General features: G+C 43.0%; 4 protein-coding genes and 2 pseudogenes across 4 annotated transcripts; 1 reads left to right on the plus strand and 5 right to left on the minus strand.

The window, feature by feature from the left end:
- Positions 1 to 11,223: 11,223 nt before the first annotated feature.
- LOC125121298 (olfactory receptor 2S2) lies at positions 11,224 to 12,270 on the minus strand. The gene has a single exon (XM_047769555.1). It carries the CDS (start codon positions 12,206 to 12,208, stop codon positions 11,249 to 11,251), a length of 960 nt encoding a protein of 319 aa, XP_047625511.1. The 5' UTR covers positions 12,209 to 12,270; the 3' UTR covers positions 11,224 to 11,248.
- Positions 12,271 to 28,899: 16,629 nt separating this feature from the next.
- On the minus strand, positions 28,900 to 29,859 carry LOC125121299 (olfactory receptor 13C7-like). Its single transcript, XM_047769556.1, has one exon. The coding sequence runs from the start codon at positions 29,857 to 29,859 to the stop codon at positions 28,900 to 28,902; it is 960 nt and encodes a 319-aa protein (XP_047625512.1).
- A 5,802-nt stretch (positions 29,860 to 35,661) lies between these two features.
- On the minus strand, positions 35,662 to 35,883 carry LOC125121300 (TP53-regulated inhibitor of apoptosis 1-like; annotated as a pseudogene).
- A 6,215-nt stretch (positions 35,884 to 42,098) lies between these two features.
- LOC125121301 (olfactory receptor 13C7) lies at positions 42,099 to 43,058 on the minus strand. The gene has a single exon (XM_047769557.1). The coding sequence runs from the start codon at positions 43,056 to 43,058 to the stop codon at positions 42,099 to 42,101; it is 960 nt and encodes a 319-aa protein (XP_047625513.1).
- Positions 43,059 to 50,610: 7,552 nt separating this feature from the next.
- LOC125121686 (uncharacterized) lies at positions 50,611 to 50,711 on the plus strand (annotated as a pseudogene).
- A 16,170-nt stretch (positions 50,712 to 66,881) lies between these two features.
- LOC125120836 (olfactory receptor 13C7-like) lies at positions 66,882 to 67,838 on the minus strand. The gene has a single exon (XM_047769245.1). The coding sequence runs from the start codon at positions 67,836 to 67,838 to the stop codon at positions 66,882 to 66,884; it is 957 nt and encodes a 318-aa protein (XP_047625201.1).
- Positions 67,839 to 71,327: the final 3,489 nt, after the last annotated feature.

Below are 71,327 nucleotides of genomic sequence, written 5' to 3' on the forward strand. Positions count from 1 at the left end.
AGGCAAAAAGAAAAAAAAAATGAGATTTTGTGAGAGACCAATGCGATAGAGCTCTGCACTAATAAAATGAAGTCTGGATTGTAAAACTGGGTAGAGTGGGAGCCTTTTAGCAAGATCTGTGGGGGCATCACCCTAGACCTTTAACCTGTGGATGAGTGAAAATATTATCAGGTCTCAATATTTTCCAAAGGATGGTGAACCAGCTTCAGACGCCTCTTGATGGTTCTTTCAGCCCCCTTGCATATCCTTGAGTTTGATGAAATTGGTTTAATTAAATCATTAAGCCCAGCTGTCTCTTGAAACTTGGGATTTTCTGCCAGGAGATTCGGCTGTGCGCTTTGATGGCTATTTACGAGAGTTGGTGAAGTAGAACAGCAAAATGTGTCACTGCTGGGGGAATCAATTCCTCCCCAAAGTGGTTTTTATGCCCTCACACTAGGACCATGATTAGAGAATCAGAGGATAACCCAAAGGCATTTAAGTAGAGCACAGTATATGGAGATGACAAACCTTCCCACTGCCGCTGAGTAAATTTCTATAGATAAGGGCTTTCTAGGAGTCAGTGGCAGTTCTTGCATTAAAACAACACAGTGCAGAATTAGAATTAGGGAGGACTTTGTGTTAGAAACTATTGTTCGCCAATATCTGGTCTGTCTCTTCTACAAAGAATCCCCAGTTTTTAACTAGGTCACAGGTTTGCCCAGAATTAAGGCTACATTTCTCAGCATCTCCTGCTAATTACCTGTGCCACAGGACTAAGTTATGGCAAATGGGTTCCCAGGAGAATTGCATGACATCCTCTAGAAACCTTTCTTACAGGAGAGCTGGCATATGCTCTTTACTCCCTGGATTAGTCGGGATTCTCTAGAAGAACAGGACCAATGGGAGGTATTTATATATTTGTTTGTTTATCATGAGGAGTTGGCCTTCAAAGTTTTGGAGTCTAGAAGCCCCACGGTCTGCTGTCTGCATGTTACCGGAAAGATGTTACTGGAATCCAGGTTCTTGTTCACGGACAGAAGAATGACCTTCTCGAACACACAGGCAGCAAGCAAGGAAAAGTCTTTATTATAGGAAAGCAAATAGCTCCCAGCACAGACACTGGGAGGGGGAGGGGGAGGAAGAGTCCCCCTCTCTATTGTTCTAAAGGGGTTTTATCTCTCTCGCCCTCTCTCTCTCTCTCTCTCTTTTTTTTTTTTTTTTTTGGTCTTTTTACATCTTCTAGGGATGCTCCCGTGGCATATGGAGGTTCCCAGGCTAGGGGTTGAATCGGAGCTGTAGCCACCGGCCTACACCAGAGCCACAGCAACACGGGATCCGAGCCGCGTCTGCAACCTACACCACAGCTCACGGCAACGCCAGATCGTTAATCCACTGAGCAAGCGCAGGGACCGAACCCGCAACCTCATGGTTCCCAGTCGGATTCGTTAACCACTGCGCCAGGGGTTTTATTTCTTAAAGACGGGAGTACTAACATAGGGTCCAGATATCCGTTCTTTTTTCCCATTGGCCTTGCCCAGTTTACCTCTATCAGTCCTTGACCAATAGCGGTCTTAGAGGTGGATAGATCCCTGTAAGTCTTATGGTTCCTTTATTCTTCTCTTCCCTAGACTGGGAGTTGCCATTCCTCTCATTCCTTTTGAGGAATGAGTTCCAGTTGAGGAGTGGGTTCGAGATTAACGTCCACCTGGGCATAAAATAGATATACTTCCTATAGTAAACAAGGCCTGTGGGGATGTTACTCCCTGGAACCCTTAAGTCATGGACGTTCCTCAATGACCATATCAAAGAATATATCCAAGCCCATGCTCCTATGCTAACTACCGGAATTATTATTCTGCCTCACGCAGCTCTTGGAGACCCAGTCTAAGTCCAAAGGCCTGAGGACCAAGGGAGCTGATGATATAAATCCCAGACTGAGGCAGAAGATGAGATGGGATGTCCCAGTCAATTCCTCCTTCCTCCATCTTCTATTCTCTTCAGGTCTTCACAGATTGAATGATGCCCACCCTCATTGGGAAAGGCAATCTACTTTCTTGCGTTCACAAATTCAAATGCTAACTTCATGGGGAAACACTCTCACAGACACATCTAGAAATGATGTTTAATACGAGCCATCCATAGCCAGTCCAGTTGACATATAAAATTTACCATCCCCCTCCCCTTCTTTGTCATTCTGTCCATCCTACCACTTGTAATGTGGTATGAGAGCTGGAGCTCTAGCTGCCTTCTTGTACTTTGAGGATAAGGATGACACCATTGGGATAGGAAAGCAGAAAACAAGAAGGAGGTTGAATCCCTGGAGTCTTTGAGGAATAGAGATCCTACAATATCTCTGGATTACCTACTGTGCAGATCTTTATACAAGACAGAGAACTGAACTGCTATCTTGTGTAAATATTAGTGATATGCAGCTCTGCTGGATTTGATGAAACCTAAGTCTCACTGATACATAGCCTTTTCCTTATGTTTCTTTGATTCTTCATAGGCCTTAGTCAGTGGATCTCTAGACAATTTCTCTTAATGGTAAGAGGCCAAATCTTGGTCCTTAGGATAACACACTTGACATATTAAGAACAGGTCCAGTGAACCCCAGGTACTTAAAATTTTACAGCTGCTTCAACTGGTTCCTGAGATAATAGCCATGAACTCTATGAGGCAATGTGACTACATTTTTACTCTGCAGAGAGAGTTACTAAAGCCAAAAGAACACCTATCCTTTGCTTAAAGATGTCAGTTTGTTCCTGAAAACTTTGCTGTGAAGGAAAAAAAAGTCAACAGACAGAAATTTTTCTCTATTGATTTTAATAGGAAAGATTAGGATACATTTCATTCTGACCCAAGATACCCTAAAACAGTATTCACAGATAGAAAAATGTATTACCTGAGCAATGAAAACAAGTTACTGTAACGAACAGCAGTTTAAAAGCAAATAAACGGAGTTTCCATGTAAAATGTAATATAATGAAGTTTACAGTTCTTTCCAAAGGAGGAGGAAAGACTTGATAGTGGGTGGGGCTGGTGGGGAAGGGATTCTTTGGAAAGTGCAATCTTTTTTCTGACCTATTTACTTCAATGATATTTCAGCGTTTTAGGGGTTCTTGGTAATCTTGCATTCAACTGCACTCTACATAAAATATCACTGAAAATACTTCTAGGGCAAAATAAAAAGAAATACACAAATGCTTCAAAACATGTAAAAAAATGGTGCATGGGCACGGCCCACTAAGGAGTTACAGCCTCTTCATTCATCTCGTTTGGCAATATGTTTATTTTTTATTTTTATTTTTTTTCTTTTGTCTTTTTAGGGCTGCACTCACGGGCATATGGAGGTTCCCAGGCTTGGGGTTCAATTGGCGCTGAAGCTGCCAGCCTACACCACGGCCACAGCAACTCAGGATCTGAGCCTCATCTGCGACCTACACCACAGCTTATGGCAATGCTGGATCCTTAACCCACTGAGGGAGGCCAGGGATTGAAGCTGTGTCCTCATGGATGCTAGTTGGGTTCATTAACCGCTGAAACACGATGGGAACTCCAGGCATGATGTTTTGGATTCATCCCTATCTGGCAAACGGTTCCTATTTATTCCATGTGATATTCTCCAACTAGAAACTGCTGTGCTGAGTAACAAGTTGGTGATTGTGTCTTTTCCTGAAACCATAAAGTCAAAATATTACTTCTTATAGCATATGTTGTTGGGTGAAAATATTGCTATTCTGAAAATACTTTTTTTTTTTTTTAAATAAATGAAAGGCATCACTGTCTGAGCAAATGTATATAACCTTCAAAACTACAGGGGCAGCAAGTCATTCCTGAGCTGTCATTAAGTGTGCAGCTGAGGAGTTCCCATCGTGGCGCAGTGGTTAACGAATCCGACTAGGAACCAGGAGGTTGCAGTTCGATCCCTGGCCTTGCTCAGTGGGTTAAGGATCCCAAGTTGTCGTGAGCCGTGGTCGGAGACGTGGCTTGGATCCCGCGTTGCTGTGGCTCTGGTGTAGGCCGGTGGCTACAGCTCTGATTAGACCCCTAGCCTGGGAACCTCCACATGCCATGGGAAACGGCCCTAGAAAAAAAGACAAAAAAAAAAATCTGACCAGCATCCATGAGGACGCAGGTTTGATCCCTGGCCTTGCTCAGTAGGTTAAAGATCTGGCATTGCTGTGAGTGGTGTAGGTCGCAGACCAGGCTCGGATCCTGTGTTGCTGTGGTGTAGGCTATAGCTCCGATTCGACCCCAAGCCTGGGAGTCTCCATATGCCCTGGGTGCGGCCCTAAAGAGCTAAAAAAAAAAAAAAAAAGTGTGTAGCTGAGTGGGGAGGGGTCAGGAAGAAGCAGCAACTCAGATCCCTTTACAGGGGTCTTAGTCTTGGTAACAGGGAGCAAGCAAGTCCTTAGGAGGCCTGCTGAGACCCCTAAACTGCAGGCAGAACTGCCACACCTAGCCTTGTCACCAGTGCCCTGGGCCTAAAATCTCTCCTTGTGTTTTCTTCCAGCCAGACTTGTGGGGTACAGGGTGTGTGTTCCCCTTTTGGGAGAAAGAATACGATAATTCATCTATACCTGCTTGCTTGCCTCCCCATTTTTTTCTGAAACCTGGAGAACACCAGCTGGAAGCCTAGGTAAGTGCTGCTACAGCTGAAAGGTGTGGGTTTTGGAGTTAGACACAGTTGGATTCAAATCCTCAAGTTTCCTTCTCTGAACACTGGTGAGTCTTTCTTCTTCACTTCCTCCCTCTTGCCCCCCAAATCTTCCGCTGACCTGCATTCTCCTCAAGTTGCATCACATTGTTTTTTCTTTGCCAACTACACTGTGTACAAAAGTTTAATTTGCCATCTTCTCTGAAAGACTTTTTGTGCTGGACTTGACTTTCTCCTGGGTGAGCTGCAGGGGTGCTCTTGAGGCAACTGCCTCCTGGGGGTAGGGTGGGCACTGAAGTTGGCCCATGTGGATTAGGGTGAGGGACACCAGCCACTTGCGAGTCCTTTAATAGGCCCCAAGCTGCCAAGGTGAGCAAAACCTGGGGCATCCCCTACTCAGGGCCAAAGAGACCCCCAGCGCTTCCAATAACCCTGACACGGAAGCCACAGCCCTGGTCCTCTGTGGTCCAGGAATCACGCAGCCTGACTCTTAGATATCACAGCGTTAACCCCTCTTTCCTGCCCCAACATGTTAATGTTTGTCCTCAGGAGCCCCTTGCACAGAGGAATGAAATTCCTACACCACTTCCATCTTTCAGGATCTTACCATAGCCTCGGCATCATCTGAGCCCTTGAACCTCAGCAGCTGCTGGTTCTCAGAAACTCTAGAGTAGCCGGGTTGGGGTTGGGTCGTGAGGCATCACAGATTCTGCAGAATCCTAGAGGAGGGTTCTCTTCCAGAATCTTTAGGATTTATTGTTTTCTATTTTAGTCTTTGAGTCCTCTGGAATTTACCTTGGTGTTTAGGGAGGGAGGGTTATGGAACTGAGACCCAGGACAATGGACCTGGTTCTGAGAACCTGGAAAGAGGACACTGGAACCAAGGGATGTAAGAAGCAACCGCTGCCGTTCAAAGGCATTTTGGGACAACAGGGAAAGGAATAGGAAGCAAACCGAAAAGAGCAATTCCTTTTTCCTTCCTCGCCCTTCCAAGCTCCCTCTAGCGCCCCTATGGGCAGCACCTATAGGGAGCCCCTGGCAAAGCAAAAGTGTGGTTTGGAGTCTCAGACTAGCGTTATAAAGCTAAATAGTAGAAAAGGATGGCTTTGAATCTGAGAGATATTAGCCTAATAATAACATATTGACTTTATTATGGATTCACTTCCATTATAATGTCTTTATAAAATGACTTTATATGTATGTATGTATTTGGGTCTATTTCTAGACTCTTCTGTTCCAATGATCTATTTATTTCTCTACTAGTACCAAACTTAAAAAAATGTACTTTTATATATATTTTGATATCTGGTAGGACTAATTTCCTCTTGACGGTCTTTTCCCCAAAATTTCTGGCTGTTCTGACATGTTTTTCTCTATGTATTATATTATATATAATATATTTCTATGTGGATTAGAGTTAGCTTGTCAATGCCTGGAATTGTGTTGTTTCCATATTAATTTAGGGAATTTAAGAAGTTTACAATGACACAATTTCTTATCTGAGTTATATCTTTAATTTATTCAAATATTCCTTTGAGGAGTTCCCATTGTGGCTCAGCGGTTATCAAATCTGACTAGGAACCATGAGGTTCTGGGTTTGATCCCTGGCCTCGCTCAGTGGGTTAAGGATCCGGCGTTGCCGTGAGCCGTGGTGTAGGTTGCAAATGCTGCTCGGATACTGCGTTGCTGTGGCTGTGGTATAGGCTGGCCGCTACAGCTCCCGTTGGACCCCTAGCCTAAGAATCTCCATATGCTGTGGGTGCAACCTTAGAAAAGACAAAAAGACTATATATATATATATATATATATTCCTTTGAATTTCTTTCAATAGAGTATTATGTTTTTATTCATGTAAGTATTGAGGACTCTTAACTTTATTCTTAGGTACCCCTACCCCGAATTAATTGCTAAAATAGATGAAACTTTTTCCCCCATAATACTTCCTCCGGTTGCTGTTTGTATGAAAAATTTGATTTTTGCCTGTTAATTTCATAGCCACCTTCATTGTTGCTTTGTCCTATTTTTTTTAAATTGCTTTTTAATTGATTTGCCTGTTTTGTCTCAGTATAAAGTTATTACTATATATTATAAAAATAATAAAAATTATTCCATACGTTCTTCTATTTTCACTGTACATTTATTTCTGTTCTCTAGTTCAAATGGCTGGTATTTCAGAACAGTGTTAAACTGTAATGGGTTTGATCTACTAGTTCATCATGTTGCATGTTGTAGACTTTTTAAAATTAGAGACAAAGATTTAATTTTGTTAAAGAAAACACCTGTTCCTACCTTCTTAGAAGTTTTATAAAACTCAGAAATTGATTTGTTAAACTTTAAAAAATAACTTTGGGGAAACTATTGAAATGATCTTTTTTTTTTTTCCTCCTTTGACCTATATGTGGTGAATTATTCCAGGAGACATCCCTAAATTTTTCCATCTTTACATTTTAAAAATAAATCCACTTGGACATGATTTATTATTATTTTAATGTATTGCTGAGTTATATATGTATATACACAGACACACACATTCATGCAGAAGTGAGGACGGGCCTCTGATTTTCTCAGGTGTACCTTCTCTGTCATGTTTTTTATTTTTCAGCATCATGGTTATGCTGGCTTATTTAAAGGAACCTGGAAGATATCTTTCTCACTGCATGCTCTGAAATAATTTAAATATAGTATTAAAACCTTTTATTTACTGAATATCTAATAATTCATTCATCTGTGAAGCTCTTTGGAACATCTTCATATGGTAACTCTTTGATAATTTCTCAATTTCTTCTTAGGTCATTGATGTTTTAAGTTTGTCTGTATCTTGAATGGTTAATTGGGTAATTTATTTTTTCTTAGAATGTAATTTTTCCCAGATTCTCAATTTTTTTTTCTGAGAATAAAGCAATTTCTTTTACAATTTCTAATTTTCTTGGCAAAGGTGGTATGGATCATATTTGAGTTGGGTTGTACATCTGGACTGAGGAACCCCTGGGGGATGGAGAGGAAGGGCAGGCTGAGCAGGTGGAACCCTGCCTCCTCCACTGTCTCCCACCTCAGTTCTGCCTCCACTGCTGCCCTGCTTCCACCAAAGCAGACCTACTTTATAACTAAAATTTCAGCTTAAAAACTGGGGGGATTTGGTCACTAGACTAAAAGCTTGAAAACCCACTAACTCAGAACTGTAAAGTTGAAATAATACATTTGCTTGAATATATATAACAATACGATTGTGTTCTTGCACACACACCCCCAAGAATGTATCCACTGTAGTCATTTTCATTTGGGAGATTTTAGGAACAAGTCTCTATATTGTATGTTGTCATAGTAATACTCTTTCAGAAAGACTGATGACTTAAGTCAATGAAAAACATCCTTAGTCTTTTTTTTTTTTTTTTTTTTTTTTTTGCTTTTTCAGGCCACAACTGCAGCGTATGGAGGTTCCCAGGTTAGGGGCAGAATTGGAGCTGTGGCCGCTGGCCTACACCAGAGCCACAGCAATGCAGGATCCAAGCTGAAAGCTGTGTCTGTGACCTACACCACAACTTACAGCAATGCCGGCTCCTTAACCCACTGAGCGAGTCCAGGGATCGAACCTGCATCCTCATGGATGCTAGTCAGATTCATTAACCGCTGAGCTACTTGACAGGAACTCCAAATATCCTTAGTCTTACGGTCTCTTCTTATTCCTGTTAATGCACCTTGGTTTTTGTTTTGTTCTGTCTTGTTTGCTTGCTTTTTAAAGCATCGGCCAGGAGAAGGGTGACTGACATTGAAAGACAAGAAATGTGAAGTTGGAATGGGGGGTAGCTGTTGTTCCTCGAGAAAACAATTTATGTGGTTTTTAATTTAACAATTAATGTAATTTGTAATATGCAAGGATAGGGCTGCCATGACTCGGAGGAAAAGGAAGGGAGGAGAGGACAGCCTTCCAGAAAGGTGGGTTTGTTCTCAGTGTTTCTCTAGATCAGCCTGATCTCAGTTATCCTGGGGAAATAGCTAGCTTAGTAGTATCATTATTATTCCCAAGGTATTCTCAGAAATATCACATTCTTTCCGTGGCTGGAATAAATGAGATGATGCTCTAGACAAAGTTCAGTACCTTCCAGCTGGGTAATGCTGGTGATTTTGGCATAAGGATTTTGGTGTTTAGGCTGAAAGGGAATGAACTTGGGAGTATAACTATCTTCATATGTCAGAAGGAAAGAAATTAGGAGTTCCTGTCATGGCTCCGTGGTAACGAGGATACGGGTTTGACCCCTGGCCTTGCTCAGTGGGTTTGAGATCTGGCTCTTGTCATGAGCTGTGGTGTAGATTGCAGATGCAGCTTGGATCCAGCGTTGCTATGGCTGTGGCTGTGGCATAGGCTGGCTACTACAGCTCCAATTCGACCCTGAGCCTAGGAACTTACATAGGCAATTGTTCGGCCCTAAAAAAATAAAAAAATAAAAAATTAAAATAAATACATAGGGAAAGAGATTAGGTACATTTCATGTGGAGGCACAAAGCCGAATTAAGACTGGAAGGTAGAAGCTATGGGAGGATATATTTTGTCATAACTCAATGAAGAATTTGCTAGAAGGGCTGAATGAAACAGCTAGAATCTGGAAGTTGAATCCTTTGTCCCTGGAGGTGTCCTAGCAGATCCTGGGTGACTGGGATCAGGGATATTGGCGAGGAACTCCATGCGTCATGTAGTTAGATTTGAACAAGAAGACCTCTGAAACTTCATTTAAGGACCACATTGCAAGGCTCCCCAACTGTCTGAAGTTTGCTTGAATGGCCGCTAGATGTCACTCTTGTATATTCACGACAGCGAGATTGCTGAAATTTTATTGACAAAATGTGCATCCTTATCTTATACAATTCATTTTTAATAAATATAAGAAAACTTAAATATAACTAAGTAGATCAAAAATTTCCAAGATATACTGTATTATCAAGATTTGAATTCACTTTTAAATTCTCTTTTTAAGTAAGTCTTCTAGTATACTCAGGATTTAATATAACTTGCTATAAAACTGCTTCTCTTCATCCATTGCCACCTCGAATGTCTCATCCATCTTCTGTGTCTATTGTTCTAAGCATGCACTATATCTTGCTTTCTTCCACATGGTCCATAGTGCCGTGCAGCACTCATAATAATACTTCTAACAATACTTACATTTCTATGATGCTTAACTATTTACAAAGCACTTATTTGTAGTACTTACCTAATCAATGTAAAATAACATGGTTAGATTTTTTTTGTTTGTCTTTTTGCCTTTTGAGGGCCACTCCCATGGCATATGGAGGTTCCCAGGCTAGGGGTCAAATCGGAGCTGTAGCCACCGGCCTACGCCAGAGCCACAGCATTGCAGGATCCAAGCCTCGTGTGCTACACCACAGCTAACGGCAACGCCGGATCCTTAACCCACTGAGCAAGGCCAGGGATCGAACCCGCAACCTCCTGGTTCCTAGTCGGGTTCGTTAACCACTGAGCCACAATGGGAACTCCAACATGGTTAGATTTTTAAAACATGAAGAAATAGGCTAACAGATGTTAAACAACCTGCTCAGGGACATGAGTAAGAAAACACTTCCCAGGTTTATTGTGCTAAAAACTACAAGCTCAGGAAATGCTATAGAATTTATATCTCTTGGGCATTCACTGTATACTTTAGCATACTAAAGTCTCCAAGAATTTCTGAAGCCAAGAAACTTGTCAAACTTTAGCCCCCACCCACCCCATCACAAAGCCTTTAAACATATTTAGCCACTGTCAATTTTTGTCTATCTATCTACCTGTCATCTGTCTTTTTTTTTGGAGTATAAATTATTATCTAACAGAATACTAGCTTTTCGATTGGAAATTTCTATAAATGATTAATATCAAATTCAAACTCTTTCCTCCTTCTTCAAGATAATCTAATTTACTAGCAGTGTTTGAAAATGTGTAGTACCTCATGAAAAAAAAAAGCCTCAATTATCTCATAGTGAAAAAGAAATGCAGTTTATCAAAACAGATTATTCCCACCCCAAATCTTTCTTCCTAGAAAATGTGTAGTACCTCATGAAAAAAAAAAAGCCTCAATTTTCTCATAGTGAAAAAGAAATGCAGTTTATCAAAACAGATTATTCCCACCCCAAATCTTTCTTCCTAGCAAATGTGTCTTTGTCTCTTCCAAGCACTTCAGGCAAACTGAATCTGGTAAATAGAAATCCAAGATGAAAATGTCCACTTCCTGCTTGTTCCTCTGACTCTCCTGGTGATTCCGACAGGGGTGGCATAGTTGCTGTGAGAGCCACCTCACCTCACCTGTACTATTTGCAGTTTAGACACTATGCGGGCCATTAGGCTTGCTGCCATAGTTCCCAGCTCCTTGGTTTTGGTATGTGTTTGGAATGTCTGCATCTGACAGGTGGAGGATTTGTTGTCCGGCACCTGTGGAACCTGTTAGACCTCTGGCCAGAATCCAGGAGATCCACTGTGAAAAGTTCAACATTCCCTGAAAATGGATTCGAGGGCAAGAGACCATGCCAGTTAAGCCGACTTGGCTTTTGGGTGGCAGCTATAATGACCGAAGTTCTTTCTTCCATGGAGATGAGAACCACAGACGACTGACTCCTTCTGCATCAGTGACTAGAGTGTTTCTGAGCCACCAGGTTCTTCACAGCTGCCTTCACATCCTTGTTCCTCAGGCTGTAGATGATGGGGTTGAGCATGGGGGTCACCACCCCATAGAAGAGGGGGATGAGCTTGTCTGCAAGGTCCTCTTTGTCTGCCCCCAGGGGGTCCTTAGACTTGGGCTTCCCATACATGAAAAACAAGGTCCCATAGAAGATGACCACCACAGTGAGGTGGGCAGAGCAGGTGGAGAAGGCCTTTTTCCTCCCTTCTGCTGAGGGGATCCTCAGGATGGTAGCGATGATGAACACATAGGAGACAGAGATGAAAAGAACCGGGACCCCCAGGAAGATCACATTGGTCACCGCCATACTGATGACATTGATGGAGATGTCAGCACAGGCCAGCTTCAGGACAGCCAGGATCTCACAGGTGAAGTGGTTGATGATGTTGTCCCCGCAGAAAGGAAGCTGAATTGCCAAGGATGTGTGTACCAGGGAAGCGACACCACCAATAGCCCAGGAGCTGACAGCCATGGGCACGTAGGCAGCCTTGCTCATGACCACAGGGTACCGCAGGGGGTTGCAGATGGCCACATAGCGATCAAATGCCATCATGCCCAGAAGCACACACTCTGTTCCTGCCATGGCAAAGGAAAGAAACATCTGGATGGCACAGCCTGAGAAAGAGATGGTTTTCCTGGGAGTGAGGAAGCCATCCAGGATGAGGGGCACTGAGGAGGTGGTGTAGCAGATCTCGAGGAAGGAGAGGTTCCCCAGGAAGAAGTACATGGGCGTGTGGAGGCGGGGGTCCAGGATGGTCACCAGGATGAGGAGCCCGTTGCCCAGCAGGATCACCAGGTACGTGAGCAGGATGAGCATGAAGAACATCTTCTCGAGCTTTGGGTGGGCTGAGAGGCCCAGGAGGATGAAGCCCACCACTGGGGAGGTCTGATTAGCTTCTTCCATGCAATATCCCCTCTGGCATCAGCGAAATACAAAGGCTGCACATCAGGCTTTCTTGCAAAGAGTCCCAGGCATCTGGTATGTGGTCAAGTCCTGCCGCATAACAGGAGAGCATATGTGTGTTAGAGAACAATGACTGAAATTGTCAGTAGGGCGCCCTCTGCTCATAGATGAGAGATGGTCAGCACTTACAATGGGCCAGCCAGCACTGGGCAAGGGCCTCAGTCTAGGCATATGAAGGGTCTTTCAGAAATTGCTGCATCCTCTCCTTGCCCATCAAAGCAACTGAGGCCTTGAGAGGGAAATGACCTGCTCCAGTCTTCTGATCAGACGGGGGACAGAGGCAGGACCTGAACCCAGCAGAGCTCATCCCCAGTCAAGGAGAGCTTCTCCTCTGCATTAGGATTAACAGCTGGAAGATCCTATGAAGGAGTTCTCTTTAATGCGAGTGTATAGAAATTGCATTTAATCTGAGTTTTTTCTAGATGCTCAAAGAGGCAATCCCTCCAGCAGATCCAGTTCTTGGCACCAGCAAATTTGAAAGCCTCTTGCGATTTTGATGACATTTGGAGGGAACGTGTATGAAAGTGTTAATCCACTTCCAGACAGAAGCAAGCCCAGGTGAAGGCTCAACCATACTGTGCATGAATTCTCTGGGCCCCCCACCATCAGGGACACAAACCTGGCACTCGTGAGCATTGGCATCTGCCTATTTTAACATAGATTGAGAGCAATATATGGGGAAGTTCCTATATGGGGAGGAACTTTATGAAGTCGATACAAGGATGGATTGGAGTGACTGATCTCACACTACAGGCTGACGGCTGTGTAGCTGCTGACCAGTGAACTCAATAACGAATAACTATATGAACTACCGTTATCAGATGGTGGGCTCTATAGCAGTCATGTCTCAATATTGCTGAAATTAATGAATTTCACTGGGATATTGATGAAATTCTTAGCCAGTGGTAACTAAGAAATATTTTTTCTTTGTCCTTGTTTGCTTATATTTCATTCCAGTGTAATAATATTCTGGCTCTCGGCGTTCCAAAAAAAAAAAAAAAAAATTCTGGCTCTCTGACTCTCTTCTTGGGTTCCATACAGGCATAGGGAGGAGGCCTTTGTGTAAAGAATTTCCAGTCTCTTTCCTGCAATTGCTCAGACTCTAAATTCTGAACCTCATTGATAATATTTCTCTTGCTCCTTGTTCATTGCCGTGGGCTGTGGGTGGAGGAATAGATGGATGGTGGAAGATGAATGGTAAATATTAATGAGCAGCTACTCTGTGCCATCTTCTTTGAAACTCCCCCCCCCCCCCCGCCAATGGAGAAGATACTGTCACTCAAGGGTTATGGCTGAATGAAAGATATTGTTCTTGGGGTTGGACTGCAGGCCCTAGTTCTGAGTTCTTTCCACCAAATAGCTGCCTTGGGAGTTCCCATCGCGGCTCAGTGGTTAACAAATCCGACTCAGTGTGGCCCTAGAAAAGCCAAAAAAAAAAAAAAAAAAAGCTGCCTTGATGCCTTAGTGCACAAATTTTTATTTATTTTTATTTTATTTTTGCCTTTTAGGGCCAATTGGAACTACAGCTGCTGGCCTATACCACAGCCACAAAACATGGGATCTGAGCTGCCTCTGCAACCTGTTCCACAGGTCATGGCAATGCGGGATCCTTAACCCACTGAACGAGGCCAGGGGTGGAACTCGTATCCTCATGGATACTAGTCAGATTTGTTACCACTGAGACACGATGGGAACTCCTGCATTGTAGGATGTTTAGCAGCAGCATCCCTGGCCTCTGCCCACCAGTTGCCAGTAGCACCTACTCCTGAGTTCTAACAACCAAAAATGTCTCCAGACTTTGCTAAACGTTTCTGGGAGGAGAGGGGTGTGCAAAATTGTGCCCAGCAGACCATTGATCTAATCTAGGAGAAGCCTCCCCCATTCTGCAGTCATGGGTTTCATTGCATTTCCCATGCAAGCCCATGACCCTTGGACATGAGGGTGTTTCTGTCTTCTCAGTGCAGGTCCACTCTGGGATCCCCGCCATGAACTTCTGCCCCAACTTCTCTCACATTCCTCTCAGTGGCTCTCCCAACTCCTCCAGGAAATGAAAAGTAAACTTTAGAATCAGTGTCACACAAAAAATTTGATAGTAACCAGGGCAGACTGTGCTTGTAAAAACTCTCCCATCCACTCCCATCACACAGAAGCTCCTGCCCATGAACAAAGGGGTGTGGGCGTAAGTGATGCTCTCTTGACCTGCGTGAGAGCTGCATCCATGGAAGTCTTGGTGCCTGTCACATAAAAGATGATGAATTAAAAGTTGGTTCAGTTGAAAGGAATGAATAAATGTATGTGTGACGGTGTCGCTTTGCTATGCAGTAGAAAATGGACAGAACACTGTCAACCAACTATAATGAAAAATAAAAATCATTTAAAGAGAAAAATTGGTTCGATTGGAATGAACTCAGCAGCTAGGAAGACCTTGCACACTGAGACCAGAGCTGAGGGATCTGCCGCTGCCCAGGACATGGGTCTTCTACGTGGCTTGAGCAAGACCCTTCTCCTGAGGCCTCCGTTTTGCTATATGCATCCAGAGAGGGCTGAATCAGGGGCTTCCCTGGGCATCCCAGCTCTGTGGTAGAGTGACTCATGCTGGCAGCCATCCTTGGTCAAGGTGTCTGCCCACTTCTTCAGGTGGTGTGTGTGTGTGTGTGTGTGTAGATCTGAATGCTTGGTTTCCCATCAAGGAATGGTCAGCAGGAAGTGGGGTGTGTCAGGCTTTGAAGAAGACAAAGATCTCTGGCTCCTATAGCCCAGGAAGGGGAGGCGGGGGGCGGGGGGGGGGGGACAGTGGGGGGCGCAGGAGAGGAAGGGAAGCCTTGACCTTTGCATCTCTACCTGGAGGTGTGGCTCCTCAGCTTGTCTGGAGGGTCTGACCTTGCTTGTGGTCCCATCCCTGCCTGTCTCTGGAGCCAGCAGGTAACTGAGGAATGGGAGGCAGCTCAGTGTAGTCCAAAGAGCCCCTTACACGGTCGATGCAAACTGTTACACTTGGAATGGATGGGCGGTGGTCTCCTTCTGTACACCCCAGGAACTGATTGGGTCACTTTGCTATACAACAGAAATTGAAGAAACATTGTAAATCAACCATACTTTAAAAGAGAGAGAGAGAGAGAGAGAGAGAGCGAGAGAGAGCGAGAGAGAGCGCGAGAGAGAGCTCCCCTTATACAGCCTTTCTGAGGAGCTGTGTGGCTAGAAAAATGGAAACCCTGAAAAACCTGCATACATATCACCTTAGCAATTCCACCTCTGGGAAGTAATTCCACAGACTCAAGGAGAGTGAGGGCCACTACCTCACAGCATTATCACAGCAATATTTTGGGTGGAAACAGGAAGCGAAATAACTGTCTGCCAGTAAATGCCTACGTAAATCACACCATTTCATATAATGAAATATTAAGGCAGACATTAAAGTTATGTCGGTCATAATATTTTTGCACCATAATATTATTCCACTAGCACAATAAATGGGAAGGGAGAGTGCAACATTTTATGCACTGTTATGATCTCAATTAGGTAAATGATAGGTGTGGATAAAAGGGACTGGAAGGAAATGACAGCAAAATCAGTCAGGATTCCTCTCAGTACCTCTTCAGCATTACCAAATTTTCTGTTAATACAGTGGGCACAAGTTACTTGGTATTCAGGGGAAAACATCTTAGTATTTATGGGAGCAAAGTGAGAAAAATGGAAACAAATAGCCTCGGATGGGGAACCAGATGTTCCAGGCTCGAGTCTGCTTATCCCCGACCCTGCGGATGGCCTGTTCTGAGAAATCTCTGCAGAAGAGGGATGTGGATCCAGTTGCCTCCCTCCCTGGCTTCCTGTGGATGGAGCAGTAAGGACAGGGCAGGGGCTTGGTCAGTGGTGAGCCCTGGAGTGCCTGAGGACGTCACTTAGTCTCAGCAGCCCTGCCCAGCTCCAGCATTGGCTGCGGGAAGGTTTCTCAGAGCAGAGGCAGGTGAGGAGGAAAGTGAGGCTTTGACAGAAGCTCTGCAGAAGACATGGCCCCCACCTCTGCCCCCGTCCCAGCCCTGCTTGGGGCCACCTCTCTGAGTCTCCTGATTCCAGACACACTTCTCAGCTCCTCTCTGCGCCCCCCGGGCCAGACCCAGGATGCCAGACAAAGGCCCAGACTCTCCCCTGTCTGACTTCCTTTACCTGCGAGACCTTCTTTCTTTTTCCTCCCAAATCCTTGTGGGAACTTCAGCCTCTGATGGGTGTTTCTCTCACGTCCTTCCTCCCAGCTGTGTCGGCTGAAGCCCTGGGCATGGCGGATCCAGGTCTTCATGTAGAGCCCCCGCCATCTGGCTCTAAGGCCCAGGAGCCCCAAGGGCCCATTTTCCCCAGCAGTGAAGAGAGTCCTCAAGCTGCTGCTGTGGACTCCTACAGGGACCCTACTAGTCCCAGAAGCAATTTAAAGTTTGGAATGTCAAGAGTGCACTGGGTGCAAGAACTCAGCATGCCTGGGGGCTCCAGGGACCACATGCCCTCCATCCATCACAATTAGAGGCAATGACTGGGTCCCGGGCAACCGGTGATGGAGAGGTGGGCACGGCAGATGCTGGCTTCCCTCCAGTGCTTGCTTCAAGGACAGAGCTCCGAAGTCCCCAAGTCGAAGGCCTAGCCACCCAGAATGGGGAGGCAGCCTCAGAATTAACTGCACTCAGTGACCTCCCCCATATGCCAGATCCTGAGACAAACACTTTAGACACATTATGTAAGTTCAGGAAAATCCAGAAATGCATTTATAGTGAGTATTTACTTCCAGTCTTCCTGGGAGGTTGTATTATTATCCTCTATTTTATAATTTGAGGGAACAGACTTTAGACAGTTAGGCAATTTTCCAAACACCAGATGTTGTGAATAGAGCTGGCATTTCAGTCTCAATACATCTTTTTTTTTTTTTTTGGTCTTTTTTGTCTTTTTGTCTTTTCTAGGGCCTCTCCTGCGGCACATGGAGGTTCCCAGGCTAGGGGTCTAATCAGAGCTGTAGCCACCGGCTTATACCACAGCCACAGCAACGCAGGATCATCTGCAACCTACACCACAGCTCATGGCAACGCTGGATCCTTAACCCACTGAGCAAGGCCAGGGATCAAACCCGCAACCTCATGGTTCCTAGTCAGATTTGTTAACCACTGAGCCACTACGGGGAACTTCTTGTATGATCTTTCTTCAGAGATATTCTATGCGTATTGTTAAGCAAGAAAAACAAGATAGTAAGACAATGTGTATTTGTGCTTAATTTGTCTCCAGAATAAATTTAACATTAACACATACTGTCTTACTGTCTTGCTTTTTCTCACTTAGCAATATACCTTGGAGATAAGCACCTGGAAAAATATATAATACTGCCTCATTCTTTTAAATGTCTGCATACATCCTGTTGTAAGGATGTATCATCATTTCATTAACTAGTCTGATATTAAAGGACATTTAGATTTTCCAAGTCTTTTCCAGTCTTACACTAGTACAGTCAACGTTACAACAAAACACCCCTGCATATTCATAATTTAGCGCATGTGGTAAAACTATGTTTTACATACATTTGTAATTTTGATAGATATTGCCAAATTTATGCATTCTTATCATCAAAGTATGAGAACGTCTTTTCCTACTACACCTTATCAACATAATATGTTGGTCTTGAGACTTTTTGGTATTTGCCAGTCTGATAGTAGAAGTGATATTGCAGTTTTAAAAGCTTTAAGTATTTAATTTAAAATGTGAAATACAGGCGTTCCCTTCGTGGCTCAGTGGTTAATGAACCCGACTGGGATCCATAAGGATGTGGGTTCAATCCCTGGCCTCGCTCAGTGGGTTAAGGATCTGGCGTTGCTGTGAGCTGTGGTGTAGGCTGTAGCCTCCTCAGCGGATTTGTTTCCTCTGCACCACGACGGGAACTCCTCTAAATTATTTTAGATTTTCTACATAGTAGGCAATGATAATATCGGTGAATGATGACAGTTTTTTTCTTCTTCCTTCAAAAATGTTATATTTTGAGTTCCTGTTGTGGCTCAGTGGCTAATGAATCTGACTAGGAATCATGAGGTTTCGGGTTCGATCCCTGGCCTTGCTCAGTGGGTTAAGGATTGGGCGTTGCCGTGAGCTGTGGTGTAGGTCACAGATGTGGCTTGGATCTGGCGTGGCTGTGGCTCTGGCGTAGGCTGGCAGCTCCAGCTCCAATTTGACCCCTAGCCTGGGAACCTCCATACGCCAAGGGAGCGGCCCTAGAAATGGCAAAAAGACAAAAAAAAAATGTTATATTTGAGGAGTTCCCATGTGGCTTAGTGGGTTAAGGACCTGATGTAGTCTCTGTGAAGATGTGGGTTTGATCTCTGGTCTTGCTCATTGGGTTAAGAATCTGGTGTTGCTGCAAGCTACAGCACAGGTCACAGATGCAGCTCAGATTTGGGGGTGTTGTGGCTGTGGTGTGGGCCTCAGTTGCAGCTCTGATTTGACCCCTTGCCTGGGAACTTCCATATGCCATAAGTGTGGGAATAAAAAGGAAATAAAAAGTTAGATTTTGAGCTCCCTGGTGGCTCAGGGATGTGGTCACTGCCATAGTGGGGGTTCGCTATCATGGGCATGGGCAAAAATATGCTATATTTGTATAATTTTTTTTATTGTTCTACCTCACTGGCTAGAACCTCCAGTTCAGTGCTGAAAGGTTTTGTTTGTTTGTTTTTTATCATGAATGGGTGTTATTTTTTCAAAAGCTTCTTCTGTTTCACTTGGTATAATCATGTGATTGTTTTCTATTTAGCCCATTCCTAGTTAGCTGCTTTTTCCTGTATAGCCTGTCAATATATCTTTACTGGTGAGCCTTGTCAATTGTGGTATTTTTGTTTCTGGTTGCAGCCTTTTCTTTTCTGCCTAGAGAAGTTCCTTTAGTATTTGTTGTAAAGCTGGTTTAGTGCTGCTGAATTCTCTTAGTTTTTGCTTATCTGTGAAGCTTTTGATTTCTCCTTCAAATCTGAATGAGAGCCTTGCTGGGTAAAGTAATCTTGATTGGAGGTTTTTTCCTTTCATCACGTTAAGTAGATCATGCCACTCCCTTCTGGCCTGCAGAGTTTCTGCTGAAAAAAATCTGCTGATAACCTTTTTGGGGTTCCCTTGTATGTTGTTTGTTTCTTTTCCCTAGCTGCTTTCAAGATTTTCTCTCTGTCTTTAATTTTTGTCAGTTTGGTTAATATGTGTCTCGGGGTATTCCTCCTTGGATTTATTTTATACGGTACGTGTTGCACTTCCTGGATTTGAGTGGGTGGTTCCTTTTCCATGTTAGGGAAGTTTTTGGCTATTATCTCTTTGAGTATTTTTTCTGTCCCTTTCTCTCTCTTTTCTCCTTCTGGTACCCCTATAATACGGATGTTGGTGCGTTTAATGTTGTCCCAGAGTTCTCAGAGACTCTCTTCATTTCTTTTCAATCTTTTTTCTTTTTTCTGTTCCCCATCCATAATTTCTACTAATCTGTCCTCCACCTCGCTTATTTGTTCTTCTGCCTCCTGGATTCTGATGTTGGCTGCTTCTAATGAATTTTTTACTTCAGTTATTGTATTTGGCATCTCTGCTTGTTTAAGTTTTGTATCTCTTTGCTCAGTGTTTCCCGTAAATTATCCATCCTTGCCTCCCATTTATTTCCAATGTCTTGCATCATCTTCAGCATCAACAGTCTAAAGTCTTTTTCCTGGAGGCTGAGAATCTCCTGACCACTTAACTGTCTTTCTGTGGTTTTTTATTTCTCCATCATCTGAATTATGGTTCTCTGTCTTTTCATTTTTATAGGTTTTTGGTGTGGTGACCTTTTTACAGATAACAGAGTTGTAGCCTCTCTTACTTCTGGTGTCTGCCTGTCTTGTGGCTGAGGTTGGTATAGGGGCTGGCTGTAGGCTTCCTGATGGGAGGGACTGCCCACTGGTAGGTGGAGCTGATTCCTTTCTCTCTGGTGGGTGGGGCTTTGTCTCTGGGTGAGATTAGAGGGGGCTGTGTGCCTGGAGGGTCTTTAGGCAGCCTGTTTACTGATGAGTGGAGCTGTGATCCCACCTGGATTGATGTTTGGCCTGGGGCTTCTCACTGCTGATGGGGTGTGGGCGGGGGTGGGGGGGTGGGGGGGGCGGAGATTTTCTCAAAATGGCCACCTCCAGAGAAAGGCATGCTGCTGAATATTCCCAAGAGCTTTGCCTCCAATGTCCTTCCCCCACAACAAGCCACATTCACCCCTGTTTTCCCAGGAGGTCCTCCAAGAACTGCAGTCAGGTTTGACCCAGATTCCTATGGAAACTTTGCTTTGCCCTGGGACCCAGGACACGAGAAAGTCCATGTGCGCCTTTTAAGAACGGGGTCTCTGTTTCCCCCAGTCCCATGGAGCTCCTGTGCACAAGCCCTACTGGCCTTCAATGCCAGATGCTCCAGGGGCTCTTTCTCCCATGCCAGATGCCCACATGTGGGAGTTTGATGTGGGACTCAGAACTGTCATTCCTATAGGTGAGTCTCTGTGAACCAGTTAGTTTCCAGTCTGTGGGGCTTCCCACCTGGGAGGTATGGGGTGGCTTATATCAGGTAATTGCCCTTCCTACCTCTTGATGTGGCCTCCTCTTTGTCTTCTGGAGTAGGATATCTTTTTGAAAGTTTCCAGTCCATTTGGTTGACGATTGCTCAGCATTTGGTTATAAATTTTGTTGTTTTTAGGAGAGAAGTTGAGCTCCAATCCTTCTATCCCACCATCTTAATCCCCAGTCCTATATAGCCTGTCAATAGATTGCGTTGGCTGATCTTTCAATATTGAACCAGGCTTGCATTCCTTGGAGTTTCTGCTCCCCACTCGGGCTCTGCCGACTCCCTCCTGGCTGACAGAGGCAGGAGTGCTTAGTGTAATTCCCACAACCTCTGCTGACATCATGGGAAGGGATGGCCTCATTACCACGGGGCACAAGTCCTGACTCTCCTCTAGGCCCTCTCTGATACCACCCAAGTGGGAAGAAGAAGGAGCTTCCCACATGGTCTCCACTGACACTGTGGAGTGGGGTGGAGACTTATTACTACCCAGTGGTGATAAATGTCTCCCTCCCTCCTCAGCCTCCTCTGATATCACATTGGCAGGGTATTGGTTGGCTTGCCTTGTCACAGCTTGGGAAGAGCAGAAGTATAGGCTATGTGCTAAGCCTTTGCCGGTGGGATGGCAGTGGGGCCATTGTTTTTTTCTGAGATGTTTAGCTGGAGTAGAATGGTTATTGTCAGGCCATTAAATTTTATCACATACTTTTCCTACATCTATCAGATGATTATTTGGTTTTTCTTCCTTAATTTGTTAGTGTGATGAATTTTTAATATTCAACTTACCTATTCATTTTTTGGATGCATGAAACTTGCTCACAGTGTATTACCCACCGAGTACATTACTGTATTTGTTTTACTGATTTTTGTAATTTAGCTTTTTGGCATCAGTCTTTATGCGAGTGAGGGCCTGAAAAGAGTTCATTCTTTTTGTTTTACTTGAAAAAGAGCCTGGAATTCGACCAAGACTGGTTTGCAGTCTCTTCTATCTCAGTTGGGAATGATCTACCATGGAATATAAATATGGAATTGCAGTTGGAGCATGCAGTGGTCAGCAAGAGAAGGTGATGATAAGAAATGTTTTTTACTCTGGGCTCTGTAATTGTCAGGGCTTTGAAAGTTTCTAGATGGAAAGCTTATTCCCCAAATAAACTTTAGTGCTCATCCAACCAAGACATTCAAGAGTGGATTCAGTCTCAGGCACAGATGGAATTAGGGACTCAACATGTTAGGACTCTCTGTCCCTTCATCTGGTTCTTATCTCTACTTGTCTCTCTTCTCGGCTTCATTTTAAACAGACTTTCTCACATGCCAGGGAAGGGAGCTGTCAGCAGCAGCCTAATCTGCATTCTTCTATCTGAGTCTCCAGATGAGAACTGAGCCCTGGCTAGTACCTTGAACTACAGCCTTGCAGAGGACTTGCTTGATCTCCTAACTCATAGAAGTGGCAAAATTATAAATGTGCCTTGTCTAAGCCACTAAGTGGTGATCTACAGTGCAGATAGAAAGCTAATACAGGACCCCTTTTCTTCTTGCTCCAATTAGAAAGATCCTGGGGCATGGTTCTCATCAGTTTGACCTAGGTCACATGTTTTCCCTTAGACAGATTTCTCCGGCCAAGGGTTGGTGTGCTATAATCAGCAGCCCCACTAGAATCACACGGTAAGAGTGCGTGGGAGCCATTTCCTCCCTAAACAAGAGATTGCAGTGCAGATGTCAGTGGCCTTGTGATGGCATGCTTAGGAACTCCAGCAGTACTGTGGCTTTTGTGTGCAGAGGCTGCAAAGTGCAACCCATAGCTCTAAGTGGCTGAGGGACAAATTTTGTTTCGTGCTCGTGATACTTACAGTGTTGAAGAGTTCTGGGAAACACTCCACTCTGCAAACACCAGAGGCAGTGGAACCAGCAGCAGGGGGAGCAGCTGTTTGCATTCTCTCCCCACCCCCTGCCTGCATCCCTGCCTGGCAGCCATGGGCTGGAGCTGAGGAGGAAGAGGCAGTTAGCGCCTGCTTCCCCCCGCAACCCCCACCTCCCACACCCCCTGTCCTTCCCTTTCATTCCATTCCCTGTCTTGCATCTGAAATGCTCCAATTTAAGCTATTTGGGGGATTATGGTCTTGACATGTTGTCTGTGATTATCTGTATTGTTTGATTTGGTCATATTTCGGGATAACCTTCATCGGATACTCCACTCTCTTGAAGATTTTAGGAATTGTCTAAATTGAGGGAAATGGTCACCAGTAGTAATTAGGTCAAAATTAACTTGAACATACGCAGAGCTTTGGAAGACTTCATTTGTTAGTGAGGGGTCTGGTCTATTTCCAAAATAAGGGCTGGTTTTCTTTGCTTCTGAGAACTTATGATCAGTGAGCCTTTGTGTTTGCCTCCAAGCCCTGGGCTTAGATCTTTGTGGCCAACAAATAGGATGGTCCTGCTCTAGGGATGGGGAAATGGATAGAGCTTGGGTCGTCTCAATCTGTGAGAGGGAAGAAGGCTTTGAATGAGAGCACTGGAGGGTACTCTTCCCCGAAGCTTACATTCAGGGCTTTTCCTCCCTTCAAAATGAAAACAGCTTTTAAAAATTCTTCTGTTGGAGTTCCCACTGTGGCTCAGCGGAAACGAATCTGACTAGTATCCATGAGGATGCAGGTTTGATCCCTGGCCTTGCTCAGTGGGTTAAGGATCCGGCATTGCCATGAGCTGTGGTATAGGTTGCAGACGCGGCTCGGGTCTGGCGTCTCTGTGGCTGTGGCGCAGGCAGGCCAGCAGCTCCAGCTCCGATTAGACCCCTAGCCCAGGAACCTCCATATGCCTTGGGTGTGGCCTTAAAAAGACCAAAAAAAAAAAAAAAATTCTTCTGTTGCTTCATGGCCATTGTAAACATATGATGCTCATATGGGTCTCTCATATTTCTTTACGTATTTTCCTTAGGTATTTTAAAGTTGTTGTGACTGGTATGAATTATATAAAACCACCCTACTGTACTGTCTTACTAGTTCTAGTAGTTTTGCACTTGATTAAAAATTTTCTGTAAGTAAACAACATTTGTTTACTTACTGAATAGTTTTCATCTTTTCTATCTTTTGTTTCTTTTTTATTTTCCTAACCTGGTTTAATTAGGTAGACTCTGCAGAGAGATGCAGACCTTGAGAGCAGATGTCCTGGTCTGGGTCTGGTGTTCTGCCATCAAGGGTGCTGTTTGCTGTTGTTCTGATGCTTTCATGTTGAGGATGATTTCCTTGATTGAGGTCCACGGCTTTTAGACAGTCAGAAATAGATGCTAAATTTTACAAATGACTTCTCAACATTTGTTGATGGCATTACTTTTTCTTCTTTTGTCTGTTAATGAAATGGTTTCAGTAATCGATCTCCCAATATTCCTAATGTTGGGAATCTTGTAACACCTTAAAAAAAAACTACTACTGGGTAATGTTTTTTTTTTTTTTTTCTTAATATCCAGTGATTTTAATCTACTCAGTTTCAATAAATGACTTTTTTTTGGGGGGGGTTCTTTTTGCCTTTTCTGGGGCTGCTTCCCATGGCATATGGAGATTCCCAGGCTAGGGGTCCAATTGGAGCTGTAGCCACCGGCCTAAGCCAGAGCCACAGCAACTCAGGATCCGAGCCATGCCAGCAACCTACACCACAGCTCAGGGCCGTGCCGGATCCTTAACCCACTGAGCGAGGGCAGGGATCGAACCCGCAACCTCATGGTTCCTAGTCGGATTCATCAACCCCTGCACCACGATGGGAACTCCAATAAATGACGTTTTTTCAACTTTTCATTTGATCAACTTTCTTTGTTCTTTCATAATCCTCTAATTCCTTCAAAGTCTTTATCCTAATTCTTTTAAATTTTCAACAAGCATCTTAGGCTTTTGTTGCATTTCAGTATCAATGCAATGGACTCTATTTATCAGAACCTCCTTCCCACCACATCTGCAATAAGATGGCGCCTTCACTGGGCTGTAACTTTGCTTCTCTTTCTCCATTTCCTAGCTTGATGACGTCATCTAGAATTGTTCCTGGAGCTTCATCATTGCTTTGTTGTTAGTGTTTACCTCAACACGATTGCTAATAATTCCTTCATATATTCATCTTTGCACATTTGGGGTAAGAATGAACTAGACTTTATTGGTCTTATGCATTTCATCATTCTCTCATGTTTCTTATATACGATATCTATCTCATCCTTTCAATTCTTTTTAAAATTAATCACTTATTATTACTATTTTTTTGGCCTCACCTGTGGCATGCGGAAGTTCCCTGGCCGGGGATGGAACCCATGCCACAGCAGCAACCCAAGCCCTGCAGTTACAACGCTGGATCCTTTACACGCTGCACCACAAGAGGACACCCCATTATTTCTTTTTTTAAACTTTTTGTTGGGAGAAATTTCTAAATAAAATCCCTTTTACAGAAAGAGAGGATGGGGGTGTGTGGCTTTCTGTACTTACATATGACAGTGAGTATCTTTTTAGCCTTCATAGCCGTGCAGTGATGAGGGGTGTGTAGAACTCAGGACTCACAGCCCATTTCCCTCAGGACCCTGTGATCTTTGTTCTACTGATGTCCACGTTTAGGGCTGAAGAACAGCAGACTAGTCTGAGTCACTCCTTGTTAGGAAATATGCTTTTCTTTTGTGGAAAAGCCTCTGGAATTGTTTTGGTATATATAGGAATCACCTATTACCCTTGAATCTATGTATGCACGTCTTTTGTGAGAATTCTTACGTGCTCATTGATGAACCTTTTATAAACGGAATATTTAAAACTTTTGTTCAGTTGCAGTTCCCTTCGTGGTGCCGAGGTTAACGAATCTGACTAGGAACCATGAGGTTGCAGGTTCGATCCCTGGCCTCTCTCAGTGGGTTAAGAATCCGGCATTGCCGTGAGCTGTGGTGTAGGTTGCAGACGCGGCTCGGATCCCACGTTGCTGTGGCTCTGGCTTAGACTGGTGGCTGCAGCCCGATTCGACCCCTAGCCTGGGACTCTCCACATGCCGAGGAAGCGGCCCTAGAAAAGGCAAAAAGACAAAAAACAAAACAAACAAACAAACAAAACTTCTGTTCAGTGAAATATATTTTTCTCTCTTTAGTTATTATTTGTTTTTCAGCTGCTGTGTTTTCTCTTCATGAATTCCATGTTGGATCCCCTGATCTATGTCCCATGCCTCTCTATTCTCAAATAACCTAAATCTCTTTGTTTTTTTCTCTGAAATCTAGGAGAGAAATTTGTTATTTTTAATTTAAAAGTTCACTTAAAAATTGTCCTATCTACTCTTAATTCTACTGAATTTCATTTGATCAAGTAAGTAGAATTTTTCCCCTAAGAAAATGTTCTTATTTCTGCAGCTGTCTTTTCTCCTAGCCTCTGTTTTGTTTGTTTGTTTGTTTGTTTTTGGTAGATTCTCTTGTTTTATTGATTCAATATCCTCTTTAATTCTACCGAGAAAGCAACCGATTTTTTTCTTCTTTTTTTCTTTTTTGCTATTTTAGGGCCATACCCACAGCATATGGAGGTTCCCAGGCTAGGGGTCTAATCGGAGCTATAGCTGCCGGCCTACACCACAGCCACAGCAAAGCAGGATCCAAGCCGCATCTGTGACTCACACCACAGCTCACCTCATCGCCGGATCCTTAACCCACTGAGCAAGGCCAGGGATCAAACCTGCATCCTTATGGATGCTAGTCAGATTTGTTAACCACTGATCCATAACCAGAACTCTTTAATGTTTTCACCATCTTCCTGCAATAACTCTTTTTTTCTTTTCCAGCAAAGGCTAATTGCTTTGATTGTTAATTGTTTCCTCTCTCTTTTTCTTTCTTTTTTCTTTTTTTCGTCTTTTGTCTTCTTAAGGCCACACCTGTGGCATATGAAGGTTCCCAGGCTAGGGGTCTAATTGGAGCTATTGCTGCCCGCCAGAACCAGAGCCACAGCAACACCAGATCCGAGCCGAGTCTGCGACCTACACCACAGCTCAGGGCAATGCCAGATCCTTAACCCTTTGAGTGAGGCCAGGGATTGAACCCGCAACCTCATGGTTCCTAGTTGGATTCGTTCCCGCTGCACCATGATGGGAACTCTGGTTTCCTCTTTTTTTTTTTTGGATTAAAAATTCATATCCACTGTCAGAGGTTTTCTATTCTGCTCATTCTTTTAACTAGACTTCTAGATTAATTGTTGTAGGGAGCTGACTTGGCAGTCCTCACCAGTCATGTAGGCTGATTCCTAGATGTCTCCTTCTTGTCCCTCTGAGCATCATCTTCTCTGCCTCTGACTATGCGGCTTTGGGGATTCTTAGGTAGAGAAGCAAGTGATGCTCACCCTTGGCTGCGTGCTTGGTCAAGCCAGTCAGGTGGTTAATGGTTAATAGAATTCATTTGATTCTCCTCGGTATCTCTCAGTTTCCACATTACTCTGATGACCCATGGGCAGTCAGTGCTACCCAGGGACAGAATCCAGAGACCAATAACACTTTCAAAAAGGGAAAAGAAAAAGGCTCAGACCTTTGACTTTTGTCTCAGATTTGCCCTACTCTATTCCCTCTCCTTTCTACCCCAAGGATGTAAATGATTTTCTGGTGGGGGCCTTGGTTAAGGACAAAGAGAAAGGGGTTAATTTTGAAGGCATAGGAAGAGAACAATTCAAGAAATGGTTTTCGGAGTTAAAATGACATTGAGGAATTACATAATACTAAATGTGGTTAGAAAAGTCTACTTGCTAATATTTGAATACCAGATGTAAGTTTGTGTGCACCTAAATCCATTGATTCTGCTGTGTGCAGACGGAAGACATACTTTTGTATTTTAATTAAATATAGAATGAGTAACTAAAAAAAAAAAAAGAGTTAAAATGACAATAAGAAGAAAGAAGCAATGAAAATAAAGATGAAAATATTGTTATTATCTGATATGGAGCAGGAAGAGTTGAAAGATGATGTAGAAATAAGGACCCATTCAAATGTGTTCAAAGAAAGAGCCAAGGAGCAATTGAATTACAGACCTACAGATGAGAGCCTTTCACGAATTAAACAGTAAAACTTGAACAGTTACTTTTCCTTGACATCCGTTTGTCCAGTATGCTTCACAGATCTAGGGAGCTATAAGATTTGACCAACAGAAATATACTTTTGTAGGAGTTCCCGTCATGGCACAGTGGTTAATGCATCCGACTAGGAACCATGAGGTTGCGGGTTTGATCCCTGGCCTTGCTCGGTGGGTTAAGGATCCTGCATTGCCCTGAGCTGTGGTGTAGGTTGCAGGCACAGCTTGGATCCCGCATTGCTGTGGCTCTGGCGAAGGCCGGAGGGTAAAGCTCTGATTAGACCCCTAGCCTGGGAACCTCCATATGCTGCGGGAGCGGCCCTAGAAAAGACAAAAAAAAAAAAAGAAAAGAAATATGCTTTTGTAGAATTGTTTATAGAATGAGGGGGAAATTCACATTAAATGCTTCCTGTTCATGCAGAACTCTTGTGTGTAATGAGATTGTGTGTAGTTAGTGCCAGAGACCAGCTCAGCAGGATGGGGCTGAAGAATGGGTGCTGCAGAACTTAAGGAAAAATGTTAACATAAAACAAGACACAGAGGCAGTAAAGGTGGGAACCCGGGGACTCAAGGTCTCAGGGACCAAGAGCACTGCCTCAAGAAACCACACTGCTTTTATTGTGCTCTTTAGATGAGATCAAGTGAAGAGTGGCTATGGGTGGATGATATAGGGTTTGTTTACTATTATATAAGTTCTTTTACTGTATTAAAAGCCACTTAGCTGGTAAAAGGTTAAGGCACAGAGCAGTTCTTAAGCTTAAGTCATTCATGCCTTTAGGTCTTTGTTCTTAAGCTTAAGTCATTTACCAGCACTGTGACAGTTTTTCAAGCAGGAAGATGGGATAAATTAAGGCAAGAAGATGGGATAAAGTAAAGAAGAACAGGATGGAGTTTTCAAAGAAGCACATCTCGCAACAAGTTAGATTTACCTCTGTACACTTGGATGAAGTTAGCCCTTCACCTTATTCTTTGAGACCCATAAGTGAGGGAAAGCAGAGAGCAGAGAACCAGCAAGACCCCTCCACTGTCACTGGGTGAAGCATTTCTGAGTTACCAGGTTCCTCACGGCAGCTTTCACATCCTTGTTCCTCAGGCTGTAGATGATGGGGTTGAGCATGGGGGTCACCACCCCATAGAAGAGGGAGATGTGCTTGTCTGCAAGATCCTCTTTGTCTGCCCCCAGGGGGTCCTTAGACTTGGGCTTCCCATACATGAAGAGGATGGTCCCATAGAAGATGACCACCACAGTGAGGTGGGCAGAGCAGGTGGAGAAGGCCTTTTTCCTCCCCTCTGCTGAGGGGATCTTCAAAATGGTAATGATGATGAACACATAGGAGAAAGAGATGAACAGAACTGGGATCCCCAGGAAGAGCACATTGGCAACTGCCATACTGATGACATTGATGGAGATGTCAGCACAGGCCAGCTTCAGGACAGCTAGGATCTCACAGCTGAAGTGGTTGATGATGTTGTCCCCACAGAAAGGCAGTTGCATTGCTAGGGATACCTGCACTGTGGCAGTGGTGCTTCCAGCTGCCCAGGAGCTGGCAGCCATGGGCACATAGACAGCCTTGCTCATGACCTCAGCGTACCGCAGGGGGTTGCAGATGGCCACATAGCGATCAAATGCCATCATGCCCAGAAGCACACACTCTGTGGCTCCCATGGCAAAGGAAAGAAACATCTGCATGGCACAGGCTGGGAAGGAGATGGTTTTCCTGGGGGTCAGGAAGCTGTCAAGAATGAGGGGCACTGAGGAGGTGGTGTAGCAGATCTCGAGGAAGGAGAGGTTCCCCAGGAAGAAGTACATGGGCGTGTGGAGGCGGGGGTCCAGGATGGTCACCAGGATGAGGAGCCCGTTGCCCAGCAGGATCGCCAGGTACATGAGCAGGATGAGCACGAAGAACGTCTTCTCCAGCTTTGGGTGGGCTGAGAGGCCCAGGAGGATGAAGCCTACCAGGGAGGAGGTCCCATTAGACCTGCCCATGATGCATCTGCTCTGTAGCCTGTAAGAATTGAAAAACCCAACTTCATGATTCTCTGATGCCTAAAATGACCAGAAAGTCAGTAAGAAAACTTGTCCTGCTGAGCAGCTAGAGAACAGCTCTAGAAATCTGGGGGGGTTCCTTGTTTTGTTCTAAGTAAAATAGAGAGAAATTGATCAAAATCTACCTTGTGATATTTGGCTGCCCATAGAGGTGTTTGCCATATCACCAGATTGGATTTAATTTTTAAAATCATACTCAAGATTTTTTTTTTTGTCTTTTAAGGCCACACCCAAGGCACATGGATGTTCCCAGGCTAGGGGTTGAATCTGAGCTGTAGCCACTGGCTTACTCCACAGCCACAGCAACGCCAGCTCCTAAACCTACTGAGTGAGGCCAGGGATCCAACCTGCATCCTCATGGATCCTAGTCGGATTCATTTCCACTGAGCCATGATGGGATCTCCAAATCATATTTAAGATTGACAGCACATATTTACTTCAAGTTTTACCATGTGTGGTCAGTTCATTTTAACCAATTTTGTGAAGTGTTACATTCCATTTGTATGATTTCCTCACACTCCAGACACCCCACCCCCCCACACACCCCTCCACCCATGGGCTACAGGACTGGTGGAAATAACTGATCTTCATTCTCAATTCCTGGCCATTCCCCTCTCCAAGCCCTTTTGGCTATTACCTTCCTGCTGTTACAATCCCAGGCCCCTGGGATATTCCGTCTCCTTCGTCCCTTCACTCACCTGCCAAACTCCTCAGGAGCATTTACCTGAGGATCTGGCCTTTGCCTACCCTTCAGTGCCTGGGCATCGTTAAGGCCCTTTTCTTCTCTGGGCTGCCACTTCCCTAACACTCACTCTGGCACAGATATTTTTAGAGGTGTGTCGTCCCAGGGACTAAGGGACCTCACAGATGTCTTGTTCCTTGACCTTCTGTCACATCACTGAGATGTCCTTTTCCTTCACGTTCGCCACATGCCACTTAGTCACAAGAGATGAAGCCAGGGATGGGGTAGGCCCACAGGAGTTTACATATTCTTCTAAAAGTGCTCACCTCCCTTTTTTATAAATAGGTTGCTAAAGAAAACTCACTTTTCTTCAGTCTGGGGAATAATCCAGAGGCCCCAAATAGTCAATCTGGTCTGAAAGTAGCAGCCAGAGGAGTTAGCGCCCGAAATGGATGAAAGCTGAGTTTTCTTGTATTTGTTCTGTGTTTCAGAAAAATCCGCAAGGGACCATCCACTGTCTATACGAAGCTATTTAAATCCCCCCCACCCCCAACCCCGTACTGGGATTACTCTAGTCCCTGAAGTGATTTAAAGTTTAGAAAATGAAGTGACACATTTTAGAAATTTTATACATCTGAGATTGTGTCCCCAAGATCCAATTATTCTGAAGTCTCTCCAGAAATCCTTTCTTCCCCCCAAGCCCCCACTTTCTCTGTATCCACCCTGCTGAGTTACTGGAAAGCATGAGACAAGAAGGGTCACTCTGGTCCTGCCCCCAGTTAGTGAGAACTCTCAGCAGAGCCCATGGTCACTGTGGGAGAATATGAAACTCACTGCTCAGGACAAGTCCCTGTAGCATCCCCGGTATGTCCAAATTCTGGATCTCAGGGCTGGAAAGAAGCAAATGACCTAGACGGTTGCCTCTTGTCTATGTCCCATCAAATAGATCCTGAGTGCCTACCATGGGCCAGGCCTTTAAAGGGCATTGGGAGAGTCACAAACGAATCTGGTTCTGGTCCCTGCCATCATGGTGTCACAGGTACCACAGCTGTGGGCTTAAAAGAGGTCAGTTTATTGCAGAAAGGATGTCCTTTTGTTTGAAGTCTTTCTTAGTCTTTCTTATCCTCTCTGGAGAATAAAGTTTTTGCTGGGGTAGGTAAGGAGCAGTGGACCACTGTCATGGAAGGCAGAAAGGGATGTAGGAACTGTATTTCTTACACATCTTTTGCCTAATCCTCCTTATTTTAGCAGCACTCCCCTTCATCCCTGGTCCCAGAGGGACCTGGTGGAGAGTGCTATAGGTCCGGTTGTGGCTCAGCTCTCCTGGTTTCTGGCTTAGGATTTGGCTGCATCAGATCTGCTATGGAAATGAGCATTAGTCCACTTTACAGCCTTCAAAATGTCACTCTGTTATCTCCCTTCTCCTCCTTAACCTTGTTGATTTTGTCATTAAAAACAAAAATTAAAGAAAACCAGAAAAAAAAATTAGTGTGGGTTTCAGGAAGGAGCAAATTAGATGACAGTGCTCAGTCTTCCTTTATGCCTCGGTCCTGATTCCATGTAGTTTCTAACGCCCTCTCTCATTTTCTTTTCTTTTTTCTTTTTTTTGGCCTTTTCTAGGGCCACATATGTGGCATATGAAGATTCCCAGGCTAGGGGTCTAATCGGAGCTGTAGCCACCGGCCTATGCTAGAGCCTACACCACAGCTCTTGGCAACGCCGGATCATTAACCCACTGAGCAAGGCCAGGAATCGAACCCGCAACCTCACCGTTCCTAGTCGGATTCGTTAACCACTGTACCACGATGGGAACTCCTCTTATTTTCTTTATGTTAGTTGTTGATTCTTCTATGTTTCTCTCCTGCTAGAATGTAAGTTTTACAGAGACAGAGATTTTTTTTTTCCTGCATTATTCTCAAATGTATCCCGAGTGTAAAAACTGGACCTGGCTCACAGTCGGCACTCCATGAATAGTTGCTGAATGAATTATTAAGTGAATTTGTGACCCACTCTTGTTTTCTTCTTTGCCCCATGTTAGCTCTTCTTTTTTATGTGTTATTTTATATCTATCCCATCTTTTTAATTTCCGTAAACACTTTATGATGCACATAATGTATTGGTACAGTAGACCATCTATGTTTTATAAATAAATAAATACACTGTGTATTTTGTAAAAAACTATGATTATAAAACCTAGGAGACTGAAGTTCCTGTTGTGGCTCCGTGGTTAACAAACCCGAATAGTATCCATGAAGACGTGAATTCGATCCCTGGCCTTGCTCAGTGGGTTTAAGATCTGGCATTGCCGTGAGCTGTGGTGTAGGTTGCAGATGCAGCTTGGATCCCGCGTTGGCTGTGGCTGTGGTGTTGGCCGGCAGCTACAGCTCTGATTCAACCCCTAGCCTGGGAATTTCCATATGCTGTGGGTGCTGCCCTAAAAAGACAAAAAGACCATAAAATAAAATAAAAAATAAAACCTAGGAGACCGTTGACCTTAGATACCTGGCTTTGGCTCTGGCTACATCCTTTCAAATATTCAACAAAACCTGTCCTTTCTAAGCGGCTCTTAAACACTGTAAACCTCTCTTAGGTAGAGCAGCATTGCAGAATTCAGGACTTTTGGCCCCATTCAGAGGTCTGCCAGCTTCCTTTGTTTGCAACATACACATTTTTTTTCTGCCAGAGGCCACCCCTGGTGAAGAAGGGCTGCTGACTGCCCTCACCAAGATTTTAGAAAGTCACCCCTAAGCTGTAAGGTGCCTTGATGGTCTGCTTTGGTGTCTCTCTCTTCCCTCTTTGGGTTTCTCCCCAAACTCTTTTTTTTTCCATTTTTTTATTACTCAAATGAATTTATCACATCTGTAGTTGTATAATGATCATAACAATCTGATTTCACAGGATTTCCATCCCACAGCCCAGGCACATCCCTCCACCCCCCAAACTTCTCCTCCGGAGACCATAAGTTTTTCAATGTCTGTGAGTCAGCATCTGTTCTGCAAAGAAGTTCAGTCTGTCCTTTTTTCAGATTCCACATGTCAGTGAAAGCATTTGATGTTGGTGTCTCATTGTATGGCTGACTTCTCCCCAAACTCTTCCCCAGCCCACTGCCCCCTAGTACCCTACTCATGGGCTGGGGTCCCCCTGTGGAAAGCTCAGGGACAAGTGGAAGAGAAGATCCCACACCATTGCCTCAGCTGTTATAATTGGTCCCAATACTGCCAGGAACATGGGAATCAGAATACACATCACAGGGACAACCTGACTCACTTCTGCTCTTTACGGGAGTTGTGCACATGTTAGGTCTTGACATCTTATTACGTTCGTGTACCTTTAAACCCTTTCTGTACTTTTCTGGAATGAAGAGATAGTACTGGGAGAAGGAGATATAGGTATGATAGTAATGAGGTTAAGTAAATGTTCTGTACATCTTAATTTAAATGGTACATATGTATTCTCTTCCTACTGAAAATATCCAGAAACTATGAAAAACTCAATAGCACCTGTAGTACCCAGATGGTGGTGTCCAGATGCCAATCCTCACTAAGGGAAACAAGAGCTCCTTAGATAAAATGGTGGTTTCCAGTTCTGGAAAGGAACTGTACCTGTTGAGCCTGGAATATCTTTTTTTAAAATAAACTAATAATTTATTCCATCTTCATGATTATAGGCTTTACAGGGCAGGGCGGGTAAACAAGGCAAATAAAGCAAACTTTTCTTCCCCCATTTAACCAGATGTGGCATTTTTGGCATTTTTGATATACAGGTTGACTTAATACACAGACTTAAGTCGAAAGCTGGCAACAGCACATCGTTGCAATTTAGGATCTTCTTCCATAGCTGCTCCAAGGATCTTAATTCCTGAACTACACCATGAGCTCTGAAACGATGTTCACTTCAGCATTCTTGAAGCTTTCATATCTTTTTTTTTTTTGTCTTTTTGCCATTTCTTGGGCAGCTCCTGCAGCATATGGAGGTTTCCAGGCTAGGGGTCAAATCGGAGCTGTAGCCACTGGCCTACGCCAGAGCCACAGCAACGGTGGATCCGAGCCACGTCTGCAACCTACACATCTCACGGCAACACCGGATCCTTAACCCACTGAGCAAGGCCAGGGATCAAACCCGCAACCCCTTGTTTCCTAGTCAGATTCGTTAACCACTGAGCCACGACGGGAACTCCTAAAGCTTTCACATCTTAATAGGAGATCAGGCACCTCTTATTAAGGCAGGGAACTGTTAAAAGCTGTCTTCATCTTTGATAACCCAGCTCATCGGCAATCTTTTTTTTTTTTTTTTTTTTAATCTTTTTAGGGCTGCACCTGCGGCGTACGAAGGTTCCCAGGCTAGGGGTTGAACTGGAGTTGTCGCTGCCGGCCTAAACCACAGCCACAGCAACGAGAGATCCAAGCCGAGTCTGCTACCTACAACACAGCTCTCCGCAACGCCGGATCCTTAACCCTCTGAGCAAGGCCACGGATCAAACCTGCATCCTCATGGATACTAGTCAGATTCCTTTCCCCTGAGCCATAATGGGAACTCCCTACCAGCAATTTTAGCAGTTAAATTACTATACCAAAATAAAACTGAGCTGCAAAGCATTGATTGAAACTTTTGCTTGGAACCATTTCCAGAGCATTAGCTCCCTGAGAGAAAGGAGATCCTCACCAATTGCTTCACGAACAATTACCCCAGTACAGTGTAGTATAAAGTCCTTTGCAGCATAACTCAAGAGGTCAGGCAACCTTGATCATCCTGGGACAATCTTATCTATATTTACATACAAGATACATTTAAAACTGATCCCAGACAAGTATTTCAACCATAATCCCAAATAATCCCATCATTTAGAACACCAAGTTCCTGGGGAGATGCCAAAGCCAGAAATCTCTAAGCAGAGAGTGACAGTTCATCACCTTTTGCAAGTGAGAGAGAAAGCAGGGAGGAAAAGTCCTCCCTCCTAAACTCATCAGATAGATAGCTATCTTTACAGCTTTAATTGACTTGCAATCTAGGGTCTTCAATTTCCTGATTTGAGGAGTCCATTTTCAAGGTGACTCTCAAGGTCAAGAAGAGCTATTAGGCTTTTCTTTGCCATGGCCCATGAACTCTAGTCCTTCAAGGGGAATCTCCTTCTCCTTTATTGCTTTCTGAACACATTGCTTGTAATGCTAGAAGAGGTCGGTGCATGGGTCCCTGGAGCCCTCCCCCTTGAGGAACTTCTTGGCAAACCAACTCTTGAAGCACTAGTCTTACTCATGCTTCATGTCGGTGCAAGCCTCCCCTACGCTGTTCGTGGCATCAGCGACTGTGCAGTGGAGCCTGGAACATCTTGACATAACCAGAAAACAAGGAAGCCGCAAAGATACTAGGGTCCTGGAGTTCCCTTGTGGTGTAGCGGGTTAAGCATCTGGAGTTGTCACTGAAGCTGCTTGAGTTGCTGCTGTGGCACATATCCTGTCCCTGGCCTGGAAATTTTCACATGCTGTGGGTGTGGCAAAAAGAAAAAGATACTAGGGTTCTGTCAAAAGATCTCAGGAGCCATGAGCTCATCACTATACTGAAACGGAAACCTCTCAAGTATCTAGATCTAACCACCAATTTATAAGAATACATGGATAGATACTAAAGGACCGCAAAATGCAGACTATAGTAATGTGATGTTGTGACTTATGGGAAGTAGATACCCATTTGTTTAGATGACCAAAATGTATTTCTTATATATATTTCATCTTTGCCCACAGTTCCTGGCTCACAGCTGCCAAAACCTTTCATGGCTCTTAAAATTCTTGGAATTTCCTGAGTGATAAGAGCAATGGGAACAACTTTCTTCATAACATTTAGTCTTTTGTCCTCAGTTCCTGAAAAACACTTTAGAATCAAAAAGGTGGAGCAAGTGTCTTGTTATCCGTAAAAAGTCCATTTCAACCACAATTACATGACTTTTGGAAAGCACTTAAGTTTGGAGCTGGTTGCCAGGGGGACCAGTCCTGAACAGAGGGTTGGAACTTTCAGTCTGAGCCCCTGATTTCCAGGGAGGGGCTGGAGGTTGACTTAATCACTAATAATGGACAGTGATTTAACCAGTCCTGCCTATTTAAATGCAGCCTCCACACAACCCCTGGGGGCATAGTCGGGAGAGCTCCCCAGCTGGAAATCACATAGAGATTTGGAAGAGTGCTGTGTTAGGAGAGACCATGGAAGGTCCACACTCTTTCCCCATACCTTGCCCTATACACCCCTTCCACCTCGCTGTTCCTGAGTTATATCCCCTTGTAATAAGCCAGTGATCTAGTAAGTGAAATGTTTCTCTGAGTTCTATGAGCCTATCTAGCAAACTAATCAAACCCAAGTAGGGGGTTGTTGGAACCTCCAATATCTCTCGTCAGTCAGAAACATAGGCAGCAACCAAGGCTTGCAGCTAATGTCTAAAGTGGCAGGGGTAGGGTGGAGGGGATGGGGAGAGCAGTCTTGTAGGACTGAGCCTTTAATCTGGGGAATCTGCTTCTGTCTCCTGGTAGATCATGTCAGAACTGAGTTAAATTGTAGGACACTCAGCAGGTGTCTGAGAATGGCATGGTGGGAGGTAGCAAACCCCGACTCTATGCCCACACATTGAAACTGGTACCAGAACTCTTAGGTGAACTACAATTTCCCCTACTGGGAAACTATTCCTTCCCCAAAACTGTAAGTTAAAAAAGAGGGAGAGGGAAGGGAGAAAAAAAAAAAAGAGAGAGAAATATAGAGTAAAAGGGGCTAATTATCATATATAATCTTATTTGGATTCTGGCTCAAATAAACTAAGATATTAAAGCATTTATAAAACACTTAGTGAAATAAAACTACTGGATAATTGATGATAGCAATGGATTACTTTTGAGTTTTAGGTATAATAATAGTATTGTCAGACCTAAGTTTGTTTGCTTGATGTACAATGAGGTCAAACAAACCGGAATGTCAGAGAAAAGTTTATTAATCAAGGAGGTGCCAACCCAGAAGACAGGAAACCTAGATGTGTCTCAAACCCATCCTGCTGGCTGGCTGGGGCGTAAGTTTGCAGACTTCCTGGCACCTTCGAGTCGCTCCATGTGTCACTGGTGATTGTGATTGATCTGTGTGTTTCTGCAAAGCAAACTAGTAAATCATGCTCTTGTGATTTGTTAACATCTTTCTAAGAGAGAGAAAAAGCCATGGTTGAGGCATTTTATTATTTACTTAGAGCCTTCATGATGGTTCAGGAGTTTCAGTTCTGAATTAACCCTCCTGGTGTCATCAGTTTTAAGTCCACTTGGAGCCAGCTGGTTGAAGCCACAGGACACTTGCCCAATAGTTTGAGGTCATAAATCAAGGCATCAGTTTAAGGTAATAATCATGAGAAAGATTTTGTTGGGCTTGCTTGTCCTTTGTTTCTGCCTTTGCTTGCTTTCCTAAACCATAGCTGTTTGAATCCACTCTTTTTAAATTTTATTATTATTGTTTATTTATTTTTTTGTCTTTTTGCCATTTCTAGGGCCGCTCCTATGGCATATGGAGGTTCCCAGGCTAGGGGTCGAATCAGAGCTGTAGCTGCTGTCCTACACCAGAGCCACAGCAATGTGGGATCCTAATCCACTGAGCAAGGCCAAGGATCGAACCCACAACCTCATAGTTCCTAGTCGGATTCATTAACCACTGAGCCACGACGGGAACGCCTAAATTTTATTGTTGTTATTATTGTTATTATTTTGCTTTTTTGCTTTTTAAGGCTGCACCCATGGCCTATGGAAGCTCCTAGGCTAGGGGTTGAACCAGAGCTACAGCTGCTGGCCTACATCACAACCACAGCAACGTGGGATCCAAGCCACATCTGCAATCTACACCACAGCTCACAGCAATGCCAGATCCCTGACCCTCTGAGCAAGGCCATGGATCGAACCTGCATCCTCATGGACACCAGTCAGATTCGTTTCTGTTAAGCCACAGTGGGAACTCCTGAATCTGCTTTTTGGAACACAGGGAAATTCTAGGAGACTAAAGTCTTTTTTTTTTTTTTACACACGAGAAACAGGGAATCTCGTAAAGCTATTTTATACCCAGGAGGGAAGGCCCTGCAGGGTCCTGCTTAGTTTCAATAGTAATTTACTTATATTTTGTAAGAGTACTAATTTTTGGAGATAAATGCTGAACTATTTAATAATGAAATGCTATGATCATCTAGCATTTGTTTCAAAATAATCCAGGAGAGGGAGAAATATTTCACGGGGGTATGGATGAGCCACACTGACCATGAGCAGATCGTTGATGAATAGTCATTTTATTATTCTCTTTATTTTTTTGTAAGTTTAGATTTTCCCCACAAAATGAAAGGAAAAAAAAGACTTTTCCAAGTCTTAGCTTATGTATTGCAGCCTCTATCTCTGCTGTTTATTTGTTTGTTTTGTTTGTTTTTGTTTCTTCTTCTTCTTCTTCTTCTTCTTTTTTTTTGTCTTTTTGCCATTTCTTGGGCCGCTCCCGCAGCATATGGAGGTTCCCAGGCTAGGGGTCGAATCGGAGCTGTAGCCACCGGCCTACACCAGAGCCACAGCAACATGGGATCTGAGCCACATCTGCGACCTACACCACTGCTCACGGCAAAGCCGGATCCTTAACCCACTGAGCAAGGCCAGGGATCGAACCCACAACCTCATGGTTCCTAGTTGGGTTCGTTAACCACTGAGCCATGACGGGAACTCCCTCTATCTCTGTTTTTATGGTTCTCTCGGGGCCTTCGATTTGTCATCTCTCCCTGCAGACCAACTTCTTTTTGCCAGGCATGTGGCCACATCAGACCTGGATTTATGTGGTCAAGAGCTCTATGCCAACAAGAGTCTCTATATCCAAATTCCAAATCACTTGGAGAGAAACTCTGATTAGCCCTGTTTTGGTCAAGAGTCCAATCATCTGCAGCCAGAGGGCCATGACTGTCCTCTCATCAGGTGCTAAAGGAGGAGACAGCCCACTGCTGGCAGGGCTTTCTAGCTGGCATACCACAGGCTCCAGATAGTCCAAGCTAAGTTCCCAGGGGGCCACTAAGCTCAACATGTAGTGACCTAAGTCCCCAGGTGAATTGCCTTCAGCCATGAGTAGATTTATCCACTTAACCCAGGATACATACAAATCCCTTTATTTTCTGTGTGTTTCAAGGCAAGAAAAAGATTGGGGAACACTAAACTAGAGAGGTGGACAGGGTAGGATGTTGGAAGATTTCAGAGAAGTTATATACAATATAAAATAAACTTCAAGATACAACCATGATAAAGAGAGGAGCTAGCCAAGGTCTGGTTCCAAAGCTTCTGATGTTAACACAACACTGTACTGCCTCACCCAACCAATCTACATGACATTTGTTAAGCATTGCCAGTGTCCAAGATTCTGGAAGGAGAACACATGTTATTTGAGCATTAGACCTTACATGGTGTTCCAATTTGGTTTTGCCAGGAAGCAAACTCTGAGATGGAGCCTGGGGTGCAGGGAGCTTATTCCCTAATGCTCTGGGGATCAGTACTGGTGGAAGGGAAGATAAGCAAGGAGGATTGGGCAGAGGCAGAAGTTGGGCTTTGATGTAGGCTTCAGTCAAACCTGGGGGACTCTGGTACTGGTACTGGGGTGGTCCTTCAGAGTTGTCCTAGTGGGAACAAGACATTTATATCCTTTTTTTTTTTTTTTGCTTTTTAGGGCCACACCTGTAGCATATGGAGGTTCCCAGGCTAGGGATCCAATCGGAGCTACAGCTGCCCGCCACAGCCACAGCCACGCTGGATCCAAGCCGTGTCTGTGACCTACACCATAGCTCACGGCAATGCCATATCCTTAATCCACTGAACAAGGCCAGGGATTGAACCTACAACCTTATGGTTCCCCTTCAGATTCATTTCTGATGCACCACAATGGGAATTCCATATCCTTAGATCAGTCAGTCATTGGATATGGGCTTCCCTGGGCAAGGCAGCATGACCTTGGGTGAGTCGGCTCTCTTCAGCTAAGAGCCCCCTTTAGCTAATTCCTGGAGCTGACAGCTGAAGGCTGTCTTCCAGCAGCACTTTCAGCAACTGGAGGAACACATCCTTCTGTCTTATAGAAAGATGGGGGGGGGGGCGCACGAGGTCAGAACTAGGAACATTTCTTTAAGCCAAAACTAGTGAAATGAAGTATGTTGAAAGGAAATTTTGCTCTACAAGTACGTTTCATTTTAAAGTTGGCTCCTGATTTATCAAGGTCAGGCTTAATCCCAAGTTGATATCCTCCTCCTACAGTGAGCTAGGAAGGACTTAGGTGGGATCTCTGCTCAATAGGGAAAGCAGAGGCACACAGGGTGGGACAGATAATACTGAGTCTGAAAGGGTGAAACAGCAACATGCCCCTGTGCCCCCACAGCCGGAGAGACTGTTGAAGGGGCCACACGGGCAGTAGCCACGGTCCGCATTTCTGCCCAAGATGAGCAGGAGGCCACTGTGGCCCAAGAGAGTATCATGCAAGAGGAGCCCAGGATGACCAAGCATGGCTGGCTGAGAGCATTTGTTTTCATTAGAACATTTTGATTCTCAGGAAAAGTTTCACTACTGATTGAGATGCTCCCACATTTTACCTCTGGACCTCTCGTCAGGTGCCCGGTGAACTGGCTCCGCCTTTCAGTTTTATCATTTCACTTGTCCTCCGACAGCCACCTTCTCCATCTTCTCCTGGTCACGTCTCGCCATCCTGACCCCAGACCCCCTGAAGATTGCTGTGCGCCCCTGCTCTGCTCTCCCCATATATCCATCCTTAACTCTCCAGACTACGTACAGGACCAGACTGTGTACTCAAGACTTACTGAGGGCAGGAAAACAAAGCTTAAAACCAGACACCAGCTATGAGAGCTCCCAGGCTAAGACCCTCCACACATGTATTGCAGGATCCACCTTCCTTACCCTCAGAGCAAATGCCCTATGTGGAATTTACATGGTTCCAAGTCTTCTGAGTCTTGAAGAAAGGAAGAAAGCCAACTTCATTCCCATCTCCAGTCTCAGCTCTGCCTCCAAGAAAAACAAAATTTGAAGATGTGCCGTTTCACCTCTAATGAAGATTTTTTTTTTTTAACTGCTAGGTCATGAAATTTCACCCCACACTGTCTTCAGTGCCTCCTTTTAAGAGTAGAACTTTGAATCTTTATTTAACACATAGGTGTACTAAGCTGTTTTTCTCAGAAGGAGCAACCTGCCCTCAAAGTGAATTCAGACTTGCCCAGTAGAGTAGCAGGAAAATCGCTAATTGATTTCAGAAGTATTCTACTTCCATCCCCTCAAGTCACACTCCCATCAGGTTAGAGGTTTCATTGTTTTTGAAAATTAGGTCGAGTAACAGATAAAATTCTGTATAATTCAATGTAATACATGTGTAATTCCATCTTTTGCTAATCACTCTTTATGCATATCTTCTTTGGGAGACACATTCATGGGTGAAAACAGCCAAGAGGCACAGAACTACAGGGACATCTGTCTTCCAAACATCACTGGGTGAAGTGTTTCTGACTCACCAGGCTCCTCACAGCCACCTTTACATCCTTGTTCCTCAGGCTGTAGATAATGGGGTTGAGCATGGGGGTCACCACCCCATAGAAGAGGGAGGTGAGCTTGTCTGCAAGGTCCTGTTTATCAGCCCCCAGGGGGTCCTTGGATTTGGGCTTCCCATACATGAAGAGGATGGTTCCATAGAAGACAAGCACGACTGTGAGGTGGGCAGAGCAGGTGGAGAAGGCCTTTTTCCTCCCCTCAGCCGAGGGGATCCTCAGGATGGTGGTGAGGATGAAGATGTAGGAGATAAAGATGAACAGAACTGGGATCCCCAGGAAGAGCACATTTGTCACCCCCATACTGATGACATTGATGGAGATGTCAGCACAGGCCAGCTTCAGGACAGCCAGGATCTCACAGGTGAAGTGGTTGATGACGTAGTTCCCACAGAAGGGCAGCCTCATAGCAAGGGATGTTTGAACCATGGAAGCAGCACTTCCAGCTGCCCAGGAGCTGGCAGCCATGGGCACATAGGTGGCCTTGCTCATGACCACTGGGTACCTCAGGGGGTTGCAGATGGCCACGTAGCGATCAAATGCCATCATGCCCAGAAGCACACACTCTGTGGCTCCCATGGCAAAGGAGAGAAACATCTGCATGGCACAGGCTGGGAAGGAGATGGTTTTCCTGGGGGTCAGGAAGCTGTCAAGAATGAGGGGCACTGAGGAGGTGGTGTAGCAGATGTCGAGGAAGGAGAGGTTCCCCAGGAAGAAGTACATGGGCGTGTGGAGGCGGGAGTCCAGGATGGTCACCAGGATGAGGAGCCCGTTGCCCAGCAGGATCGCCAGGTACGTGAGCAGGATGAGCACGAAGAACGTCTTCTCCAGCTTTGGGTGGGCTGAGAGGCCCAGGAGGATGAACTCTGTCACAGAGGCTGTCTGGTTGGCACTTGCCATGGTATATCCCCTCTTTCAACTGAATAAAAAACTCACTTATCCAAACCCAATATCCTTTGTCTCCTGTAGGTCCAGGGCATCTGGTCTGAAGGTCCAGTCAGGCTGAGTGATTAGAAAACAGTTCTGAAAGCCCAGAGTCTCTTTCTTTCCTAGAAAAAAGGAGCAATAAGATCAGAATTTACTTTGGGGTCATAGAATATCAAATTTACAATGTTTAAAATAATGATTCTGCTAATTTAATTCATTTGATTAGAGACAAGACACACAACACATTCATTTTAGTGGTTCTATGTCCTCTGTGGCAGTTCATCTCATTAGATATTGATCCAAAAAAATGGCCTTCAGGTTTGCTCCATGTTCTCCCACTTTGTGCTTAGTATTAGGTAAATCATTTGTTGTGAATACTCACTCTATTTCTCCAGAAAATACACTTCTGTTGTTGCTAAGATCTCTTTTCTCATGAGTACCACTCCGTCCATCTGTCCATCCATCCACCCATCTGTTTGTGTCTGAACATGCATCTATCCATCAAAACACTTGTTGATCACCCACTGATCACCCATGAGAATTCCTATGAGGCACAGGGGTGACCCATGGCCCAGGCTTAAATGGGCTCTCAACCTGCAAGCGAGAGGAAGCAGAAGGATTCAGGAGGGGCCAGAACATCCAAAAGGACATGCATGGTGTTGGTAGAACAAGGGTCAGGAAAGGCACCTTAGGTGATATAGAATCCAGCTGGGCTTCTAAGGGCAGAAGGATATTGGACAAAGAGAGATATCTTGGGGGAAGTTTCCAAGGTAACTTTTTGATCTGTAAATGCTGAGATGTTCCTAATAGTTTGAATCTGATGTTCTATAATGTTCCACAGAGGACTGTCTCCAAAAACCTACAGTGGCTCACAACCTTTGGAAATCCAGTTGTCTTAGATAACTATGCAGTGCTTTTTCTCTTTTTTCTGTCTTGAATATTTGAGATATAACATGTAAGTTTAAGGTGTACAGTGTATTTCTTGATATATTTATATATTGTAATATGACTGCTATTGTGATATTTGTCACATTATGTAATTATAGTGAAATATTTTTGTTTCTTTTCACTATACGGTGCATCAAGTCATGGGGTTATTTATTACTCATTGCAAGTTTGTGCCTTTAAACAACATCTACTTTGTTTTATTATTTTTTGTTATCATTCCCTCTTGTGAATGACTACATAGGAATCAGTGGATATTGGTTCTTGAACTTTTTGGCTAAGATGCTGGATATATCTCCCAGACTAATACCCTGTCACAGATTATGCTCACAAGTAATCTATTCCAACCCTGTCTCCCATTGTAGATCTTTTTCTGCACCACACTGATGCATAGGCTTTTCCGTTTCAGCTTGATTTCCTCTATGATGAAGAGCCTACTGTGTTCCCAAACAGCCTATTCCATATTTATACAGCTCTAGCATATTAGAAAATTCTTGTTTGTATTGAGTCATGCTGGCAGTTTTCTAAGTTTTTCTTATTCATATGATGGTGGTCAGCTTCCTTCGAGAATTGCATTCATTTTGTGCAATTTGTCTGTGAGTGCAGAGGCTGTATTCTAATTTAGGCTGGGTAGGTTCTGTACCTTTCTCCTTTCTTAGAACCTCATGTTACCCTCTTCTGTGTTGTGATTGAAAGAGATCAGTGATGTTCAAACTCTTTAAGAAAGAGAATTTTTGTTGTCTTAAATTTGGACCCCCCCAAGTATAAAGCAGAACTGCTCTTGTTGAAGTGGGCAAGAGGGGCTCAGAAAGTCTGGGCTGCTCAGGCCATGAGGCCCCTCAGAGGCCAAATCACAGGGATGCACAAGCTCCATTTTCATTGTGGGTGATATAAATGGCACCCTTTGGAGTATAACAGGACAACTCCAGACATTTCCATGGCCACAAGTTGGACGGTGCTCCCTGGATTTATACAAGAAAAGGCTCTGGAACTGTGCGATCATCTCATCCAGGGGTTTCTCTGCAGTGAGGGGAATCCATGAAATTAGACAAAATTTCATAGGCATTTGTCATCTAGGTTTTTCTGACCAAGGATGAAAGAGTTTTGCCTGCCCCTCAGTCTTTATGATACCACTGAAATTGTCTCATTTCTTCCCCTCTCAAGTCCCAGCCCCTTTGAAAAATCAAATCAGAAGCTGGAAATGTCACTGTTCTAATAAAAGTTTGAGGATTACTCCTGCAAGGACTCTCACTTACCTTTTTCAGGAACCTACTGAGAAAGGGTCCAGATGGCTTGGGAACCTGGGCCAGAAATATCAACACTAGTTCAAAAGGCCCAGGCGGGAATGTCCACCTCTGATTTGAAGAAGGAGCAAAAGCCGGTTCCTCCCATTCTATCTTAGTTCTGTGTTTTAGGCCAAATCTCTAAAGGATCAACCAGTACATGCAGAAGGCATTTTGAAATCAGCACTGCACTTGAGACTCTTGTGTTCCCTGAAGTGATTAAAAGTTTGGAAATGAAATCATACAAAGTCAGGAAACTTTATACTTCTGGGACAATGTCCCCAAGATCCAATTATGCTGAAAGTACTTCAGGAAAACTTATCCTCCTGCTTTCATTCCTGCTAGAACTTTCCACTCTTAGGCCACTGAAGGACATCGGAGAAAGCATTTCCATGTGCTGCCTGAATTTCTGCAAACCTCAAACTTCTTGAAAAAAGCAGCTGGAGAGATAAGACTTATTTAGGAACTCTTTGTATTCATGGCATTTTGGAACAAGCAGCTGTGGACACAGTGCTTCTAAACTAACTGCTCAAGGTCATGGCTGTGGACACTTGAGAGAACTTCCATGAGCCATGGGGAGACTTCAAGGAGGAGGCAGTTTATGGCCAAGGACTGTGAGGAAGAATTTACACATGAAGAGATGGGAAAGGGATGGGGATAAGGGGACTACGATCCTGAGGCCAGGGCTTGGCACAGGTCTTGGGCTTGAGTATTTATTCCACAGCCTCAACAAGCCATTTGTTTGAAAAGAATCATGGAATAGGAGGTATGGAAAGAAGTCAAAGGAAGACATTCTAAGTTAGTGGAATCTGGAATGTGGTATGAACATTTAAAATGACCCCCCCCCCCCCCCCCGCAAAGGTGATTCTTTCTTACTGGGTTTCACAGCCTTGTATAACCTCCTCTTCTTTAGTAACTTCTTCTAAGCAAAAGAATATACTCTTTTGCTAGTTTTGATGAATAAAATTGACAGATTGGAGAGACCCATTTGGCAAGGAACTGAAAGAGGTTTCTGGCCAACAGACGGTGAAGAAGTGAGGTCCTCAGATCAATTACCCTCAAGGCATTGAACCCTGCCCACAACAGTGTAAGTGAGCTTGGAATTTAACCCTTCTCCAGTCAAACCATCAGATGAGATCCCAGCCCTAGCCAACATCTTGATTGCAGTCCTCTGAAAGACCCTGAAGCAGAGGACCCAGCTAATCTGTGCTCAGATTCGTGGCCCACAGGAACTGTGAAACAATACATGCATGTTCTTCTGAGCTATGAAGTTTTGGAGTGATTCATTGTGGAACAATAGGTAACAGATACATGGAGTATGGATGTAAGCTGTGCGGAAGAACCTTCGTAAGGGAAGAGATGACACATCGAGAAAAAAGTGGTCCAGTAAAGGACCTACTGCCAGGGGACATTAGTGACTGGAAAGTTTTTCCTCATTCTGGGCCAAAGCCTGCCTGTCTCCCTGCAGCTCAACCCTGGGTCTTTATTTGGCTCTTGGGGGCCACACAGGGCATGGTTATTTCCTCTTTTGCATATCAACCCTTCAAAGATAGGAACACAGAAAGTCATTACAGATATGCCCAGTTACACTGAAGATGTGAGCCTAAATAAAGCACAACCATCTGCAGTAACTCAACAAATAACTAGCAGTAATTAAACAGTAATTTCATGAATATGTAATAAAGTCCTGACCAAAAGCTATCCTGGCGAATCAGTCCACAGTGATGGCAAAGGAATCTCAAGCCCTCAGATGATCTGCGTATAAGAGGAGCTTTTCGGTATTATTTATAACAAAGAAATAGTAACAAATGCAAGAAGAAGCCCCCAGTAGAATACACCTCCCTTCTGAAATGAGGCTGCTAGAAAGTTCGCTAGACAAATTTATGGCTTCCCAATAGCAGTCACTATTAAGAATCCATACATTTAGACGGTAATCCATTTTTTGGGTGAAATTTACTCAATGAAATGTATAAATCTTAAGTGTATCGTCCAGTGAGTTTTGACAGATGTACCCATCCATGTAACCAAAATCCTATCAAGTTATGGAATATTTCTAAAATAACAGACAGTAATTTTGATAGTTAACGTAAGACAGTTTTCCCATGTCCCTTACCAGTCAATCCCCAAAACCACCCTGTTGGAGCAATTCCCATTGTTCTAATGATTTTTCATCATTGCTTAAGTATTTTACCTTTTCAGAAACATCACATAAATAGAATCTCGTGCAAGTCTTTATTCAGAATAATGTTTTTGAGATCTGTTGTGTTGTTACATGGTTTTATAATTTATTCCTTTTTATTACTGAGTAGTATTCCATTTTATGCACATCCTAGTTGGTTTATCCATTCTCCTTGTTGATGGACATCTGAACTGTTTTCTTGTTTCGGCTGTTATGGGGAAGGCCATCATTAACCTTCCCATATAAGTCTTTTTGTAGACACGTATTTCAACTTCTTTGGCTTAATACTTGAGAATGGAATTTCTGTGTCATAGCATAGTTATAGACTTAGCTGTCTAAGAAATGGATATATCTTTTGTGTACCTCTTTACACTTTTATCAGAAAAGCACAAGAGTTCTTGTGTCACATTCTTGCCAACATTTGGTGTTGTCAGTCTGAAATTTTAACAACACTGGTTGATATGTAGTAGCATCTCATTGTGGTTTTCATCTGTATTTTCCTGATAGCTAATGATATTGAGCACTTTTTCATGTGATCATTGGTCATTCCTCTATCTTTTTTGTCAATTATCTGTTCAAACATTTTGTCCGTTGTTATACTTTTCTGTTGTTTTTTAAAAAATACTGAGTTGGGAGTTCCCATCCTGGCACGGCAGAAACGAATCCGACTAGGAACCATGAAGTCGCGGGTTCTATACCTGGCCTCGCTCAGTGGGTTAAGGATCCAGCGTTGCCGTTAAGCTGTGGTGTAGGTTGCAGACACGGCTCAGATCTGGCATTGCTGTGGCTGTGGCGTGGGCCAGCAGCAACAGCTCCGATTAGACCCCTAGGCTGGGAACCTCCATATGCCACGAATGCGGCCCTTTAAAGACAAAAAGACAAAAAACAAACAAACAAAAAAACTGAGTTGTAGGAAGTCTTTATATATTTTAGAAACAAATCCTTTGTTAGATATGTGTACTGTGAATATTCTACCAGCCTGTGATTTGCATATTTTCTTAATAATGTATTCTGCTGAGCAGATGTTTTAAATTTTGATGAAATCTGTCACTCTTTTTCTTTTTTGGTTATTGCGTTCCATATCCTAAGAAAATTTTGCATGCTGCTAGTCACAAAGATGTTTTTTCTATATTTTTATTATAAAAACTTATAGTTTCGACTTTTATGTTTATGTCTATGGTTCATAGTGAATTAATTTTTTGGGGGGGATCTAGTTATACCAGTTACTGAGAAAAGGATATGAAAATCTCTAATTCTTACTGTGGTTCTCTCTCTCCCTTTAAATATGTCCATTTCTTATTCATATTATTTTGAGGCTTAGTTACGAGGTGAATACACATTCAGGATTTTTTTTTTTTTTTTTTTTTTTTGCTTTTAAAGGCTGTATATGTGGAGGTTGCCAGGCTAGGGGTTGAATCGGAGCTACAGCTGCTAGCCTATTCCACAGCCATAGCAACACAGGATCCAAGCTTCGTCTGCAACCTGCACCACAACCCACAGCAATGCCAGTTCCTTAACCCACTGAGCGAGGCCAGGGATCAAACCTGCGCCTCATGATTAAAAGTCTGATTCATTTCTGCGGCACCACAACAGGAATTTGTGAATCCCACATTCAGGATTTTATGTCTTCCTGATTATTTGATAACTTATCATTATGAAATGTCCCTCTTTATCCTGGTAATACTCTTTGTCTTCAAATATACTTTGTTTGATACCAATATAACTCTTCACCTATTTGCCTGATACATACAACTGTATCCTGTCTAAAAATAAAGCACATGCTTTATTTTTTAAATGCTTCTTTTAGACAGGATACAGTTGTCTTACCTTTTTACCCAGTCTCATGGTCTCTGTATTTTAATTTGTAAGTTTAATCCACTTCTACTTAATGTAATTATGAAGTAGTAGGTTTAGGTTTTCTATTTTGTTGTTGTTGTTTTCTGTTTATTGCATCTATTTGTTTTCATCTGTTCCTCTTTTCCTTCAGTGTCATGGGTTAATTGAATTGTTCTTAGAACTAACCTTATTTTAATGTATCTATTGGCTTTTTAGCTATATTTCTTTGCTTTATTTTTCCAGTGGTTGCTCTAGAGATACTGTATACATCTGAAACTTTTAGCTGTTTCAAAATTCTTACTCAAACAAGGATACAGAAATCAACTAGGCAAACAAATAAATGAATCAACCTGAGTGCCAGACTACTTCTACCAGGATATTCTAGGTACTTGCTACTCAAAAGTGTGGTCTCACACCAGCAACATCACATGAGATTGTGTTAGAACTGCAGAGTTTCCAGGCCCACTCCAGATTTACTGAGCCATAATGTGCATTTTGACAAAATCCCCTGGTGAATTATATGCATATTAAAGTTTGGCAAGTACTACCTTCAATAATTAATGGATATTCTGGAATAATACAGAACAGATGTTAGACACATCAGAACCCCTATTTGGCAATGTCCATCACTTCTTGGGTTTTACCACACCATGCTCTTTGTGGGTCACATTGGGTAGTTTTGTTTGCTCCTCAGTTATGAGCATTATTCCTAGACTGTCTACAACCTTATGATTGCCTTTTGTCGTACACTAAGTTAAAACAGATGCTTAGCTTCCTGAATTATCCTGAAAGCTGATACTCACACCTAGCCCCCACAAAATAGAAAATGCACAATGCCTTTGTTTCATGCAATGACACATTCTTTGTGTGTGTGTGTGTGTGTGTGTGTGAAATGATGTCTTCTTTCTACCTCCACAGTTGTGTTATTCTTGAAATGGAATAACTTTTGGACTGAAATGGTGGCTCTCTTGAAACCCAGACAACCTGCTTCTGAAGGAATGTGATATGGTCCTATTGTTAGAAATAGAGTGATCATTGTCTAGGTTTCCTAGGTAATAGACTCCAAGGGATTCAGCATGTGAATTTTGGTGGGACACAAAAATTCAGTCCATAGCAGCCTTCATTATGTAAAAGCAGCCCTATTGCCTCCTCATGAGCAGGGTCAGTTATATGCCACTAGGATAGTGCCTCCTTTCCTTGCGTGCTGGTCTCTTGGCATGAGAAGTCCAATATGACTGGGGGATAGCCATAGTTCAATAGATATAACAGAATAGAAAGTCCAGTACTCTCTTTGGCAGCACATATACAGAAATTGGAACTATGCTGAGAAGATTAGCATGGCCCCTGTCTGATGTACAAATTCCTGAAGCATTCCATAGTTTTAAGATGGGGAAAAAAAAAAAAGCCTAGAATTTTGACCTTACATTTATGGCCATTTGGCTGTCAACAATGGCACCAATACAGTTCAGTGGGGGAAAAGATAGTCTTTTATTTTTATTTTATTTTTTTGTCTTTTTGCCTTTTCTAGAGCCGCTCCCACGGCATATGGAGGTTCCCAGGCTGTGGGTCTAACTGGAGCTGTAGCTGCCAGCCTACACCAGAGCCACAGCAACACGGGATCCCAGATGCGTCTGCAACCTACACACGGCTCACGGCAATGCCAGATCCTTAACCCACTGAGTGAGGCCAGGGATCAAACCCACAACCTCATGGTTCCTAGTCAGATTCATTAAGCACTGAGCCATGACGGGAACTCCAAAAAGATAGTCTTTTAAGAAAATGGTGCTAAAACAGTTGGATATTCATATGGAAAAAATGAATGAGCTCCTTGCCTCACAGCATACAAAAAATTAACTCAAAATTGGTCACAGACCTAAATTAAAAATATAAAATCATACAACTTCTAGAAGAAAACATAGGAGAAGATCTTTGGGACCTTGGGTTAAGTAAGGATTCCTTAAATAAGGCACCAATTTGGGGGACTTCCCTGGTAGCTCAGGGGGTTAAGGATCCAGCATTGCCACTGCTGTGGCTTGTGTCGCTGCTGTGGTGTGGGCTCAGTCCCTGGCCCTGAAACTTCTACATGCCTTGGGCAAGGCCAAAAAGCCACCAATTTTTTTTTGTCTTTTTAGCTATTTCTTGGGCCGCTCCCGCGGCATATGGATGTTCCCAGGATAGGGGTTGAATCAGAGCTGTAGCCACCAGCCTACACCAGAGCCACAGCAACGCAGGATCCGAGCCACATCTGCAACCTACACCACAGCTCACAGCAACGCGGGATCGTTAACCCACTGAGCAAGGGCAGGGACCGAACCCACAACCTCATGGTTCCTAGTCGGATTCGTTAACCACTGCGCCACGACGGGAACTCCCCACCAAATTTTTAAATATGATAAATTGTACTACAAAATTTAAAACTTTTTTCAAGGGGATGACACCATAAAAAATGAAAAGACAAATATAAAGGACTGAAAGTACCTACAAATTATATATATGATAAAGGTCTTGTATCCAGGCTACGTACAGAACTCTTACATGTGACTCCATAATAAAAAGACAAACAACCCAATTAAAATATCTTCACCAAAAGGTATGTCAATAGCCAAAAAGCCCATGAAAAGATGTTCAATACCAGTGGCCATTAGGGAAATCCAAATTAAACTAGAATGACATACTATTGCAGAAGGGACTAATAACTGTAAGTGTTGGTGAAGATGTGGAGAAACTGGAACTGTCATAAGCTGCTTCTGTGAATTTTATTTATTTATTTATTTATTTATTTATTTATTTATTTATTTATTCTCTCTCTCTCTCTCTCTCTCTTTTTTTTTAAGGGTCACACAGAGGCATACTGAGGTTCCCAGGCTAGGGGTCGAATCTGAGCTGTAGCCACTGGCCTAAACCACAGCCACAGCAATGCCAGATCCAAGCTGTGCCAGTGACCTTCACTACAGCTCATGGCAATGCTGGATCCTTAACCCACTGAGTGAGGCCAGGGATCAAACCTGTGTCTTCATGGATCCTTGTCAGATTCACTTCCACTGAGCCATGACAGAAACTCCACTTCTGAGAATTTTATTTACTTATTTATTTTTAATTTTTAAATTACTCAATGAATTTTAAAATACATTTATAGTTGTACAAAAATCAGCACAACCAAATGATATAGCATTTCCATCCCAAACCCTCAGTTCATCCCCCCACCCCCCAACCTGTCTCATTTGGAAACCATAAGTTTTTCAGTCTGTGAGTCAGTGTCTGTTCTGTAAAGTACATTGTGTCCTTTTTTTCACATTCCACATGTAAGTGATAGCATTTGATGTTGGTGTCTCATTGTCTGACTGACTTCACTTAGCACGATCATTTCTAGGTCCATCCATGTTGCTGCAAATGCCATTATTTCTTTCCTTTTAATGGTTGAGTAATATTCCATTCCGTATATGTACCATGTCTTCTTTGTCCACTCCTCTGTCAGTGGACATTTAGGTTGTTTCCTTGTTTTGGCTATTGCAAATAGTGCTGCAATGAACATTGGAGTACACCTGTCTTTTTGAGTCATGGTTTTCTCTGGATAGATGCCCAGGAGTGGGACTGCTGGATCAAATGGTAATTCTATTTTTCAGTTTTCTGAGGAATCTCCATACTGTTTTGCACAATGGATGTACCAATTTAAAATCCCATCAACAGTGTACTAGGGTTCCTTTTTCTCCACACCCTCTCCAGCACTTATTGTTTGTAGACATTTTGATGATGGCCATTCTGGCTGGTGTAAGGTGGTACCTGATAGTGGTTTTGATTTGCATTTCTCTAATAATGAGTGATGTTGAACATTTTTTCATGTGTTTTTTTGGCCATCTGTATGTCTTCTTTGGAGAATTGTCTGTTTAGATCTTCTGCCCATTTTTTGGTGGGCTTGTTTGTTTTTTTGGTATTGAGCAGTAGGAGGTGTTTATAAATTTTGGAGATTAATCCCTTGTCAGTTACTTTATTTGCAAAGATTTTCTCCCATTCTGTGGGTTGTCTTTTTGTTTTGTTTAGAGTTTCCTTTGCTGTGCAGAAAGTTTTAAGTTTAATTAAGTCCCATTTGTTTATTGTTGTTTTTACTGTCATTACTCTAAGAGGTGGACCTGAGAAGATGTTGCTGTGGTTTATGTCGGAGAGTGTTTGGCCTATGTTTTCCTCTAAGAGTTTGATAGTGTCTGGTCTTATATCTAGGTCTTTAATCCATTTTGAGTTTATTTTTGTGTATGGTGTTAGGGAGTGTTCTAATTTCATTCTTTTCCATATGGCTGTCCAGTTTTCCCAGCACCACTTATTGAACAGGCTGTCTTTTCTCCATTGTATAGTCTTACCTCCTTTGTTATAGATTAGTTAACTGTAGGTGCACGGGTTTAATTCTGGGCTTTCTATCATGTTCCACTGATCTATATTTCTGTCTTTGTGCCAGTATCATTTGGTTTTGATGACCGTAGCTTTGTAGTATAGTCTTAAGTCAGGGAGCCTGATTCCTCCAGCTCCATTTTGCTTTTTCAGGATGTCTTTGGCTATTCTGGGTCTTTTGTGCTTCCAAACAAACTTTAAAATATTTTGTTCTAGTTCTGTGAAAAATGTCCTTGGTAATTTGATAGGGATTGCATTGAATCTGTAGATTGCCTTGGGTAGTATAGTCATTTTGATAACATTGACTCTTCCAATCCAAGATCATGGTATGTCTTTCCATCTGTTTGTGTCACCTTTGACTTCTTTCATCACCATCTTATACTTTCAGAGTACAGGTCTTTTATCTCTTTAGGTAGGTTTATTCCTAAATATTTTATTCTTTTCAATGTGATTTAAATGGGATTGCTTCCCTAATTTCTCTTTCTGATCTTTCGTTATTAGTATATAGAAATGCAGTCGTTTTCTGCGTATTAATTTTGTATCCTGCAACTTTGCCAAATTCATGGATGAGCTCTAAAAATTTTCTTGTAGAGTCTTTAGGATTCTCTAGGTATAATATCATGTCATTTGCAAATAGTGATAGTTTTACTTCTTCCTTTCCAATTTGGATTCCTTTATTTCTTTTACTTCTCTGATTGCCATGGCTAGGACTTCCAGAACTATGTTGAAGAGTAGTGGCGAGAATGGAAATCTTTGTCTTGTCCCTGGTCTCAGTGGGAATTCTTTCAGCTTTTCACCTTTGAGAATGATGTTAGCTGTGGATTTGTCATATATGGCCTTTATAATGTTGAGGTATGTTCCCTCTATGCCCACTTTCTGAAGGGTTTTTATCAGAAGTGGGTGTTGGATTTTGTCAAAGGTTTTTTTCTGTGTCTATTGAGAGGATCATATGGGTTTTTATTCTTCAGTTTGTTAATGCAGTGTATCACACTGATGGATTTGTGGATATCAAAGAATCCTGCATCCCTGGGATAAATCCCACTTGATCATGATGAACAATCCTTTTAATGTATTATTGGGTACGGTTTGCTAGTATTTTTGTTGAGGATTTTTGCATCTATGTTCATCAGTGAAACTGGCCTGTGACTTTCTTTTTTTGTGGTATCTTTGTCTGGTTTTGTTATCAGGGTGATTGTGGCCTCATAGAATGAGTTTGGGGGTGTCCCTTCCTCTGCAATTTTTTGGGATAGTTTCAGAAGGATAGGTGTTAACTCTTCTCTAAATGTTTGATAGAATTCACCTGTGAAGCCTTCTGGTCCTGGACTTTTGTTTCTTCGAAGTTTTTATTTATTTATTTATTTTGTTGTTGTTGTTGTTGCTATTTCTTGGGCCGCTCCCGTGGCATATGGAGGTTCCCAGGCTAGGGGTTGAATCAGAGCTGTAGCCACCGGCCTACGCCAGAGCCACAGCAACGCGGGATTCGAGCCGCCTCTGCAACCTACACCACAGCTCACAGCAACGCCGGATCGTTAACCCACTGAGCAAGGGCAGGGACCGAACCCACAACCTCATGGTTCCTAGTCAGATTCGTTAACCACTGCGCCATGACGGGAACTCCTGTTTCTTAGAAGTTTTTAAATCACAGTTTCAATTTCAGTACTTGTGATTGGTCCATTCATCATTTTTATTTCATCTTGGTTTAGTCTTGGAAGATTGCACCTTTCTAAAAATTTCTCCATTTCTTCTAGGTTTTCCATTTTATTGGTGTATAGTTGCATATAGTGGTCTCTTATACTTGTATTTTTGTGATGTCCATTGTTACTTCTCCTTTTTCATTTCTAATTTTATTGAGTCCGCTCTCTTTCTTTCTTGATAAGTCTGGCTTGATAAGTCTGGTTTATTAATTTTGTTGATCTTTTCAAAGAACCAGCCTTTTGTTTCATTGATGTTTTCTTTCTTTGTTTCTTTCTTTTTTTTTTTTTTTTTTTGGTCTTTTGAGGGCTGCACCTGTGGCATATGAAGGTTCCCAGGCTAGGGGTCTAATTGGAGCTGTAGCTGCTGGCCTACACCACAGCCACAGCAACACAGATCCAAGCCTCCATCTGTGAACTACACCACAGCTCACAAGCAATGCTGGATCCTTAACCCACTGAGAAAGGCCAGGGATCAAACCCATAACCTCATGGTTCCTAGTCGAATTCATTTCCACTGTGCCACAATGGGAACTCCGTTTATGATTTCTTTCCTTCTACTAATTTTAGGTCTTGTCTGTTCTTCTCTCTCTAGCTGCTTCAGATGTAAAGTTAGCTTGTTTGTTTGAGCTTTTTCTTGTTTCCTGAGGTAGGCTTGTATTGCTATAAACTATCCTCTTCGAACAGCTTTTGCTGCATCCCATAGGTTTTGGAGTTGTATTTTTGTTGTCATTTGCTTCTAGGTATTTTTATTTTATTTATTTATTTATTTATTTATTGTCTTTTTGCTATTTCTTTGGGCTGCTCCCGCGGCATATGGATGTTCCCAGGATAGGGGTTGAATCGGAGCTGTAGCCACCAGCCTATGCCAGAGCCACAGCAACGCAGGATTCGAGCCGCGTCTGTGACCTACACCACAGCTCATGGCAACGCCGGATTGTTAACCCACTGAGCAAGGGCAGGGACCGAACCCGCAACCTCATGGTTCCTAGTCGGATTCGTTAACCACTGCGCCACGATGGGAACTCCTGCTTCTAGGTATTTTTAAATTTCCTCTTTGATTTCTTCAGTGATCCATTGGTTGTTTAGTAGCATGTTGTTTAGTCTCCACATGTTTGTGTTTTTTGCAGTTTTTTTCTTGTTGTTGATTTCCAGTCATATAGCGTTGTGGTTGGAAAAGATGCTTGATATAATTTAAATTTTCTTAAAGTTACCAAGGTGTATTTGTAGCCCAGGAGGTGATCAATCATACTGAATGTTCCATGTGTACTTGAGAAGAATGTGTATTCTGCTACTTTTGGATGGAATGTCCTATTAATATCTATTAAGTCCATCTGGTCTAATGCTTCATTCAGGGCCTGTGTTTCCCTATTGATTTTCTGTCTGATTGATCTGTCCATTGCTGTAAGTGGGGTGTTAAAGTCCCTCACTATTATTGTGTTATTGTTGATTTTTCCTTTTAAGGTTGTTAGTAGTTGCCTTATATATTGTGGTGATCCTATGTTGGGTGTGTAGATATTTAAAATTGTTATATCTTCTTCTTGGATTGATCCTTTAATCCTTATGTAATGTCCTTCCTTGTCTTTTAGAATATTCTTCATTTCAAGGTCTGTTTTGTCTGATATGAGTATTGCTACTCCAGCTTTCTTGCTTTTTTTTAATAATTTTTTTATTTTCCCACTGTACAGCAAGGGGGTCAGGTTATCCTTACATGTATACATTACAATTACATTTTTCCCCCACCCTTTCTTCTGTTGCAACATGAGTATCTAGACAAAATTCTCAATGCTATTCATCAGGATCTCCTTATAAATCTATTCTAAGTTGTGTCTGATAAGCCCAAGCTCCCAATCCCTCCCATCAGGTAGCCACAAGACTCTTCTCCAGGTCCATGATTTTCTTTTCTAAGGAGATGTTCATTTGTGCTGGACATTAGATTCCAGTTATAAGTGATATCATATGGTATTTGTCTTTGTCTTTCTGGCTCATTTCACTCAGTATGAGATTCTCTAGTTCCATCCATGTTGCTGCAAATGGCATTATGTCATTCTTTTTTATGGCTGAGTAGTATTCCATTGTGTATATATAGCACATCTTCCGAATCCAATCCTCTGTCGATGGACATTTGGGTTGTTTCCATGTCCTGGCTATTGTGAATAGTGCTGCAATGAACATGAGGGTGCACGTGTCTCTTTTGAGTAGAGTTTTGTCCGGATAGATGCCCAAGAGTGGGATTGCGGGGTCATATGGAAGTTCTATGTATAGATTTCTAAGGTATCTCCAAACTGTTCTCCATAGTGGCTGTACCAGTTTACATTCCCACCAACAGTGTAGGAGGGTTCCCTTTTCTCCACAGCCCCTCCAGCACTTGTTATTTGTGGATTTATTAATGATGGCCATTCTGACTGGTGTGACTGTATCTCATGGTAGTTTTGATTTGCATTTCTCTTATAATCAGTGATGTTGAGCATTTTTTCATATGTTTGCTGGCCATCTGTATATCTTCTTTGGAGAAATGTCTATTCAGGTCTTTTGCCCATTTTTCCATTGATTGATTGGCTTTTTTGCTGTTGGGTTGTATAAGATGTTTATATATTCTAGAGATTAAGCCCTTGTCAGTTGCATCATTTGAAACTATTTTCTCCCATTCTGTAAGTTGTCTTTTTGTTTTCTTTTTGGTTTCCTTTGCTGTGCAAAAGCTTTTCAGTTTGATGAGGTCCCATGGGTTTATTTTTGCTCTAATTTCTATTGCTTTGGGAGACTGACCTGAGAAAATATTCATGATGTTAATGTCAGAGAGTGTTTTGCCTATGTTTTCTTCTAGGAGTTTGATGGTGTCCTGTCGTATATTTAAGTCTTTCAGCCATTTTGAGTTTATTTTTGTGCATGGTGTGAGGGTGTGTTCTAGTTTCATTGCTTTGCATGCAGCTATCCAGGTTTCCCAGCAATGCTTGCTGAATAGACTTTCTTTTCCCCATTTTATGTTCTTGCCTCCCTTGTCAAAGATTAATTGACCATAGGTGTCAGGGTTTATTTCCGGATTCTCTCTTCTGTTCCATTGGTCTGTCTGTCTGTTTTGATACCAGTACCACACTGTTTTGATGACTGTGGCTTTGTAGTATTTCTTGAAGTCTGGGAGAGTTATGCCTCCTGCTTGGTTTTTGTTTCTCAGGATTGCTTTGGCGATTCTGGGTCTTTTGTTGTTCCATATAAATGTTTGGATTGTTTGTTCTAGTTCTGTGAAAAATGTCATGGGTAATTTGATAGGGATTGCATTGAATCTGTAGATTGCTTTGGGTAGTATGGCCATTTTTACAATATAGATTTTCCCAATCCAGGAACATGGAATATCTTTCCATTTCTTTCCATCTTCTTTGATTTCTTTGATTAAAGTTTTATAGTTCTCGGCATATAGGTCCTTTACCTCCTTGGTCAGGTGTATTCCGAGGTATTTGATTTTGCGAGGTGCAATTTTAAAAGGTATCGTATTTTTGTATTCCTTTTCTAATATTTCATTGCTGGTATAGAGAAATGCAACTGACTTCTGAATGTTAATCTTATATCCTGCTACTTTGCTGAATTTATGAATCAGTTCAAGGAGTTTTGGGGTTGAGTCCTTAGGGTTTTCTATGTATAGTATCATGTCATCTGCATACAGTGACAGTTTGATCTCTTCTCTTCCTATATGGATGCCTTTTATTTCTTTTGTTTGTCTAATTGCTGTGGCTAGGACTTCCAAAACTATGTTGAAGAGCAGTGGTGAGAGTGGGCATCCCTGTCTTGTTCCAGATTGGAGTGAGAAGGCTTTCAGTTTTTCCCCATTGAGTATTATATTTGGTGTGGGTTTATCATAAATGGCTTTGATTATGTTCAGGAATGTTCCCTCTATACCCACTTTGGCGAGGGTCTTGATCATGAATGGATGTTGGAGTTTGTCAAATGCTTTTTCTGCGTCTATTGAGATGATCATATGATTTTTGACTTTTTTTTGGTTAATGTGGTGTATGATGCTGATTGATTTGCATATGTTGAACCATCCTTGTGAACCTGGGATGAACCCCACCTGGTCATGGTGTATAATTTTTTTGGTATGTTGTTGGATTCGGTTGGCTAAGATTTTGTTGAGAATTTTTGCATCTATATTCATCAATGATATTGGGCGATAGTTTTCTTTTTTGGTGGTATCTCTGTCTGGTTTTGGAGTTAGGGTGATGGCGGCATCATAGAATGTCTTTGGGAGTATTCCTTCTTCTTCAACCTTTTGAAAGAGTTTCAGGAGGATGGGCACCAATTCCTCTTTATATGTTTGATAGAATTCACCTGTGAAGCCATCTGGTCCTGGGCTTTTATTTGTAGGGAGTGATTTTATGACCTCTTCAATTTCATTTCTAGTGATTGGTCTGTTCAGTTGGTCTGTTTCTACTTGATTCAGTTTTGGCAGGCTGTAAGATTCTAGAAAATTGTCCATTTCTTCCAGATTGTCAAACTTGTTGCCGTATAGTTGTTCCAGCTTTCTTTTGATTCCCGTTTGCATGGAATATTTTCTTCCATCCTCTCGCTTTCAGTTTGTATGTGTCCCTAGAAGTGAAGTGGGTCTCTTGAAGACAGCATATATATAGGTCTTATTTTTATGTCTGTTCAGCCAGTCTATGTCTTTTGGTTGGGGCTTTTAGTCCATTAACATTTAAGGTAATTATTGATATGTATGTTCTTATTGCCATTTTATTAATTGCTTTGGATTTGTTTTTGTTGCTCTTTTTTCTTCCCTTTTTCTCTTATTCTCTCCTCCTGTGGTTTGATGACTATCTTTAGTGTTGTATTTGAGTTGATTTTTCTTGTTTGTGTATCAATTGTAGACATTCGGTTTGCAGTTATTCTGAAGTTTTGATATGTGTCTATATATATATATATATATAGACACATACACACACACATATATATATATATATACACACACACACATATATATGTGTGTGTGTGTATATATATATAGTTTTAAGTTGTTGGTCTCTTGATTGCAAGTGCATCTCCAGTGTCCTGCATTTGTTACCTCCTCTTCTCACAATTTCTGAATTTGGTAGCATAATTGTACATGGATGATTTCCTATCCTTACTGTAGATATGCCTTTACTGGTAAGCCTTGTCATTTGTGGTATTTTTGTTTCCTGCTGCAGCCTTTTCTCTTCTGCCTAGAGGGGTTCCTTTAGTATTTGTTGTAAAGCTGGTTTAGTGTTGCTGAATTCTCTTAGCTTTTGCTTATCTGTGAAGCTTTTGATTTCTCCTTCAAATCTGAATGAGAGCCTTGCTGGGTAAAGTAATATTGGTTGGAGGTTTTTTTCCTTTTCATCACTGTAAGTACATAGAGCCACTCCCTTCTGGCCTGTAGATTTTCTGCTGAAAAATATGCTGATGACCTTTTTGGGGTTCCCTTGTATGTTATTTGTTTCTTTTCCCTAGCTGCTTTCAATATTTTCTCTGTCTTTAATTTTGGTCAGATTGATTTATATATGTCTTGGGGTAGTCCTCCCTGGGCTTATTTTATATGGTACTTTTTGCACTGCCTGGATTTGAGTGGGTTGTTCCTTTCCCGTGTTAGGGAAGTTTTTGGCTATTATCTCTTTGAATATTTTTTTCTGTCCCTTTCTCTCTCTCTTCTCCTGTCACCCCTATAATATGGATGTTGGTGTGTTTAACATGGTCCCAGAGTTCTCTGAGACTCTCTTCATTTCTTTTCAATCTTTTTTCTTTTTTGTGTTCTGCATCAGTGATTTCCACTAGTCTGTCCTCCACCTCACTTATTCGTTCTTCTGCCTCTTCTGTATTCTGATGTTGGTTTCTTCCAATGAATTTTTTATTTCAGCTATTGTATTTGGCATCTCTGCTTGTTTAAGTTTTATATCTTGCATTTCTCTGCTCAGTATTTTCCTCTAAATTATGAGTCTTTGCCTCCAGTTTATCTCCAATGACTTGCATCATCTTCAGCATCAACAGGCTAAAGTCTTTTTCCTGGAGGCTGAGTCTCCTGATCACTTAGCTGGTTTTCGTAGTTTTTTTTCTTTCTCCCTTATCTGAGTTATAGTTCTCTGTCTTTTCATTTTTATAGGTTTTTGTTGTGGTCACATTTTTTTTCAGACACTGTAGTTGTGGTCTCTCTTATTTCTGGTGTCTGCCCCCCTTGTGGCTGAAGTTGGTTGGTATGGGAGCTTGCTGTAGGCTTCCTGATGGGAGGGACTAGTGCCCACCCACTGGTAGGTGGAGCTTTGTCTGTGGGTGAGATTAGAGGTGGCTGTGTGCCAGGGGGATCTTTAGGCAGCCTGTTTAATGATGGGTAGGGCTGTGATCCCACCTGGATTATTGTTTGGCCTAGGGCTTCTCAGAGATGATGGGTGGGGCCAGATTTTCCCAAAATGGCCACCTTCACAGAAACTCATGCTGATGAATATTCACAAGAGCTTTGCCTCCAATGTCCTTTCCTCACAATGAACAACATTCACCCCTGTTTTCCCAGGAGATCCTCCAAGAACTGCAGTCAGGTCTGACCCAGATTCATATGGAGGTTTTTCTTTGCCCTGGGACCCAGTGCACATTAAAATCTGTGTGCACCTTTTAAGAATGGGGTATCTGTTTCCCCCAGTCCCATGGAGCTCCTGCACACAAGCCCCACTGGCCTTCAATGCCAGATGTTCTGGGGGGTCTTTCTCCCATTGCAAGATCCCCAGGTGTGGGGATTTGATGTGGGGCTCAGAACTCTCACTCCTGTAGGTGAGTCTCTGTGATACAGTTACTTTCCAGTCTGTGGGCTTCCCACCTGGGAAGTATGGGGTTTGCTGATATCATGTAATTGCCCCTCCTACCTCTTGATGTGGCATCCTCTTTGTCTTCTGGAGTAGGATATCTTTTTGAAAGTTTCTACATTTGGTTGAAGGTTGTTCAGCATTTGGTTGTAATTTTGTTGTTTTTAGAGAGAAGTTGAGCTCCAGTCCTTCTATTCTGCCATCTTAATCCCATCTCCTGAGAATTTTAAATGATACATCTGCTTTGGAAAAACTGTTTAGCAGCTTCTTAGTGTTAAACACATTTGTATCATGTGACCCAGCAGTTTCACACAAATTTGTATGCATAAATGTTCATAGCAACATTGTTCATAACAGCCAAAAACTGGAAGCAACACAAATATCCATCAATGGGTGAATAGATAAACACAGTGTGGTATAATCACACCATGGAATACTATTCCATAATAAAAAGAAGCAAACTATTGATACATTTTACAACTGGATGAGCCTCAAAAACATGCTCAGTGAAAGATGACAGACACAAAAGACTATATATTGTATGATTCCATTTATCTGAAATTTTTAGAAAAGGCAAATCTTTCTAGAAAAAAGTAGATTAGTAGTTACCTGGGGTTGGAGTTGGGGATTGATTGCAGATGGACCTGAGAGAGCATTTTGAAATGATGTAAGTGTTCTAAAATTGGTTTGTAGTGATAATTACACAACTGTATACAGGTTTATGATAAATCCCTGAGCTATCTATACATTACATCAAGTGAATTTTATTATATAAGTTATACCTCAGTAAAGTGCTAACAATGTTTAATGAGGAGTTCCTGTCATGGCGCAATGGTTAATGAATCTGACTAGGAATGATGTGATCACGGGTTCGACCCTTGGCCTTGCTCAGTGGGTTAAGATCTGGCGTTGCCTTGAGCTGTGGTGTAGGTTGCAGATGCAGCTCAGATCCCCAGTTTCTGTGGCTCTGGTGTAGGCTGGCGTCTACAGCTCCAATTAGACCCCTAGCCTGGGAACCTCCATAAGCCACAGGAGCGGCTCTAGAAAAGGCAAAAAGACCAAAAAATTTAAAAAAAATAAAAATAGAAATGTCTAATGAGGCTTTCTCTGTCCTGAAAGGAAGCCACTTTCCTGTGGGAACTAGGACCCTTAGACTTGAAAACCCTAGAGCTGCAGAGATGGAAAGCACAAATTTCCCAAGGTCACTGAAAGTGCCATAAACAGGACTACACTGCTACCACCCTTGATTCCTTCCTGGACTATGTAGTTTACTTCTTGGACAAAATAGTCATTGATTAAGGATGCAAACTGTGTTCTGGAGGATGGTTCCCTGTTCTTGCAGAGTAGTATCTCTAAGCTGATGCCTCAGCTTTCTAAACCCATTAGGTTATTCTTTTGAAACAGCTACTTCTGGGTGGTGCAAGATATGGAAGGATCAGTAGAACCCATAATCATGATTCTATAGTGACATCTTCTTTATTAAATGAAGCCCTTGGTCTGATGAGATATTCAGGATCCCATGTCATTGAATCCAACCCTCCGTGAGCTTTCAGATGGTGATATTAGAATGGAAAGATGACCTATAGTCAGAAATGGTGTTAATTTTAGTCAAGGTGAATCACTGTTCCTTTCAGAATGAAAATGGTCTAATGCAATCAGATCACCACCAAGTGACTGATTAGTCTCTTCAAATGAAGTTTGGTCTCTGTTGCTGTCAGTTTGAATAATCAGCAGCTGAAGTAGCTATATCAGCCTTTGTGAGTGAGAGGCCCTGATGTTTAGCCCATAGATAGCCTCTGCAATCATGGATATTCAGTTCATTGTACTCATGATAAAGGCTGGATAATATCAACTCCCTGAGTCATTTTATTTGATTGTTGAATCTACTAAGGAGGCTCAGGGGATGCTTCTAGAATGTGAAGGCTCTGAAGATGCTCCTGGAATGTGGACATTTAAGGAAATGAGAGAAACCAGACTCAGCTTCAGATAGTGAAATACTGCTGTAAGAGAGAGCATTGCTTTACTCTCTTCAAGGGACTGTCCCACAAGACAAAGGAACCACAGATCTAGGGAAATTCACAGGAGGGGAAGGTCACCTACAATAATCTGTACTCCCCCTTCATTGTGTGGATGAATATACTTGATATTCTTCAAGAACAGAACACACTCATGATCACCCAGCTCTATGTGGGAGGGCAGGGATTTGAACCTATACCTTCAGAATTAATCAACCCCTGGACATGTTCCAAATTTAAAGGTGATAGATTCTACAAAGGGCAAAGCCACTGTAGAAGAATGAATAATGGATTACAAGCATTACATATTGAGGTCAGAACAACTGTTTCAAACCTGATTTTTTATAAGATTTCTATGCCCGATAGCCTGACATTCTGCACATGACACAAAAGAGTTTGTCCATTTTATATGTTAGTAATCATATTAGATGTGACTTTTGTGTTCGGCATTGCCAGCTGAGAGCTGTAGCTCTGATTCCACCGCTAGCCTGGGAATATCCATGTGCCATGAGTGTGGCTCTAAAAAGTGAAAACCAATCAGTCAATAAATAAAAGATGTGACTTTTGTTGCCCCCCTCAAAGAAAGTTAACTTAATCTAGATTAGTGAAAAATGGAATCTAGTATAAGGGTGTAGGGGTGTCCTTTGGAGGCAGAAGTACAGTAATGTGGCCAGATCTATGGTAAAAAAGGAGACCAAGGAGTTCCTGTCATGGATCAGTGGTTAACGAATCCAACTAGGAACTATGAGGTTTCGGGTTTGATCCCTGGCCTCACTCAGTGGGTTAAGGATCCGGCATTGCTGTGAGCTGTGGTGTAGGTTGCAGACTCGGCTGGGATCTGGCATTTGCCGTGACTCTGGCGTAGGCTACCATTCTGATTGGACCCCTAGCCTGGGAACCTCCATATGCTGTGACATATGGAGGCAAAAAGACAAAAAAAAAAAAAAAAAAGACCAAGAACTGAACATATGAGGATATCCTCATCTCCTATATTTGCTCTTTAGTGCTCCTTTCTTTTATTTTTGCAGACTTGATTGCTCTGTAACACTCTGCCAGAGTGAACTTTATTCCCTATAAGTTAATATACATATCATATAATAACTATATATTATAAAATGTAATATATATTAGTTTACTATGTACAGTTAATTCCCCAGGATACATGGCCAAACACAATTACCCCATGGGTCCCAACTTCGCATGTAATGGATCTAGTGACTCTCTGGGCATTAGTGACTATTCTCCAAACCTGGCAGAAAGAATTTGATTGGACTAGATAGGGTCAATGACATACAGCACAAACTTAAGTCTCTCATCTCTGTGAATAATGAAGAGGGATGACTAGGAAAAAACCCAGAGAAATGAGATTGTTGGCTCATCATCTAGAAAGCTAACCAAAAATGAGCTGCAATAATAAATCAGAATTAATTCAGTTAGTTGTGATATTAAACTCTTTTTAGTGTCATAAACCTTCCTCAGAGGAGTTATTTAAGCTATTTAATTAATAATAAAAGATGTTCATTTGTGAGTTGGAAGTTTATTCTTTGCTAGCCACTGTGTGTTTCTAATATATATGCATGCCTCATTTTAATTTAGTACCCACAACATCTCCGTGGGGTTGGTTTAATTATCCCTAATTTACCAATTAGAAAACCAAGAGTCTATAAGATTCAGTGATTTTTGTAATGTGCCTGAAGTTACATAGGAAGAGGCACCTCCACATCAGTCTGGCTCCACAGTATATGATTTTAACCACAAGGGTAATTATAAGTAGATTTTTAGCAGTGGGTGCCAGTGTCCAATCCAAATCTTAAAGAGATCTGATTAAGTATGAACATGGGGGTTTGGATGGTTACAAACATTAAGTTCCAGGGAAAGGAAAGGACTCAGAATATAAACTTTGCATTGTAGTAAGGATTAAGTGGAGACCACTAGAAATTTTACTCTTAGTCTACATTATTTAGAGTTTGATTAGTGTTGACTTAACTTTTCTGCAAATTTAGGTCAGAATAGATGTGCTCTTTGTACAGAAGAGAAGGAGTGGTTTCCCTAAATGGGCTCAGGGATATTACATCTGGAATGTAAAATTGGCTCTAGGAGATGCTCACAGCCCCTACAGTGAAAAGGGGGTTAAATAGTGTCATTTGGTTTTGGTATTTGTAGTTTTCCAAAATGGCAGATTGGTTTTTGGTTTGGATACAAACTAAGAAGTGACCTTTTGGAGTTCCTGCTGTGGCACAATAGGTTGAGGATCTGGCATTGCCGTAGTGGTTGTAGTCAAAAAAAGTGATTTTTTTTTTCCCCTTACTGCCACACTCCCCATTGTATAGTGAGCAGAAGAGAACATGACTGCACATAGCTAGTCTGCACATGAACAAAGAAAGAAGTATATTTTTTACAAAGTTTTAATTTTTATTTATTTTTTTCAGAATAAAAATAAATTTTAACAGTCACTTATCCTTGCCCCTAGGTGACTTAGCATAACGCCCTCTTCATTCTAAAGACTTGATGTTCAATTCTCAATTATTCAGGAAAGCCGCATCCTGATAAGCATTTTGGGGGCAGTTTTGTGACCAAACTGACGTGGAGAACCGTGGAGCAAGTCGAACCTCACCAAGTGGTCATTTCCTAGGGGATCCCCTGTGTGCACATAACTACCACTTTCTTCCACTATCAGTGGGGGTAGCACTTCTGACTCTTGAGGTTCTTCACAGCGACCTTCACATCCTTGTTTCTGAGGCTGTAGATGAGGGGGTTGAGCATGGGGGTCAGCACACCATAGAAGAGGGAAATAAGCTTGTCTGAAACATCCTGTTTGTCTGCCCCCAGGGGGTCCTTGGATTTGGGCTTTGCATACATGAAAAGAATAGTCCCATAAAAGAGGATCACCACAGTAAGATGTGCAGAGCAGGTGGAAAAGGCCTTTTTCCTCCCATCAGCTGAGGGGATCTTCAGGATGGTGGTGAGGATGAAGATGTAAGAGACAAAGATGAAAAGAACTGGGACCCCCAGGAAGATCACATTGGCCACCCCCATGCTGATCACATTGATGGAGATGTCAGCACAGGCCAGCTTCAGGACAGCCAGGATCTCACAGGTGAAGTGGTTGATGACATTGTCCCCACAGAAGGGTAATTGTACTGCAAGAGAGATCTGTACCAAGGAGTTAGCTCCACCAGCCAACCAGGAGCTGGCAGCCATGGGCACATAGACAGCCTTGCTCATGACCATGGGGTACCTCAGGGGGTTGCAGATGGCCACATAGCGATCAAATGCCATCATGCCCAGAAGCACACACTCTGTGGCTCCCATGGCAAAGGAGAGAAACATCTGCATGGCACAGCCTGAGAAGGAGATGGTTTTCCTGGGAGTGAGGAAGCCATCCAGGACGAGGGGGATGGAAGAGGTGGTGTAGCAGATGTCTAGGAAGGAGAGGTTCCCCAGGAAGAAGTACATGGGTGTGTGGAGGCGGGAGTCCAGGATGGTTACCAGGATGAGGAGCCCATTGCCCAGCAGGATCACCAGGTACGTGAGCAGGATGAGCACGAAGAATGTCTTCTCCAGCTTCGGCTGATCTGACAGCCCCAGCAAGACAAATCCTGTCACAATGGATTGGTTGACCACCTGCATTTTAAATTCTCTCTTCAACTCTCAGGAAGACTGAGGACAGGAACCACATGTTTATAGGAATCAATATGCGGGGATTACAATGAGATGCTTCTACAGCTTATAAATAAATTTAACCTTGAACACACTAACTTATAATATCAGCATCTAAAGGATAAAATTCACTGTCCACTGCAGTTACCTTAAAAGTCAGGAAAAGTCAAATCAAAAGCAGGAAAAGCAGACCCTGAAAATCTAATTAAACCACAATTTATGATAGAATTGTATTCAGATCAATAATGTCACCTCACTTGAAGGAAGGGACGTGGAGGATGGTTCTCCTTGGGCACCATAAGAGAGGAACCCTGAGACGTGCTGCCTGGGTCCAGCATTGACTGACTCCTCTGGTCAGTCCTGCCAGTCCCTAAATTGTCCCTGCAGTGTCCTTGAAGAGCTTCAGGCTATCACACTCAGGGATGCTGACCATTGCCACCAGCTCACTCACTCCCCAGTTCTCTCTAATTCTGTGCTTGTGTAATAGTTTTCTAACAATAAATTTGGCTCTACATGGAGTCCTACATGGAGGGAATGTTTTGAGCAGAAGCCAGGAAGATTAGGGTCTGCCTAGCCTTTATTTTTATTTATTTATTTATTTTAGGGCAGCACCACCCATGGCATGTGGAGGACCCAGGCTAGGGGTCCAATTGGAGCTGTAGCCACTGGCCTACACCACAGCCACAGCAATGCCAGATCTGAGCTGTGACTGTGACCTACACCACATCTCATGGCAACATCAGAGCCTTAACCCACTGAGCAAGGCCAGGGATTGATCCTCATGGATCCTAGTCAGATTTGTTTTCACCGCGCCATGGTGGGAATGCCTGCCTAGCCTTTACGTTCGTTACTTGATGCCTGGTTTAGACTTCATTTCTTATGAGTTTTACTGGCCTTCCCTCTTCATTGAACTGTTCTTGAGAAGTTTCTGGCCAGTAGACCATGGAGACCCTGCCATTCATACCCCTTCTCTCTAATCATGTGCTTTGTCCATAGCACTGCAGTGTCCTTGGTCTGATCCAGCCCATGGGGCTGGGGAGCAGGATTAGAATCCAAGGACAAGGATGCCTCCTACCCCCCAGTATGAGCATCTGCACCTTTTGGACCCAGCTCCAAGCTTTTGCAGCTGTTTTGTAAGTCATAGCTCCTATCTCAGACCCTTCTTCACATGAGTTGCCCATTAAAGCCACTGAAATACCATAGTAATGCTTTCTTCCCAACAGAAAAACAGACCATTTTACCCAGCCTTGCAGGGGGATCACTCGGAGGAGGCCTGCACAGAGGATGTGCTTCAGTCACCTTAGAACAGTAGATCCAGTACATTAGAGAAAACCTCCACCCTGGAGCTCTCATATTTAAGATGAAACTAAGCTTAGAGAGTCCATAGGCAGTGAGAGCAGGACTAAGACGGAGCCTGTGTCCTCACCTTCTCCCCAGGACTCCTTCCCTCACATTTTGATTGTGTTTTTGCTTCTCTGCTTGTGCCAGAGCTAGTCTACTGAGGAGCAAAGGACTATTCTCGAAGTCTTGGTCATCCTCTCTTTCCCTAGGATACTGATGAAAAATAGAGGTGTCACACCTTTCTCCAAGACATTTCCCTTGTAGCAGGGCTTGCGTGTGCAGGGGTGCCCCTGGGCTTCACACATTGTGTGTGCAGCGGTGTCTCCGGGCTTCACGCATTGCTTCTGTGACTCTTACACTGGTGCTGATTGGGAGAAGCTGGGCAGGAGAAACTGAGCAGAGTCTGAAGCTATCCTTTGCAGTTATCACAGGAGATTAACTATGGGCATTGGGAATAGTTTGGGAAAAGAGCTCTGTTATTAGCGATATAAGTACTACTGACTAGAGAATCTCAGACTAGGCAGAAATGTAAAATGAAAGGTCTTGCTGAGGGCGAGGGAGTGGGTTGGACTGGGAATTTGGGGTTAATAGATGCAAACTGTTTGCCTTTGGAATGGATAAGCAATGAGATCCTGCTGTATAGCACTGGGAACTATATCTAGTCACTTAGGACAGAGCATGATAATGTGAGAAAAAAGAATGTATACATGTATGTGTGACTGGGTCACCTTGCTGTACAGTAGAAAATTGGCAGAACACTGTAAACCAGCCATAATGGAAGAAGTAAAAATCATTATTAAAAAATAAAATCTTTTACTACTAAAAAAAAAAATACAATAGAGAGTCTTGACTCTTTTGCCTCTATTGTGTGAATACCTTCTATGAAATGCAAGTCTCCCGTTGCTCCTTTGAATGCCTTGGGTTATGCAAGTACACGGCTCCTATTCCTTTGTCTGATAACCTTGATTGTTGGAAAGTTTTCCCTCACAATGAACAGAAACTTCCTCCTTCTAACATTCCCACTCCTCACCTCCCACTCTGCCCCCACACTGGTCTAGACTTCTAAGCCATGCCTGCCCCCTTTCCATATGAAAGCATTTCAGGAGCTCAGTGGGTTAAGAATCTGACTGCAGTGGCTTGGGTGACTGCAGAGGCATGAGTTCAATCCCCAGTCCTACGCAATGGCTTAAAGGATTCAGCATTGCTGGCTCAGATTCAATCCTTGGCCTGGGAACTTACATATGCATTGGGTACAGCCATAAAAAATGCAATAAAAGTTCTCCAGAGCCATGCAAGCTGTGGTCCCTACTTGCACCAGTTTTCTCTGCTCCCCACCTACATAAAGAAGGTTTGGCCACGAGAGAACTCAGTGTGTGTCCAATGTGGGAATGTGGCCACAGTGGGGACAGGACTCACCTGGGCAGAAGGTATCATGGCAGGAGCCTGGCTGGGAGGTGGTTGCTTGAGCTGCCTGACCTGACCATCCCTGGTCAAGCTTTGCCTAAAAGTGTACAGGAAATTCTGTTGAGCTGTCTTGGAACTGAGCCGTACTTTCAGATTTCAGAGCAAGGTAAAGACAGGGCTGGCCATAGCTGAAGGGGCCTGGCCGCTCCCTTCCCTGGCCTTCTCCATGCCCAGCGAGGTAGCAGGAGGGAGGACACCTCGAGGAGCTGCTTTCTGGGGATCCTGGCAGTCATGCCCGGGCTGCGCACTCAGGGCAGACACCCTTCACTCTTTGCCCCCTGCCCTCTCTCCAGAGGTTCTATCCGGGAGCTATGGTGCAATTTAGATAGAGTTCTGGTTGGTTTGGGGCCAGTTTTAATCACAGAAGCAATTTAAAGTTTGGTGGAGGCCTCACAGGAGTTTGGGACCTGTGTCCCATAGACCCAATTAGATAAATTGCAGTTCTATGTAAATCTTAACTCACTACAAAGAATTGGACTTTAGATTAGGAAGTTTCCGCCCTTTCCTTGCTGACTTTCCTGGAAGTAGAGGAGATAACTAAGGTCTGACTGTGATTTGACCACAATGGTATCTGTTCAAGGGAGCTCTGCACTTGTTTTTGCAGGGCTGGGTATGGCGGCCCCTAAGCTCCAGAGTTGCTGGCCCTCACTGCAG

The sequence above is a fragment of the Phacochoerus africanus genome, chromosome 2, assembly GCF_016906955.1.
Source record: "Phacochoerus africanus isolate WHEZ1 chromosome 2, ROS_Pafr_v1, whole genome shotgun sequence".
Lineage (NCBI taxonomy): Eukaryota > Metazoa > Chordata > Mammalia > Artiodactyla > Suidae > Phacochoerus > Phacochoerus africanus.

What these genes read in the sequence shown, in the direction of transcription:
- LOC125120836 (XM_047769245.1), bottom strand. Translation starts at nt 67,838, where the DNA reads ATGCAGGTGGTCAACCAATCCATTGTGACAGGATTTGTCTTGCTGGGG.
- LOC125121298 (XM_047769555.1), bottom strand. Translation starts at nt 12,208, where the DNA reads ATGGAAGAAGCTAATCAGACCTCCCCAGTGGTGGGCTTCATCCTCCTG.
- LOC125121301 (XM_047769557.1), bottom strand. Translation starts at nt 43,058, where the DNA reads ATGGCAAGTGCCAACCAGACAGCCTCTGTGACAGAGTTCATCCTCCTG.
- LOC125121299 (XM_047769556.1), bottom strand. Translation starts at nt 29,859, where the DNA reads ATGGGCAGGTCTAATGGGACCTCCTCCCTGGTAGGCTTCATCCTCCTG.